General features: G+C 32.8%; 1 protein-coding gene across 2 annotated transcripts; it reads left to right on the top strand.

Moving 5' to 3' along the window:
* Nucleotides 1-25,173: 25,173 nt before the first annotated feature.
* Nucleotides 25,174-58,732, top strand: LOC114388953. Of its 2 annotated transcripts, none has more exons than XM_028349507.1 (7): nt 25,174-25,865; nt 27,065-27,214; nt 50,579-50,689; nt 50,774-50,818; nt 55,704-56,052; nt 56,484-56,673; nt 57,910-58,732. In XM_028349507.1, exons 1-7 carry the CDS (start codon nt 25,307-25,309, stop codon nt 58,543-58,545), a joined length of 2,040 nt encoding a protein of 679 aa, XP_028205308.1. In that variant the 5' UTR covers nt 25,174-25,306; the 3' UTR covers nt 58,546-58,732. The 2 variants fall into 2 exon arrangements, with proteins under 2 accessions (XP_028205308.1, XP_028205309.1); XM_028349508.1 differs by having other exon boundaries at nt 57,959-58,119.
* Nucleotides 58,733-72,089: the final 13,357 nt, after the last annotated feature.

Here is a 72,089-nt window from a genome sequence, read left to right as displayed (position 1 = left end):
ATACTCAATACATCTCAAAAATTACTTCTTAGCCTCGGAATGAGCAATATTTCATACTTTCATTGGTGAATGAGAGAAGAAGAGAAAAGAGCTTTATAGTGACTCACAACTTCTTAATCTTTTGATTTGCAAGATTTTTTCTTGAAAGTGAGTTGTGTTTTTCTTTTAAGTAGAGGAAGATCAACGTCTCAATCTAGCAAGGTTTTTTTTTGGAAAGATTGGTCAGGTTGTATCTCTCTTACTTTTTTCTTTCATGTGTATGATTTTTACATGGTCTTGTGTTTATGCATGAATTGCTTACAACATACTAGAATAAGGTTTTCTAGTATGGGCTAAGAGTAGGGTTCTCTTAGGCTTATATTCACAGAGGGTCCTAGTGTTGGATGTTGGATCAAGTGGTCTCGGAATAATTAAGAAAGGGGGGTTGAATTAATTATTACTAGACCTTTACTAATAAAAAATTACCCTTCTTAGTCTTTTACTATAATGTTAAGAAAATAAAGAACAGAGATATAAACTTAACCAAAAGTAAAAGCGATAATAAAAGTGCACAGTGGAAATTAAAGAGTGTAGGGAAGAAGAAGACAAACACAAGAATTTTATACTGGTTCGGCAACAACTCATGCCTACATCCAGTCCCCAAGCGACCTGCGGTCCTTGAGATTTCTTTTCAACCTTGTAAAATCCTTTACAAGCAAAGATCCACAAGGGATGTATCCTCCCTTGTTCTCTTTGAACAACCTAGTGGATGTACCGTCCACTAGAACTGATCCACAAGAGATGTACCCTCTCTTGTTCTCAATCAACAACAACCCAAGTAGATGTACCCTCTACTTGCACCACAAAGGATGTACCCTCCAATGTGTTAAGACAAAGTTCTCAGGCGGTTAGTCCTTCAAAACATTGTGAAGGGGGAAACAAAAGAATTCTCAGGCGGTTAGTCCTTTGAAATCTTTTGTTTATGGGAAAGGGAAGAATCAAAAGAATTCTCAAACTGTGTCATTTTGAATTCTTTGACAAGGGAGAAGGGAGACACAAAAGAATTCAGGCGGTTAGTCCTTCGTTCTTTTGGAAAAGGGAGAAGAGAGACACAAAAAGAATTCAAGCGGTTAGTCCTTGGTGAATTCTTTTTGGCAAAGGGAGAAGAAAATGAAAAAGATGAATAACACACTTTTGTTTTCAAGGTTTAGAAAACCAGAAAACTTTAGAAAGCTTTTTGCAAAGGAAGAAGAAGAAGAAGTTCAAAGAGATTCAAAGGTTGTAAATGAATATGTGGAAAAGTTGTTGGTAAAGGTTGTAAGTATTGTAAGTATATTTCTTAAAATGCAAGTTAAGGTCTTGCTTTTATAGACTCTTCATGGGTCAAGAAAACCATTAGAAGAGTTATAACCTTTAGAAAAACTTGAAAACCATTGGAAGAGTTACATCTTTTGATTTTTATTCAAAACTTATCACTGGTAACCGATTACCAAATCATTGTAATCGATTACACAAAGCATTTTTGTGAAAGGATGTGACTCTTCACAATTAAATTTGAATTTCAACGTTCAAACACACTGGTAATCGATTACCAAAATCTTGTAATCGATTACACCATTTTAAAACTAATTGGAACATTGTAAATTCAGTTTGAAAGCTTTTGAAAACTAAATTTGCTACTGGTAATCGATTACCAGAGAGTAAAAACTCTTTGGTAAAAGCTTTTGTGAAAACTTCATGTGCTACTCAATGTTTTGAAAATCTTTTTAGTACTTATCTTGATTGAGTCTTCTCTTGATTCTTGAAATCAAATTTCTCTTGATTCTTGAATTGTTCTTGACTCAATCTTGAAATCATTCTCTTGGGAATTGTTCTTGACTCAATCTTGAAATCATTCTCTTGGGCTTTTTGTCATCATCTTTGTTATCATCAAAACAACTTGAATCAATCTTGATTCAACATCATGAAGCTTGCTTCTACATTGGATGCCTTAGTCTCCTTTTCCGGGGTAGGAATTGTAGATTGATTATGATTGCTTGTAAGAATTATTGATGCATAGTGGAAATCTAATTCAAGTTGTGGATTAGATAACTGGATTAGCTTATCTAAAAATAGAGAGTGAACCAGTATAAAAGATTGTGTCTTTTTCTCTCTTGCTCACATCTTTCACTCATTCAAGGTTTAATCAACTCATTCAAGTTTTATTCAAGGTTTGAAAAAATTCAAGTTTTATGATTTTGAAATAAAGGATGTTAATGAAGGATCATGTGTAAGGAAGGATTGATTAAGTATTGATTACATTTTGCATGGAATGCCATCATTAAAGGTTCTTTTATTCCCATTAAAGAAGTGAACAGTGAATTAATACCTAAAGAATGGGATGAAATAAGAAATGATGAGAAAAGAAAAGTGAAAGATGATCAAAAGGTGAAAAATATTCTAACTTCTGGTTTATCCTCTGATGAATTCTTTCGTACTGCAAGGTGAAAAAGTGCAAAGGAAATCTAGAATATGCTTGAAGTCACTCATGAAGGTACAACGGATGTGAGAAGAGTAAGGAAGCACACTCTTGTATCCAAATATGAAGCATTTCAAATGAAGAATGGGGAAACCATTTCAGAACTTCAAACAAGATTCACTCATATTGTGAACCATCTCCTTGGTCTAGGAAAAATATTTGAAGATGAAGAGTTGAACATCAAGATCTTAAATTGTCTCTCAAGAACTTGGGAGCCAAAGATTACAGGAATCAAGGAATCCAAAAATCTAGCTACAATGACGATAGAAGCTCTCTTCGATAAATTGCTAGCCTATGAACATGAATTGACTCAACAATATTATGCAGAAGAAACATAAAACAAAAGGAGAGGAATAACACTAAAAGTCAACTCCTCAAGGGAAGAATGTCAAGACAATTCCAACAGTGAGGAAGATGCTGAAAACTTCAACCTAATGGTAAGAAAATTTGGAAAATGTTATTAAAAAACCAATGTTAATGAGTTCATGTTATTTATGAGTATGTCACTGCATTTTTGTTAACATCGGTTTTTTTTTCTAAAACCAATGTTAAGCTAGCAATGTTAAAAACAATATTTATAGTAATGCTACCCCTTCTATCTTCTTTCGATCCTATGCTTCCCTTCTTCCTCTTCTTCTCCAACTCAACTCTTCTTCTTGGAATTGGCATTCTTATTTTGAGTTTTGGATATGCTTCTAGAACAAGCATTCCATAAGGGTATAAATACTCTTATAGAATGGTCTTTTCGGAAGGAAAAATCTTACGAAACACCTTTTTCGTAAGCAAAAATAATGTTTCCCAAATGATCATTCTAGAAGATACAAAATGCACTTTAGGAAAGGCTATTTCAAATTGCAATTTTTGCTTCTGGAATGGTTATTCCATAAGCTAAAATAGTGCTTTCTGGAACACCTTTTTTGGAAGATACAAAATATACTTCTGAAAAGCTACTATGGATTGTAGTTGTTGCTTCTAGAATGGCTTTTTCGTAAGCATAATAATGATTTCTAGAACCTTCTTTCCAGAATATACAAAATATACTTTTGGAAAGGCTGCTCCAAATTTAAAAAAGTGGCTTCCAGAATGCCCCTTTCGTAAGCAAAAATGTTTTCGAAATAACCATTATCAAAAGACCATTCCATAAGCATTTTTTGCTTATGGAAAGGTCATTCTGAAAGCATTTTTGCTTATGGAAAGGTCATTTCATAAGCTTTATTTTTATAGTTAATTAAATTTGATAAAGGGAGAAAGACGATGAAGAAAAGAAAAGAAAAGAAAAGGGTGAATTTTACCTTCACGGAAGAAGGAAGGAGAATGAGGGAGCATGACAATGACGAGGCAAGAGGAAGGAAGAGTTGTCGCGGGAGGAAGGGATGTCGTCGTGGGGGTGTGCCGTCACGGGTTGAGAGTGAAGGGAGAAGGGAGGTGTTAGGGTTGGGAGATGGGAGGTGAAATTTTAAATAAGGATATTATTGTATTTTTATTGAATAATGGGAGGTGCAGGATACACATAGGGAGGTGTAGGATTCAAGTCTCATTATAATATAAGACATGATTTAATTTATACTTTGAATAGTTTAAGTAGATGAGTAACTTCACACAAATAATCTAATGATTTATTCCTCTTACGTGTAGCATGTATTTAAGAAAAAAATTATATATTTGAAATCTAATCTTGTTTATTTTTGAAACATAAGTTATCCTTAATTAATATGCTCTATTGTCTTTTTCTTATACAACTTTTATTTAAAAAAAAAAATCTTTGTTTCCTTTGTTGTGCTATGCTGGTATAGACAATGTTTGAGTTTCAATACAATGACTGATACATATAGTTTATGTTAGTTGTTGTATTGAATTTTGAATTGTCTGTTTGGACAGTTCGGGAAGAGTTATTTTTTGAATTGTCAACAAGATGCACAAAAAATGGGTGGAAAATATTTGTGTCCTTGTGTTAAATGTGGGAACGAAAGACGGCATGTAGTGAATGACATAAAGACACATCTTATCTGCGATGGGATTATTTCGAGTTATACAAGATGGATATGGCATGATCAATTGCTAGACATCCCAAGCTTGTCCCAAGCTAAGCATGTTGTTGTAGACATGGGGGATCGATTAGACGACATGATTCACGATGTTGGACAAGAGTTTTTTTCCAGCAAGCACGTGCACCTTTGTATGATACATTACAAAGTGATTTGAAGAAGCTTTTGTATCTGAGGTGCACAAAGTTTACACGATTGTCAGCGGTGTTAGATTTGGTAAATTTGAAGGCAAAATATGAGTGGAGTGATAAACGTTTCATTGAATTGCTTGGTGTGCTACACAAGATGCTTCCAAACCAAAACACTTTGTTGAAAAATCACTATGAAGCAAACAAGATACTATGTCCTATGGGTATGGAGTATCGAAAAATACATACATGCCCTAATGATTACATATTGTACAGAAATGAGTTTGCAAAATTGTGTAAGTGTCCTAAATGTGGGGGTATCATGGTACAAAGTTTAAATTGTTAAACTCGGATAAATTAGGATGAAAATTGTATGTTCTCATTTGAAGAATTCTCATTTAAATAATATGATAAAATCTGATTTAAAGGGCCAACAAATCTACACAAATAATGTCAAATATAAAGGATATAATTACACAATTACAATTATACAACCATGCAAGATATGCTAGTTTAAAGGGCCAACAAATTTGTACAAATCATGCCAAATAATCTGTCTATGAATTCTATTAACGTCCCCCCTCAAATTGATGTTGGTGAATCTACAAACATCAATTTGCAGACTAGGAAATTATGTCGTTGATGTGTCAAAGATTTGGTGAGGACACCAATTAGTTGAACAAATGTTGAGACATGAGGTAGAGTGATAATTTTGCGGCCATGGGTTTCCCTGATTGAATGATAATCAACCTCTATGTACTTTATTCTTTCATGGTATATAGGATTTACAGCAATCTGTATGGCACTTGTATTATCAGCATACAAGTAATTATTTCATTAAAATAAGTACTTATTTCAATAAATAAGTTTAAACAAAATCATCCTTAATTCTTAATTTGGACATATTCTCATAAAATATGTTCTTTGATTGAATTATATATCTTGAAACTACATTCACTCTTAGAATAAAAAAAATCATGGAAACAATAATAATGATTTTTTTACATATATGAAGGTAATATTATTTTTTAGTAATTTTATTTTTGGTCCATCGGCAGACCCATTTGAGAACAGGCTATGCGAGATGAATGTAATCTTTTAATAAACTATATTTTTATATTTCTTATTAGTTAGAAACATAGTTTATAAAGAAAAATCTACATATTTTTATTATATTTAATTCCTTGATAACCTGATAAGTCATTGGATTACTAATGTGATTGTTATTTCATTGATTAACATAAATATTTGATAACAAGAACTAAGGTTTTTTAATATATGAAATATATAAAAACCAAAAATACTAAAAGAACTTATTGAGGGTTAAAAGAAATTATTGAGGGACTAAAAGCAAAAAATTTTAAAAATTAAAAAATTGGGACCAAAAAGATATTAATCCCTTAAGAATACGGAGTACTTTAAATATTACTATTAAGCCCGAATATATTTATACTTTAAATATTACTATTAAGCCCAAAATATATTTTTAAATATTACTATTAAGCCCGAATATATTTCCTTTCTATGTTATGGTTATCATGAATACAACAATGATGTAATAAACAAAGACGAATGATGGAAAAAATTGGTGGTGGTGGAGGAAGTATCTTGAGTGTATATATGCAAAAGGGTTAATACCATAGCTTGGAATCTGATTCTTGATCGTGTTCTTTCAAATTAAAAAGCAATGCCGCAAAGAGAGGAGGTACCGTCACGAAAACAACTCGTGTGGTGAAGTGGAGAGCATAAAATATATTTTCTTTGAGCTCACATGAATTGGACAAAATGATTAAAGTGACTTTCAACTACGCGGGTCATTTCCTTACTTTAAAGGATACGGCTGTCTCCTTGCGTTTTGGAAAAGAAGATGCTTTGGCAATTTATGAAAAAAAAAATGCTTCGGCAATTATTTGGTTTAAGTAATATAATGATATATATGTGTTCTTATAAATATTTTATAATTTTTTAATATTTTATGAAAAAAGTATTAAATAAATATAAATATTCATATATATATATATATATATATATATATATATATATATATATATATATGTGTGTGTGTGTGTGTGTGTGTTCTTATAAATATTTTTATAATTTTTTAATATTTTATTAAAAAAGTATTAAATAAATATAAATATATATAATGTTTTGAAAACTTTAAAACTATTCAATATTTTGTTATTTAATAAGTGAAAATTTTTTGTCAAGTAATGATAAAGCTGTCGAGTATATTTTATCAACTCACGGATGCATAAGAGTATATAACAAATTCAAAGGAACTAGATTTAGACCATTCGTTGATAAAAAAAATATATTTTATTTCTTATTTATTAGACTTTTTAATTTTAATTTTAATATAGGTTAAATATGTTTTTAGTCTCTAAATAAGCAGCTTTTGAATTTAATTCCCTCAAAGAAAAAAATTCTTTGCTTTTCATCCTCAAAAATCTAAAATCCCTATTTTTTATCACTAACATATATTTTAAGATAGATAAATAAAATTTATTTTAAGGATCTAGAAAATAATTAAGATACATCACATGCTAACATGACCATTTTAGTGTTACCTAGAATAATAACTTGATCTTAACCCACAAGCATAACGAGTATCACATAATAATAAAGACAAAAAATAATAATTTTAACTTTTTGAGGAATAAAAATCAATTAAAAAATTATAAGAAGTAAAATCAAAATTTATTCATTTTACATGGACTTAAAACAGAATTAAGCCTTTAATATATTACATGTTACTTTTTTAAGCCAATATATTACGTATTACTAAAAAAAAAAACAATCTAATAAATCTTTGAAAAGGTATGAGGTTTTTCTAAAAGTTAAAATATTGTTACTATTATATGAGAAATCAAATATGTCTTTGTGAGAATATCTATTAATGTTGAGAAAATAAGAGTTTTTATAATTATTAGTTTTTTTCATAAAAATAACTCATTATTTGGAATTATTAATGGTTATTTAGTAGAATTATTTAGTAGAATGTAATTGATGGTTTCCTATTTATTTAAGAAATTAAAAAAAAAATATAGAAGTTGGTGTGAGTATAAATTGGTTAAGAGAGAAAATGATAAATTGACGTATTGAAGCTCTCAAAAACATGACGATAAAAAATGGTGATTGAACAAATTGTTTTGTAGGCAACAAAAATAAAAATTGACTCAGATCCACGTCAATCATATTTCATGATTAAGGATTACAAATAGATTTATATCTTTCTTCCTTTTGATTAAAAGATTAAAATTCAACACTATGGCTCTTTGGTTATCCATGTAGATTTCAAACCACAAAAATATCGCATGTAGCTTACTTTTATAATAGAGATTAATTGAATAATTTCCTTCTAAATTTTTTCCTTCTAAAAAAAATTCTATTGTACAGAATGTTAGGATAAGGGTCATTACGAAATTTATTAGAATAGACTTAATGGTACGTGAGGGAATTTAAATAATTTGTACTAAAATCTTTAGTTTAATTTTTTTTTGTGACTGTTTGTAAAAAAAAAAAAAAAAAACGCTAATAAGAATAGTTTGTCCGTCCACCCCCCAAAAAAACCTTTACAGAAAACATACTAATGATTTGTTCGTTATTTCGTCGAAATGTCAAATCAAAATTCCATTCAACCATGCCAAACACAATTAAAGAAAAGACAGACTAATAGCTTGAAAAATAATAAAAAGAAAAAAAAAAAAAAGCAATCAAAAGTAAGACAGATGCACAAAAGTCTTTGCAATGATAGTTCTCTTCACCTTTACACATTTCTAGGGTATAAAATGAAGTTGAATAGGGTTTTATAATATTCGTCTTTATTCTCATCTTTTAAATAAATATATATATATATTTGGTTTTACATTTGTGTGATAATAATTTTAATTTCATCTTTATATATGTACTTATATATTTATATTTACATTTATGACCCACACTTTATAATTTATATATAACGTTAATACATCAATAAAAATATATTAATTAAAATTCATCATAAGTAAATTGAAAAATTATGCTTAAGTAACTTAAACGTATAATACTATTTATGGTCTTATATATAAGAAAGAATTATTTAATTATCAAAACCTATATAAATGATTAAATTAGTTAATTTGTCATAAATTTTAATTTTATTCTTAGATTACCCATGACATTGAATGATTTAAGTGATACTTATTTTTTAAAGATAACTTTTAACCAATAAATATATATTGCTTTGTTGATAGCGGGAAACTGAGTGCATACCATTAAGAGACTTCATACTTAATTAGAGATTAAAAAAAAAGGAAATTTAACAATATAGTAGTTTTGTGTTTTTTATAATTAGGATAAAAAAAATGTTGCATTTTATTTCTTATATATAGGAGATGAGGTTTAAAAACAAACAAATATAACAATGATGTGGCCAAACATAAGTCATAAATAAACAAAATTAAAAATATAATCATCCAACATTAAAAGTCATTAAATAGTATAAATTTACACTACTAATTTGAAGTACCAAACAACACAAAATATTGGTCCACAATTGGAAGTCAATTTTAAAAATAAATTGTCAACAGTCATAAATTTATACTTAAAATACTAGTTCAATATTCTTAAATAGAACGTGAAACAAATTTAATATAATGATGTTGAATTAGGGTTCATTACTCTCTATTAGATTGTTATTCTTAGTCATAAAACTAAAAAAATATATTTTTTTTATAAAAGAATACATTATAATATAAATTAGGCTTAATTGCAAAAAATGTTTCCTTATTTTTCTCATTTCACTAAATTGGTTCTCCTATTTTTTAATTCACTATCGAAGTCCCCCTATTTTTCAAAATTCAATATTTGAGTCCTCAAAGAAAAAATTGAATGTTTACTGTTAGCTTAGAATGTTGACGGTCACATGTTTGCATATAATTGATCATTTAATAGGTATTTATGTATTTAAAAAATATCATTATTGGTAACTAAAGTGATTAATTATTTACGTTATCTCCAATTTACCCTCATCAGTGACTAGGTAACTAACAATTATCTCATAAACAATTACCCCAACTCCAATAAATAAACTTCATTCACCCAAAATCTTTAACCTTCACATTACCAAAAATCCCTAATTCTAAAAGTCAACAACACAAATCCAAATGAACAACGAGAAGGTGAAATGCATAAAATCGATCAATGTTTAATTTTTTTTCTTTGAGGACTCAGATAATAAATTTTAAAAAATAAGAAGACTTTGAAAATGAATTAAAAAAAAGGAGACCGATTTAATAAAATAAGAAAAATAAAACTTTTTTTACAATTTAGCATATAAATTATTTACTTAAATAATATATTTTAATTACTTAAATATATATATAAAATATATGGCATATATCGAGATAGGGTAGGGTACTATAGTCCCCATACCCCCACCCATCCCTTAAAAAAAGTACAAGTAAATACATGTTCTCATCCTTTGTCCTAATAAGTGAATAATTGTCCTTTTCACTTCCATATGCTTTTACAATATCCATAGATTATAGGCTCTTTTTGTCATTCCCAGTTTCATAGTTTGAATGGACTTTGCAATAAAAAATGAAGTTGATTTAATAACGAGTAGAATTAATTTTAAAAAAATTAAAATTAACATTTGTTTTATTAAAAACTTAATTTCAAATATAATACACACAAATTGTATCATATTTTAATATTAAAAATACAATTGGTTTGACAAAATTAATTCTTTTATATAATATCAACACTTTGATAATCATTCCTATTAAAATCATTTCCCATTCTCTCTAAAAATCTAAAATGTATTCTTCTTGTTCCTGGGTCGATGCCATTCTCTCATATTCTTAAATGTATTCTTCTAGTTCCTGGTTCTATGCATGAGTGGTTAATGGGGACAAACAATAAATTTATTGACAATATATCTACTTTGGTTCCACTACTACAAAAAGCAGTTTTAACACCGACAGATTAACATCGGTTTTGGACAAAACCGATGTTAATCTAAATGCGGTGGCATATATGTAAATAATATATATTCATTAACATCGATTTTTCTGAAAACTGATGTTAATTAAAAGACGTTAACATTAGTTTTTTAAAAACCAATGTTAACATGAGTAGTTAACATCGGGTTTTGAAAAACCAATGTTAACATATCATACGATAACATCGGTTTTTAATAAACCGATGTTAACATATGATATGTTAACATCGGTTTTTATCAGAAAACCGATGTTAACGTTAACATCATTAGGTTAACATCGGTTTTTTTTTATTGAAAACCGATGTTGGACTTATATATTTTAAAATTTCAGAACCCGAGCCCTACACTTTCCTCACGCTCTCTGTTCTTCGCTCTTGCTTCTTGTTCGCTTCTTCTTTGCGATCGTGAGTACAGGTTCTTCAGCTTGTTTGTACGGCTTAGCCACATTACATAGGTACAATTTCTTTTTCTTCTTCGTGACCTTAGCCTCTGTTGTCTTCTTCTTCTTCTTTTTCTTCTTCTTCTTCTTCTTCTTCTTTGTTTGTTTGTTTGGGGAACTTGTGCTCACTGCAAGGATGTTTGTTTGTGTGTGTTGCAAGGAGTTGGTTTGTGGAAGTCGTGGTAGCTCAAAGGAGTTGGTTTGTCGTCATTGTCGTGGGCTGTTTGGGGTGCTGACTTTGCATTCCATTTGGGGTGCTTACTCATGCTCGCAAGGTGTCCTTTTCAGTGAGGTAATTCAGATTGATTTGTGTCCTTTGAATGCTTAATGGCTAGGTAGGTAGGTAGGTGTGTGTTGTAATGCATATAGCACCATGGCAAATGTAACAATGTTCTACTTTTCCTTTTATTGTTGTGTGTTCTGAGCTTTGAGGAGTCACTGTCTCACTTGATTTGTTGGTCAGTGTGCTTTGTTTTTGTTTCATTTTTCACTTCTAAAAGACCTAGAAGGTAAAAGCCTATATGACCTTTTTGAAAGAGGCAAATGAAAGGAAGACAACTATGGGTTTGTAGGGCTTGTTTTTGGTGTTGTGGGGTTTGTGTAAGGGTTTATGGGGTTCATGTATGGGGTTGTGGGTGTGGTTTGTCCTGTTGAGCTAGGTGCTTGAGAAATTGTTGTTGGGTTGAGAGTAGGAAATAAATTTGTTATGGCCGGAGTTGTAGGGTTTACTACAGGAACTGCATCCAACTTGGTAAAAGAAACCAAGTTGGATTGTGTTCTAATTGTCAGACACTTTATGGACACTTAGAATACTTCTAGTTGCATTTTGAATACTTCAAATTAACAAGAACTGGGAGTTAACTCTCATACTTCAAAACACTTTGAATACTTCAAAATAATAATTGTGTTTGTGGCATACTCCTGCCACACACATATTTGTCAAACACTTTATGTACACTTAGAATACTTCTAACTGCATTTTGAGTACTTCAAAATGACAAGACCTGTGAGTTAATTCTGATACTCCAAAAATACTTCAAAAGAATCAAAACACTTTGAATACTTCAAAATAATAATCATTTTCATGCCATACTCATTTCAATTTATGGACACTTCGAATACTTCTAACTGCATTTTATAATTTTCTTTTTACTTTTAAAGTTTTAAACTTCAATAGTAACAAGATGAGACTATTTTTAGATAAATTATACCATTCTATTTAGTTTATAATGACTCATGCTCGTCTTTCAACCATCAATTCTCTCTTGATTTAATACTTGTGTTTTATGTCAATTAATACTAGTTTTATTCGTTCTATCATTGTTGTGTTGTGTACTATGTTTTTAAAAATTGTTGCATCTGTGTTCGTGCCCGTATCATATTCATGTGGTGTTTTTGAAAGCGAATGGATGGTCAGCGTATCTTTGGGGGATCTCTGAATTTCTATTAGCAGAACAAAGTTCCCTAGGTCAATTTCACCCTGCTAAGCTTTAAAACAAGTTAGTTGCTTTTAGGACTTGATTTACACTAAAAACTAAATTAGATTGGATGATGGTATATCTTTTTTTAATGAGTCAACCAATGACAGATGTTACCAAAAAAGAGCCTTGAAGCATAGAACCTCTAGGCCCAAATTCTAAACCAGTAAAATGCAAGATGTTCTTGTGAGATGAAATGTGATGCAGTGCTTGTTAATGAAGGGAAAAAAAAGGAAGCTAAAAAGCTCCACCATGGCATCGTTAAGAATTAATAAGGGTTTCTTATTTCTGGTAATCTATTATATGGTTGGTGCACAATAATTTAGAAGGAAGGATATGTATGGAAGTTTGTATGACCAACTAAAGTGTTCATAAGCTGAGTACTCCACAAACTTAGGTACCTGTGGCCATATGATCAGGAGCAGGATAGCCATATGTGCCCATTACCCTTGTAGAGACATGGCTCTTATCACCAACTGGTCCATCCTTTGCCAAGCCAAAAGCAGAAAGTTTTGCATTGTAATTCTGTCATCAACAAAAAGGAATGTTAGAAAAGCCAATATGACTAGCAAAATATTAGATAAATGAGATTTACTTACCGAATCAAGTAAGATATTTGAAGAAGTATCAATATACAGTTCTTGTTGTTGGGTTGAGTGTAGGAAATAAATTCATATGAGATTTGTTGTTGATTTTCTCTGAATGTTGTGGCTTTACTTAGGCCTGCAAAAGAAACCAAGGATGTTTCACCTCTTCAGCAGGACAAATGAAAAGTAATAGCTGAAATTGAACTAGTAAACCTGAATAAACCCAATGAGTGTCACTCAATTAAGCCCAAAATTGTTGCTGCTATTAAACCCAATGAGAAATTCATTACTGCTGCTATTAAACCCAATGAGTGTCAGTCAATTAAGCTTCATGTTTTGTTTCCCAGGAACTCTATAGCTAGAAGATACATTTCATTGGGTTTTAGTGGTCAGCTGATCGAGGTAGGAGGTTTGTTTGCTACGTCATCAGTCTCTTTGTTGGACTTGGTAGACGTAATCTTGCAGATACTGAGGTACGACTTGATCGAGGTACGAGCTGATGAAGATACATTTTGTTGATATATTTGTATGCTTTGTTGTGCTGATGATTTTGTTGGTGAGAATTGCAATTGTGATGTCATGCTATCTTGAAACACAAGCTGATAATTAAAAAGATATTGATTAGTATGAATAATAGGGAAGTTAGGCCTTAATAATAGGGAGACTCTTTGTGACATAGGTTAGCACTTTATAATACCTCTGGATTCTTTGTTTGCTTGTTTTAACAAATTTCTGCAATTCATTCATTAGTGTATGTAAACTAGTATGAACCAAATTATAGCAGCGTTATTAGACTGAATATTAGTTGTGAATTTCAAGGAATATTTTTTTAATTTTGTATGAGAGTAGATGTCAAATTCAAAGGTTAATATGACAATAAGTTTAGTAATTAAAGGACTTACAAGTTTTCATATTTAACCTTAAACTCTTCAAAATTATCGTAGAAGACTTAATGAACTGATTAACTTAATTGAATGACAAACTACACTTTGAGAAACTATTTTGTTTTTCACTTCATTAATGGAGGAATTAACATATCTATGTGATATACAAGTCTCCTAAGTTATAATATGTTCACCCAAACATGATTAAGACTTCGCCATGTGCTAAGAATATTTATAATACCTATATCGAGACTTCAATGCAACAGTCAAGTCAGGTTGGTCCTTATTATGTTATGTTAGAATAGAACTCTCACACATAAGTTGATAACCTTCCTCATCTTTCCTTGCATAGACGAAGAAGGTTACCAACTCGATAACTACTCCATTCAACCGTCACTCAGGATCTCCCCTAAGGACGTGGTGGGTCCTTACATTGTCGACCTGTCTGAGCTCCTAAACCGTAAGGTATAAGACTATAAGTATAACATTTTTTTATCGCATAATAAAATGAAGTTAACTTGGCATCAAAATTTGGATGACACAGAGCAAATAGAATATCAAAGCCCAGCTTTGGACTCTCTCTCGGTGCTTCGCATGATGCCCACTAACATCTACATCTGCACTTATTTAAAGAGCAGGTCACATTATGGATGTGACTTAACTCAAATTAATAGGTAATTAAATACTTTTAACTACATCTCTTCTTTTGGCCAATTCTCGCAAGGCTTGGCTAATGGCTATTAATTAAAAATTCCATAACGCAACAAGACATATACTAAATCATATCATCAATCACCCCTAAATTACTTCCTAGTAGACAAACACATTGGCCATAGTCAAAGCACTTCACAAACCTAAAAGCCATTACACTTCACTTTCCAATGAAAACCACAATCCACATGCTCTTGCTTGGGGATATTGAACGATCACGACTGGAATGTTAACAGAATTTGAACCCAGCTATTGGTTCCCTTTGGGACTGACCTTAGTCTGATGTTGGAACCATGTGACTTGAGTCCATAATTTAAAGTCATGTTTCTAACATAGATCCAAACATGTTGGTAAAAGCAAAAATCATGTTAAACCTATCCTAAACTCAGGTCATGCCTTCCAAACTGCTCATAATTTTCTACTGCATAACAAAAAGTATTGCAGTCTAAACTAAAAATTTCAACCAACCAAATATCTAGAAATTCGAACATCAAGAAGGGCTACATTATTGATATATAAATAGCATCTTGATATTAAGCCTTTGCCAGCCTTGTTACCCTCAATTCATTATGACTTGATAGATTCTAACCAAAGGGATGGTTGAGTGCATCAGGTTGAGATTTTTGAATCTTTTGGAGGTGTGTTAGCATACTTCCATGAAAAGTGATCCAGTCCATTGTAGTATCTACCACCTGCTACATCACCAATGGGAACCGCCTCAGAAATTTCTCTCGGGTCCTTTTCTGACAATTTCACTGTTAAGGCCTCCATGTTTTGATTCAGGTTCTTAATCTTAGTTGTTCCTATGAAGGTCCAAAGAAACTAAGTAAATTATCATACAATCATGCACCAAAATATAGATAAATATTGAACATATTTGTGCTTCATGATCAGGACTGAGGAGAAGGAGAAAAGTAAAAAACATGAAAAAGAAATCTCAAAATGCTTTGGATATACTTAATAGTTCAAACTTCTCGAAATACTTCATGCACTCCTTAATATTTATAAATGACACGATACAAGTCAAAGCCTTTGCTTTAAGGACTTCAGGCCTATTGGATATACAACAAAAGAAATCAACAATATTTTAAACTTTAATAGAGCTTCAACCTATTGAACTTTATCAAAACTAAACACTTGAGAAATGAAGTAGAGATTTATCTGGCAAGATTTACAATTCGCTTTGAACAGTTATTAATTGAGAAGACCTTCTGTGACTAACCTTAGTACATAAGAAGAAGCTCTCGAGTCTTTAAAACATGGAATGCACGATTATACTACTCGAAAATATGTTTGGAGATATAAGGTTGATCCAATGCACGATTATACACACACACACAACACACACACACACACACAGAGAAACACACACACAGACAGAGACACACACACACACACACACACACACACTCTCTAGCAATTCTGTTGCTAGTCCTACTTCTGTTGATCCCACAGCAGATTCAAATTCCAACTCTAGTTCTCCTATCAATGTTGATTCTAGTCCTACTATTGAGCCTGCAGCTCCTATCTTTGAAGCTGGATCTACTTCTGTGCAAGCTAATTCTCCTCAACCATTAGATTAGTCTCCTTTTGAAATTTTTTCTCAGTTAATTCTCATCCTATGCACATCAGATTAGTCTCCATTTACCTAGGCTTAATCCAACTTTGTTACTTGCTCACTGTACAACAATGCCTTCTTAAATTGTTTTCTGGTACATGAGGTTTCTAGCAGTGAGGAATAAGCAAAGATGCTGCAGCAAGGACTTCACCCAAGTCCCCATATTATTGTCCATAGAGGCATCCAAATTGGCTTTCATAAGACTAACAGTTGGCTGCTTCCATTTATGAATTTGGACATTATCATTTGATACCACTTCAATTGGAGGCACTACTAAATTCTGATATTTTTCTAACAGTAGTCACATGGGGACTTTCCTTTGTTGAAAACAGCCATTGGTTTCTTCTAAACCAGATGCTCCACAAAAATTCATAGATACGAGCCACTCCTATCTGTAAACATTTGTCAAACTAGACCGCAAAGTCCATATCTTACAAAACATCCATTCTTCCTTCTAACGAAGATGCAAACCATGCCATGTTCAATTCTTCACATAATAATAAAGCATGTACCTCAGTTTCAAGTTCTTGGGTAGAATCATTTCCCAAATCTCACAAATAACTGTGCATCACAGAAAAATTACCATCACTAGTCAACTTCCAATGAGACAATTCTTCGTGAGCTTCGAATAAAGTTAAAAAAATAACTTTGTTAAGAATGTGTGAGCTACGAAAACCATTTATAATCTTGTTGCTTGATCTTTGCTTCAGCTTCCATGGAGATTGTGGTCTCTTTGAAATTCGTTGTTGCAAATCTGACAAACGAACCTATTAGTTGGCAAGAGAGTTTTTGGAGACCACTTTCTCACTACCAGTGGGAGGGATTTCTCTTTTACTACCCACACTAGAATCCCATATTTCTAATGTGGGACTAGTCTCATACCCTGTTGGATCCTAACATTGGATCTTGGTTAGCATGTTGCTTTTGCTTGTACTATTATAACTTTATAATGATATTTACATGTTGGTTAGCATCTTGCTTTTGCTTGTATTATTATGACTAGTCTCACAACTGTTGATGTCGATATTTTTATGTTCTTGTACGTCATCAATGTAAATTGCTATATAAACAATTGTTGTTCATGTTGAGTGAACCTTAAATTCCTATTTGAGACTGAATGCAATGATTCTTGCGGATAGTTTGCATTAGTCATTGTATTTAGTCTTGAATTGTACGTTTGGACAGTTTGGGGAGACTGGTATTTTTATGTTAGATTAATTCGTTAAGGTTATTATTATTTTGATTAATTTGATGAAATTTCGATTCAATGCATTTCAAGTTGTTATCTGAGTGCATACTTGATTATCAGGAAATTCATTTCACCGATGTCATGTCGTGTACTTGGAAACCAATGCGAAATGCTGTTGAAATTTAGTCAAATTTTTCAAAATAATGCTAACCCTGACGTTTGAAGCTAACATAAAAGACAATCTTCCTAAATGGGATAGGACCACACCTATAAATAAAAAAGTGAGATTTTCATACATGGAATTGCTTAGATGGATCGAAGTTGGATGAATGAAAGTCGCATGAGCTCAGAATATGAGGATGGCGTCGAGCCGTTCTTGCAATTTGCTTCAAAAAGAGGTTGACCGAATGAAGAAGGAAAATATTATTGTCCTTGCATCAACTGTTTGAATCGAACACGACAACTATTGGACGACATACGAGACCATCTATTGTGTGATGGGATTAAGAAGAATTACACATCATGGATATGACATGGTGAAGTGACAGACATGCAGAGTGGGTCCCAATCTAAACCGTTTGATGTAGAAATGGGAGATCGCTTGGAGGACATGATTTGTGACCTTGGACAATAGTCTTTCCAGCAAGCACATGCCCATGTGTATGAAGGATAGCAGAGTGATTCAAAGAAGCCTTTGTATACGGGGTGCAAGAATTCCTTAACTCTGTTGTCTGCGGTGTTAAGTCTGGTTAATATGAAGACCAGGTATGGGTGGAGTGACAAAAGTTTCACCTCACTGCTTGAGGTAGTGCACAATCTGCTTCCAGATGACAACACGTTGCCTAAAAATTACTATAATGCGAAAAAGATACTGTGTCCGATGGGTATGGAGTATCAGAAGATTCATGCTTGCCCCAATGATTGCATACTGTACAAGCATGAATTCCAAGAAATGTCCAAATGCCCTATCTGTGGGACTTCACGGTACAAAGTGAAGGATGAAGGGGAAAATAGTTCTGATGAAAATCAAAGAAGGGCCCTCCAGCGAAGGTTTTGTGGTATCTTCCAAACATTCCAAGGTTTAAGCATCTTTTTGCTAACGAGGACAACGCAAAAGACCTTGCATGGCATACAAATGGAAGGATTTCTGATGGAATGATCCATCATCTGACTGATTGCTCGCAGTGGAAGAAGATTGATGGTTTGTATCCGAATTTCGAGAAAGTGCCACGAAATCTTAGACTTGGACTAGCCAGTGATGGAATGAATCCATATGGCACCTTAAGCACTCAACACATTTCATGGCCAGTTCTGCTAGTAATTTACAATTTGCCTCCTTGGTTGTGCATGAAGCGAAAATACATGATGTTGTCTATGATGATATCAGGCCCAAGACAACCAGGAAATGACATTGATGTTTATCTAAGTTCGTTGGTTGAAGACCTGAGAAAGTTGTGGGAAGAGGGGGTTGTAGTCTTTGATGCGTTTCACAAGGAGACGTTTGAAATGCGTGCAATGCTTTTTTGTACCATTAATGACTTTTCAGCATATGGGAATCTTAGCGGTTACAGTGTTAAGGGTCATCATGCATGCCCCATCTGTGAAGAAAACACAAGCTACATACAACTAAAACATGGAAGAAAAACATTCTACAGTAGGCATCGCCGTTTTCTAACACCCAATCATCCTTACAGACGACTGAAAAAAGATTTTAATGGAAGTCAAGAGCACAATATTGCGCCGATACTATTGACTAGTGAGCAGGTATATCAGCGGGTTCAACACCTGAATACTGTATTTGGAAAGACCCAAAAGAAGGATAAAAGTAAAAGTTGCATATGGAAGAAGAGGTCCATTTTCTTTGATCTTCCATACTGGACGTTAGACATTGTATTGATGTTATGCATGTGGAGAAAAATGTTTGTGACAGTGTGATTGGGACGCTCTTTAACATTCAAGGCAATACGAAGGATGGCTTGAATATCTGTCAAGATCTAGCTGATATGGGGATACGATTACAGTTGCATCCAAGGTCTGATGGGAAGAAAATTTACTTGCCCCCAGCTTTCCATACTTTGTCCAAAAAGAAGAAGATAAGTTTTTGTCAGTGTCTTCGTCGGGTGAAGGTTCCACAAGGATACTCTTCAAATATTAAGAGCCTTGTGCAGTTGAAGGAGCTTAAGCTTGTAGGGTTAAAGTCTCACGATTGTCACGTGCTCATGCAACAATTGTTAGTCGTGGCTATACGAGACATCTTGCCAAACAAATTCAGGTTAGCCATAACTCTCCTGTGCTTTTTCTTCCATGCTATATGTAGCAAAGTCATTGATCATGTGAAGTTTGATGAGCTGGAAAATGAGGCTGCAATTATACTGTGCCAGTTAGAGATGTATTTTCCCCTTGCTTTCTTTGACATCATGATTCACTTGATTGTGCATCTGGTTAGAGAAATCAAATGTTGTGGTCCTGTTTATCTACGGTGGATGTACCCGGTTGAGCGATACATGAAGATCTTAAAAGGGTATACAAAGAATCTATATCATCCAGAAGCATTTATTTTTTAGAGGTACATTGTAGAAGAAGTCATTGAATTTTGTTCAGAATACATTGAGAAGGCTAAACCTGTTGGCCTTCCTGAGTCTCGGCATGATGATAGGGTGGGTGGTAAGGGTTCAAGAGGACTGCATGTGATGACTCCAAGTGTAGAAGATTTGTTACAAGCTCACTTGTATGTCTTGAACAAAATAACTGAATTAAATTAATGTTTACTAATATACTAACCCATATTCATCCCCACTGCAGCAGACACTGACAGATGGTGGTCATTGTGCCCAACGAACACCTAGTTGTTTGGTTTTGTTCATTGCATAACAGGCCAGACAACTACCTTAAGGGGATAATTAACAGGTCAGTATTCTTTTCAATGCATTTGCATTCAAATACCTCAACAACACCACTTTTTAATTGTTACCCGCATGGAATAGTGCTTTAAAAGGTCTTGATGATGCTCCACAGCCTAAATCAAAGGCTCCTGCTAGGTGGATTGTCGTCAAGGTACGTCATTTACATAAAACTTCCTCTTATATATATATTTCTTATGTGTCTGTACACTAATTGGTTAATTAATATCCAAATTTCATTATGTATTTAGTGTAATAGACAAAAAGGAAGTACTGAGTGTGGCTACTATGTCATGCACTGGATGTCCACCATCATTTTAGGAAGTTTTAGGAATAACTAGGAAGCGGTATGTTTATTTCAAACAAATTCAATTTTTTTATAATTTGTATTACATTATTAACTTATTATCATTTATTTCATCATGCAGTATTTTAACGATCCTAGACCATTGGAGCCAGAGAGAGTAAAGGCGTTGCGAATACAGTGGGCACAATATTATCTCCGAGTTAGAGATCAGACCTAGGATTTAGGGACATTAAGTTTAGCTTAGTTTACTTTGGTTTAACATTTTTGACATTTCCTATGTAATTTGAACATTGAATTCATTTGTTGATAATTGTTTATGATAAGTCAATCATTCAATGTTTATTATGATTAAAACTACTTCAAAGCATAATAAAATGTTTATTTGCTGTGAATTGGGTCTGAAATTACATTTTACAGGTACAATTTTGGGTTTATTGTAAAAACAGAAAGTTTATATAAAAAAAAACTTGAAAACAACATCGGTTATTAACAAAAATCGATGTCAACATGCACCTTAACATCGATTATATAAATAACCAATGTTAATATACAAACTTTAACATCAGTTATTTATACATAACCGATGTTAACATTTGTGCTTTAACATCGGTTATTTATACATAACCGATGTTAACATGTGTATATTAACATCGGTTATTTATAAATAACCAATGTTAAAGTACAAAGGTTAACATTGGTTATTTATAAATAACCGATGTTATATACAAAGAACTACAACAAAATAAGTGTTTGCATCATGAACGTTGACATCGGTTTTCTAGTGAAACCGATTTTAATGTAATACATTAACATCGGTTTTACTAGAAAACCGATGTTAATATATTACATTAACATCAGTTTTAATACAAAACCGATGTGAATATATAACATTAACATCGATTTTATTATAAAACCGATGTCAAGATTCATCATGCATACACTTATTTTGTTGTAGTTCTTTGTGTATAACATCGGGTATTACGAAAACCGATGTTATTAAAATCGATGTTAACAATAATACATTCAACATCGATGCTTTTAACATCGGTTTTATAACCGATGTTGAAAGTGTATTTTTCTAATAGTGTTCAAATCCAGTCTGATCCAAGAATTTGCCAATATGCTATAAAGTTTTATAACCAATTTATTATTCTCCAAAAATTGACTAAGTGCTATATATATATGAAATGGAAGAATTAAAATATGAAACATCCCAACACTATTTTTTTATTATAGATTTCGCAAGTTTGAATGTTACTAATAATCTAGATTCATATCAAGATCTAACTATAAAATCTAAAAAAATATTTACATAAACAAAAAAATGGGAAATACTATATTAGACATGGCAACGGGGCAGATCGGGGTCAGGTTTTGCTTACCCTACCCCCGTCCCCGACTCCCCATTTCCTTCCCCGCCCGATCCCTGAAATCCAACAGGGGTGTATATTTACCCACCCCTGACATGATTATAAAATTTTATAAAAAAAATATAATTTTTCATAAAATGAAAAATATAATTTTAAATAGCAACCATAACATATTTTTAGATTGTACATGACAACATAAAATTCAATCAAACACTAGCATAAAATTCAATCTAATAGTTTTATGTTTTAATGTGTTATATATGTAATGATATTTTTGTAAATTAATTATTAGCGGGACGGGTTCAAGGCGGGAGTATTAATAATCTCATCCTCGACCCCGAATCCGACTTTGGCTATCGGAAAAAATCTGAACCCAACCCCGATCCCGGTCAATTTGAATTTTCTCTGTCAAAATCAGGACGGGTCCAGGATGGGCCCCAAGAGTTTGGGCCCCATTGCCATGCCTATCATGTACGAGACGAATTACACCAAACATATACATTAATTACTTTTGCCGTGATTTCTATCAATTTTCCCTTTTATTTTATTTTTTAATTGATAATTCGACCAATTGTATGCAGCCAATTTTTTCGTGTGGAATTCGTATACACTGCTTTGTTCTATATAGCAATGCTAAAAAAAATCATTGATTAAATTTTCAATCAATATATCAATAACAAAAAAATTACGAGTAATATATATTAATCTCACTAAAATGCATATCGATATAGATATCAATATATACAAATCAGCTCTTTCATTTACAACAAAATGATTCAAATCTAAAATAGAAAAAAAAAGCTTGAAAGAAAATTGTAAAATCCTTTTCCCCTGGTATTGTAGTGAGGACCAGCCCTGGACATAGTCAAGGGGTGGGATCGCCTAGAGTCCATAACTAAAAGGGGTCAAAAAAATATATAATTGTGCGGTAAAATTTTTTATATTATTTTCATAAATAAATTAAAATTATTTTCTTATTTTTATGTCTCTTTTTATTTAAATTAAAATACTAAGTGTTAAATAAATTTTCAAGTAACTGTGAGAGATTAACATGTAATAATAAATTTATTATAATAACTTAAAGTATTTAATTTTTAACAAGATAAGAAACATGCAACAACTCAAATTATATATATATATATATATATATATATATATATATATATATATATATATATATATATATATATATCATAAAAAACAAAAATATATAATGTGAAGATGATAGAAGAGAGAAATAGAGAAAAAAAGAAAATGAAGAGAATTTTTAAGAAACAAAATTACATAAAAAATTATATATTGCATATTGTGTATATCTTTTTCCTTTTAACATAATTACCAAAAAATATATATCTTAGAGTATGTTTGGATAGAGAATTATAACTGAGAAAAGTAATTTATCAGAGAATTTGAATTTCTGTAATCTAGAATTCATTGTTTGGATGTTTTTTTGTAAATAATTTAAAATTTTGGAATTTTAAAACAGAATTTTAAACAACTAAAAATCTGGAATTTCAATTTCCTTCTAAAAGGTGAGAAATTGAAATTCTCTTCTTACCGTCTTCTTCAAGAAACACCGTGTGAGATTGTGGAACATGATCGGGCTTGTGAAACATGATCGGGCCTGAGAACGTAGAGGAACACGTATAACTAGCACACCAATCATATCTTTTCTTTTTTTCATTCATTTTTTTTCACCCTCATAATTTTAACCTTTTTTTATCCAAACACAAAATTTTAAAAATAAAAGAATTTCAATTGAAGTATTTAAAATTCTTCAGAATTTTAAATTCCTCCATCCAAACACACTCTTAGAGTTCTTATTTATTATTTTGTCTAGAACCACTCCTTAAAGGAACCAATCATGATTCTAGTTCAATTGGTTAGAATATCACAATGTCAAAGTGGAAGTTGTGGGTTTAAGCCTGGTCAACAATGGATACATCAAACAAGTTCAATAAAATAAAGCTTAAATATATTTTTGGTTTTTTTAAATTTTTATTTTTTAATTTTGATCTATGTAATTTTTTTTGTTTATTTAGTATTGTAAATTTGTGTTTTTTTACCTTGTAAATCTTTTTTATTATTTTTAGTTCATTTAAGATTCTATTTTTTTCATTTTTAATCCTTAAAAGTTTACACTTATATGATCAAAATTATAAAATCATAAACTTATAGGAAACAAAATTGCAGAACCACGATTTATAAGAATTAAAGTGAACAAAAATAATATATATATATATATATATATATATATATATATATATATATATTAATTTACAGAACTAAAAATAACAAAAAAATTTACGGGAACCAAAATTAAAAAAATAAACTTAAAGGAAAAAAAACATATTTAATACAACAAAAAATATCTCAATTTATTTTTGGTATGAAAAGTAATAAATTGTTGATAAACAAAATCTTATTCCTAATAGTGACCTTCCTACTTTTTTTCTTTTCTTTTTCGTCAAAACCTTTGTATGTGTGTATAGTACGTGGGGTGGGCGTGTGAATTTTTTTTTTATCACTGGGTGAGTGAATATTAATTTGAAGAATTGCAAATATTTCATTGCATCTAAACATATAGATATACGTTTGTCAAATTAAATTACAACTTTTTCTAATTTAATTTGTCTTTCTCTTATTCTTTTTTGTATTTCTAAAATTGAATAATTAAATTGAAATTTTCAATTTAAATATATATACATCTATTTGGTAATTATGTTATATTTTAATAAATAATTATATTAAATATGTTGTGTTAAGGATATTAATATGATTGATCTGAATATATAATATAATAAAATAAGAACTATAAATATAAATCATTATATGATATTAAAAGGATCGAGATTAAATGAAAACGAAAATAAATTTTAAATAATTATTTATTATTAATTAACTTTTAATTTTGACCATCGATATACTTGTATGGTCCATAACGCATATCAGCTTAAAAAATTTATTTCTCATGATGAAAAAGTTGTCACTTCATATTTATGCTATATGATACAATTCCGATATATATCCACTCCCACTCTCTTGTAAGCGAGTGAACATAATTACCAAGTGCACATATAGATATATGGGCATGATGAGAATGAGTGGACTTACATGGTCAGTGCTAAAGAGTGAGCTGTGAAATAGAGGGGAGAGAAAGAGAGAGAATGGAACAAATTCCATTGTTTAATGAGAAAATGAAATTGGCTCAGAAAGCAGCCATGGCTAAACGATGGGAAGACTTCAAGAAAATAATGAAGGACGACCAGGAGAACTTGCTCAAGCAGTTTGATCTGTTTGAGAACAGTGCCATCCATGTTGCAACTCGCTCTAACAGCCCACGACTCCTCAGAGAATTGATAGAGATGTTACCAAAAGAAGAAAGGTGGCAAGCTTTGTGCAAGGAAAATCGCGAAGGGAACACGGTTTTACACGAGGTTGTGTTTTGTAAGAAGAAGAAAATGGCTGATGTTGTGTTTGAGATTGAAGATGAGTTGTTATTGCAACAACAATCATCATCACTAGAGGAAAAGAGAACATTGCTAGATATGAGAAACCACCGAGGTGAAACCCCTTTGTTCATGGCTGCAATGCATGGAAAGCTGAAGATGCTCAAGCATATGGCCAACCGTACAGGCACACGAAATATGGAAGATTTTCGAAAACATTTGCATCGATCTGACAAATATTCTGCTCTTCATGCCAGTGTCATGGGGCAACATTTTGGTATGTCTTTCATTTTACTTTTTGGGTGTATATAACTATTAAATAAATAAATAAATACTTCCCTCGATTTCAAAATAAGTCTAATATTTAAAAAAAAAACATTTCAAAAATAAGCATTTAACTTTTTAATATAATATTAGTTGTGATTTTCTGTCACTTTAATTTTTGAACTTTATTTTATTTTAATTCTCCAGCTTATCAAAGGAAAGAGATCCAGATTATTTTAAGATTTGGTCGTAAAATAAATAAAATTTGATCAATAATTATTTTCATTAAGAATCAAACTTAAATATTTTAATTTTTTAATATAATATTAATATTATCCTCTTTTATCTATTTAATAAGATTAATTTATAAAATTTCTTTTTTATTTATTTATTAATTTTTTTATTTATGTAAAATAATATGGAACAATATTTATTTTGAAACAGGAAAAATATTAGTAACACAATTTTCAATACATACTTTTAAACACATGAGTATCTTTTAGTATTATTTTAAATTTATTAAAAACTATAAATTTTAATGTGTCTCACTTTTTATTCTTCTACTTTTATAATTTTTAATAAATTTTAATTAATAATTTTTTATTTTAATAAATTTTAATAAATTTTAATCAATAATAAAGTCCAATAATAGAAAAGTGTTAAATTTTTAACTTTTCTTATGATTTGGGCCTATTGATAAGGTGTCAACGTACGTACGCCTTCAATTTCCATTTTTTTTATTATAAACTTAGTTCTGATTTTATTTTATTTTAAAAAAACTAAACCAAAGCCGTTGTGTCATATGGTGAAGACTTCAATTGCAATAATTTTGTGAATGGAAATTTCCCCGTAATTACGAGGTTAATGTGGTAGGCAGCACCAGGTAATCTGATTTATGCCACGTGTTGATTCATGTAGAACGAACTTATCCCTCATGTGCAGAGAGATTAATACCAAAGATTAGTGAATGTAAAAATTATTGTTAAAATTTATTATTACTTGAGTGCCTCGTATTTTAGATTAATTTCCTTATTTGAATTAGAAAGGAGGATATTTTGGAAATTGATAAACAAAAGTAATAAACGATCTAAAATTTGAAGCGATTATTCATATTTATTAAACTCTTCATTGATTAGTAAACTTGCTACTTTAATTTGTTTTTATGCTGTGCGTCTAAGTCGATGATTGTACGCTGACTAATTTTTCGTGCAGATGTTGCAATTTGGCTAGTAAGAATGAATAGAGAACTTGCTATGGAAAAGGATGAGAAGGAATTAACTTGTCTTCAACTACTTGCCAAAATGCCACAGGTTTTCCGAAGCCACACTCACATGGGACTTGTGAAGAGCATCATATATCACTGTACTTTCTCTATCCTCTAGCTATTTTTAGCCTTTATAATAGATAATAATACAGTTATACAAATTTATAACTTTCAACCAAAATTCCAATTGAATTCTAAGCTATTATATTAGTTTTTATTTATTTATCAGCAGTCATTAGTTTTTTCACGAGCTCAAGAGGGTTAGGATTATACCATCTAACAATAGGCATTATGATGGTTTTAGTTGAGCTCTCTTAAGCTCATATGATGGCGGGGCGTTACATGCAAAGCTTTTAACGCTTAAAATAGTGAAACCCACACTAATATAGGGAAATAATTCTACATCTATGGATTCAAGAATCGATTGATGTAAATTCCGCTAAAATAGAATATGGGGCTTTATTACATCGTTTGTTTGTAACCAATGTAGTATTTATTAGTTTCCAGTTTCCACAAACGTGTGATATTTACAATCAAATTCCAAATTGCACACAGATCTGTAAATGGAGTAGATATACTCGTCCCCTAAGCCAATCAACAAGTAGATCTAAAACAATTGACAAATACATACACAAGTCCTCACTGTGTACGAGTCCTCTTCTTTTGAGGAGTGGGAGCAGATTCCTGGTGGAGCAGATATGATATGATCTACTCGTCTCCCTAACCCAATCGATGAGTAGATCTCAAAACAGAAAAAAAAAAGTCATTGAAAAGATCTATGATTTCTTAGTGTGCAAATCTAGTCCATGGCATTCCTGTGCAAATCTGAAGTGTTTTTTTTTCAACGATTCCTCACACACTGTTAGGTGTATCGAGATAGAGGAGAGAGAGAGTGTGAAGAGAAAGCGATTCCTTCTTTGAGGGAAGGTGCCTCCTGAAAGCTAAGATAGAACTTGTATGTTTTGCATGCCTTTATTTAATAGGGTGCAGTCATATATATACTGCAGATGATACATGCATTTGGTTATAACTGTCATAACGGCCCTAACAGCTTCTAACTAGATTATACATGCGCTTATTAACGAATATTTGCATGTGTTGCATGCGCCCTAAACTCACGTAGTCACGTAAGTGCTTGGGTCTGGTGACTATCCTCGCGGGTCTAGCTGTGGAGGGTTCTGGTTCTTTCTGGTAGCTAACAATACTCCCTTCCCCAAATGCCACCTTGTCCTCAAGGTGGTAGATTTCGCGGATCTCGGCCCACGGTTCCCAGGAGGTGTCCTCGGGGGGTTGCCCTTCCCATTGCACCAGGACCATTGGGGTAGGTGGAGACGTAGATGCATCCATTCTAGAATCGAGAATGCAAAGGGGTTGTGGTACAGGTTTCTGTCCGATAACCAGTAGGGACCAGGGTGTTGTTGATGGCGGAGGTGGGCCGTGGTGGGCGCGTAGCAAGGAGCAGTGAAAGGCTGGGTGGATGCGCGAGTCCGCCGGAAGTTGGAGTTTATATGCTACTGCACCTACACGAGCGATAACTTGGAAGGGTCCGAAGAAGCGTTTAGAAAGCTTCGAATGGGTTGGTCCGGTGACTGAGCGTTGCCGGAATGGTTTGAGTTGGACATATGTAGAAGCAAATGACTTTGATGTTTTGATGATGATCATGATGATTTGATGCAAATGATGCAAATGCGCTTTTCAAGTTTAAATGCAAGACAATGATTCAAGAATACAAGACACAAACTTTAAGATGATCACTAGTACATTAGGAAGGAAATTCCTAATTGATATAGCAAAAGGTTTGGCCAAGTAAATTGAGTTAAAAAGTGTTTTTCAAGAGATTTACTCTCTGGTAATCGATTACCAGAGGATGTAATCGATTACTAGTGGCCAAAAATGGTTTACAACAGCTACTAAATATTTGAATTCAAATTTTAGGTTGTGTAATCGATTACACCATATTGGTAATCGATTACCAGAAGCTAATAAACGTTTTAATTCAAATATTAAAGCCTGTAATCGATTACACAATTATTGTAATCGATTACCAGAGGAGATTTTCAGAAAATAACTTTCAAGAGTCACATCTATTCAAATGGTTTATGAATGGCCATCAAAGGTCTATTTATATGTGACTTGGAAACATGAATTTAAAAGAGAGAGTTTTTGATTGCCCAAAAAGTTTTATCCTCTCAAAAGATTAAGAGAGTTTTTCTAAATTGAAATGTCTTATCCTCTCAAAGAATTCCTTGGTCAAACACTTGCATATTCAAATAAGGAATTCCTTGGTTTATGAATTGTACAATCTGTCTCATTCAAGAGAGATTTCTTCTTCTTTTCTTTTTACTTCTGAAAAAGGGTTAAGAGACTGAGGGTCTCTTGTTGTAAAGGATTCCTGAACACAAGGGAAGGGTTGTCCCTGTGTGATTCAGACTTTGTAAAAGGATTTTATAAAGAGAGTGGAAAATCTCAAGTGGGTTTCTTGAGGACTGGACGTAGGCACAGGAAGTGACCGAACCAGTATAAATCAAGTTTGCATTTCTCTCTTCCCTTAAACTTCTTTTATTTATTGCTATTTATCTTTTGTCTTTAAAGAAGTTTATTCTGAATTATCTTTTGAGTAATTCATGTTAAGGGTGCATTGTTAATCTAAAAAGAGAGAGCGAAATTTTAAATTGGGGAATAGTTCTTGTTATCTTAATTCAACCCCTCCTTCTTAAGATAACTGAGGCCATTTGTCTAACAAGTGGTATCACAGCAGGATTCTTGTATAAAGTTTAAAAACTTCAAGAATAGAAATGGCCTCATCCAACTTTCCATTTCTTGAGGGAAATTCTATTAATAGGCCTTTTATGTTCAATGGCGAGGGTTATTACTATTGGAAAACCCGAATGCAGATCCTTATTGAAGCCATAGATTTAAATATATGGGAAGCCATTGAAGTTGGTCCTTTTATTCCTACAAAGGTAGTGAGAAATGCAACTATAGAAAACCCAAGAGAAGAATGGAATGATGATGAAAGAAGAAAGGTTCAATACAATTCAAAGGCCAAAAATATAATCACTTCTGCATTAGGCATGGATGAATTTTTTAGAGTCTCAAATTGTAAAAATGCAAAAGAAATGTGGGATACATTGCAAGTAACCTATGAAGGCATAACTGATGTCAAGAGATCTAGAATAAGCATTCTCACACATGAATATGAACTGTTCAAAATGCTTCAATATGAGACCATAGAAGATATGCAGAAGAGATTTACTCGTATAGTTAATCATCTTGCATCATTGGGAAAAATATTTCCTAATGAAGATCTTATTAACAAAGTGTTGAGATGTTTAAGCAGGCAATGGCAACCAAAAGTAACAGCAATTGCAGAATCAAGAGATCTCACTAATATGTCTCTTGCCACTCTCTTTGGAAAACTTCAAGAACATGAAATGGAACTAATGAGACTCCATCAACATGAAGAGAATGATATAAAGAGAAAAGGAATAGCACTCAGAGCCTCATCATCTTTTATTCAAGAAGAAAGTGACAAAGAGGACTTGACTGAAACAGAAGAAGATGATGATGATTTCAGACTCTTTGTGAAAAGGTTCAATAAATTTCTGAGAAACAAAAGAAATAAAAGGGAATCAAACATCAATACAAAGAAGAAAGAAGAAGACTCCTCCTTAGCCCCAACATGGTATGATAGTAATCAACCTGGGCACGTGAGATTCGATTATCTTGTCTTTGAAAGAAAAATTGAAAAATCCGACAAGAGGAATCTCAAAGAAAAGAAAGCATAGATCACTTGGGAAGAAAATAAAAAAAATTCTTCAAGTGATTCAGAAAAATAAAATCATAAATCTGGGTATCATGATGAAAGACTGAGAAAATGGAGAAGAGCAAAGGCGATACATTGATAGCAATTTCTCCAAACACATGGCATGCATCAAAGTTTATTCATATTTCTCCCCAAGACAAATGGATATGTGATTTATGGAGACAACAAACAAAGGCCACTTGATCAACAAGCCCAACAAGTAATATCAAATGATACCAACAGGTCACTTGTCATTGGTTGATTACTTTGATGATTTTTGTCTATGATTGTTAACTTTTGATTGATTTTTTTATGCTTGTTTACTCCTTAAGTATTTGATTGTCATTAATGTTTTTGATTGATAGTTATGTTGATTATTGTTTTTGATTATGTTTTGATGATTGCTTTTGTTAGATTGTGTTTAATTGTAAGTATTTGATTATATTTGATTGGTGTGTGTTAATTGTTTGATTAATACTTGTTTGAATGAATTAAATACATATTAGTGATGGTGATTGATAAGTGTTAGATGTATTTAGCATAAATATAGGTTACTTTAGAGGAACTAGCCTAGTTTATGCTCTGGTAATCGATTACCATTCACTGTAATCGATTACACAAGAACAAGCAGCCTATAATCGATTACAACATCCTGTAATCGATTACCAGAAGGCTCATTACTCTTGTAATCGATTACCAAGCCTTGTAATCGATTACAATTCGTCCTCATCTATAAATATTCACGAAATCAGAACTGCTGCGCAGCCACAGCCTCCCTCACGCCTCCTCCATACCTAAAACTTCAAATCTTTGTATCTCACTCAATTCTTCACCAAATCACGTCCCTTAAAGCCCAAATCTTCCTCTTTTTCACTCCTCTTTCGCATCCACCGATTAAAATCCACTAAAACTTCATCAAATGGCAGAGCCATTGAAGAAGCGAAAGGGATCATCCTCCACCGCCGCTGCTGCTGCCCATCGCCGCCACGGACCATCTGAAGCATCCATAGCACCTATTCATCCATTTTTATCATCTCCAAGATCATCCACATTGTTTTCATCCGATGATCAGCGTCTATGGTACCTTTCTCAGTTTTCTTCTAGAATAATCTTAGACCCTAGGTACCTAGACGTAGAATTCTTTAATGATGAAACGTTTGATTGCTATCAAGTGTTTCAAAATTCTGGTCTTGTTGATTTCATGTCATTAAAATTGCCATATTATCCTGAACTTGTAAAGGTCTTCTACTGCAATTTAAAAATTCAGGATGACATTATTATTTCTGAGGTGCATGGTATTTCTATGGTCATTGATCTGTCACTGTTCTTTTCTTTGACTCATTTACCCAGTCAAGGTGCACCTTTTGAGGGCACCATTGTTGATGACTGGAAATTTGATTATTCGAGTCATATGCTCGTCGCATGGTCTGCAATGATCAAGCTGAAATGACCGGTAGATTGTTGGTCGGGTTATTAACATTTGATAATCGCATCATGCACTATATAATTGTTAGGATTTTGCTTCCTCGATCTTCAAATTTAGCACAAGCCTCTGAGGAGGATTTGATTCTTATGTGGGCTTTTCTTACCGGTCGTCAGATCGACTGGGCCCATTTGGTTCGGTACCGAATGCATAAGGCATTACGGGCCAATGCACCTCTACCTTATCCACATTTGATAACTTTATTTCTGCGTCATTTTCAAATTCCGCTTGATGATGAGCCATTTGTTCAAGTCAAGCGTTCCTTTGCTATTGGTGCTGGTGCTGTGACTTCCTTTGGTTACCGTAAGGATCGGAATGGTCAATGGCTGAAGAAAGACGCACTCCCTCCTCAAGATGAGCATACTCCTTCACCTCCTCCTCAGCGTGAAGATTCAGCACTCCTGAATGAAGTCCTTACCGAATTACGAGGTCTTCGTTCTTATGTTGGTGAACCCGACGTGAAATGAACACGCAACCTTCTGATACACGCTTTGCCGGCATGGATATTCGCCTCACACAAGTTGAAGAAGATGTCTCCTTCATCCGTACTTGCTTTGATCCACCACCACCGCCTCCATCATCCTCTTAGCTTAATTGTTATTATTATGACTAAGTCTTATTAGTAATTAAGTATTATTAGTACTTTGCTTTATCGCCGTGTTTTTGGCTTTTTATTGCTCTAGTTATCGTACTCTTGCACAATTATTATATTTCTGGACTTTGCTTTGGTTGGTTATGACCATATATGGATTTATTTTGGTTTAATGTTTGGCTCTGTTTGGATTTTGATTGTGTTGCTTAGTTCTTTTTGATGTTGCCAAAGGGGGAGAGAACTTGAGAGAACTTAACTTGGGTTAGAAATCAATTAGAAATTTATCATTAAGTAAAGTTAGGCATACATGCCAAAAGATTGGGGGAGTAAGGGTTGTGTGAACGTGCTATCATCTTGTATATAGCTTGTCTTGATTTCAGGGATTGTCATCATCAAAAAGGGGGAGATTGTAGAAGATCTTTGGTGTTTTGATGATGATCAAAAGGCTTAGAAATCAAGTGATAAAAGTTAGAAATCAAGTGATCATCAATTCCAAAACATAGGGGGAGTAAACGCAAATTTTATATATATACACTGCTTGCTTGAATCTTGATTTCAGGACTTATATTGTCATCATCAAAAAGGGGGAGATTGTAGAAGCAAATGACTTTGATGTTTTGATGATGATCATGATGATTTGATGCAAATGATGCAAATGCGCTTTTCAAGTTTAAATGCAAGACAATGATTCAAGAATACAAGACACAAACATTAAGATGATCACTAGTACATTAGGAAGGAAATTCCTAATTGATATAGCAAAAGGTTTGGCCAAGTAATTTGAGTTAAAAAGTGTTTTTCAAGAGATTTAATCTCTAGTAATCGATTACCAGTGGCCAAAATGGTTTACAACAGCTACTAAATATTTGAATTCAAATTTTAGGTTGTGTAATCGATTACACCATATTGGTAATCGATTACCAGCAGTTAATAAACGTTTTAATTCAAATATTAAAGCCTGTAATCGATTACACAATTATTGTAATCGATTACCAGAGGAGATTTTCAGAAAATAACTTTCAAGAGTCACATCTATTCAAATGGTTTATGAATGGCCATCAAAGGTCTATTTATATGTGACTTGGAAACATGAATTTAAAAGAGAGAGTTTTTTATTGCCCAAAAAGTTTTATCTTCTCAAAAGATTAAGAGAGTTTTTCTATATTGAAATGTCTTATCCTCTCAAAGAATTCCTTGGTCAAACACTTGCATATTCAAATAAGGAATTGTGATTGATCTTCATTGTACAATCTGTCTCATTCAAGAGAGATTTCTTCTTCTTTTCTTTTTACTTCTGAAAAAGGGTTAAGAGACTGAGGGTCTCTTGTTGTAAAGGATTCCTGAACACAAGGGAAGGGTTGTCCCTGTGTGATTCAGACTTTGTAAAAGGATTTTACAAAGAGAGTGGAAAATCTCAAGTGGGTTGCTTGAGGACTGGACGTAGGCACAGGAAGTGACCGAACCAGTATAAATCAAGTTTGCATTTCTCTCTTCCCTTAAACTTCTTTTATTTATTGCTATTTATCTTTTGTCTTTAAAAAATTTTATTTTGAATTATCTTTTGAGTAATTCATGTTAAGGGTGCATTGTTAATCTAAAAAGAGAGAGCGAAATTTTAAATTGGGGAATAGTTCTTGTTATCTTAATTCAACCCCCCCTTCTTAAGATAACTGAGGTAGTGGGGCACTGCTGGGGGTGTGAGACCTGAGCTAGAGTGGAAGGATGTGTTATAGGACCACTCTGCTAGTGTCAAGTATCGAAACCATCTAGATGGTTGGGAGTGGACGAAGGCGCGGAGGTACTACTCCAGGACACGATTCATGACCTCAGTCTGGCCGTCGAACTGCGGGTGGTACGCCATGCTCATGCGGAGGCGGGCGCCGCTAAGTCTGAATAACTCTTGCTAGAAGGAGCTGATGAACACCGGGTCCCGATCGGATACGATGCTCTGGGGAAAGCCATGGTGTTTGCAGGCGATATCCAAGAATAGAGTGGCGACCTTGAAGGCTGAATAACGCGTGGGTAATGCACCCAGATGGACTCCTTTTGAATAACGATCTACGATGACAAGTATGACTGTAAAGCCATGTGAGGATGGTAAGTGAGTGATGAAGTCCATCGACACATCCTCCCATACGCCACTGGGTGTCGATAGGGGCTGAAGGAGCCCTGCCGGACGTTTAGTGCTGGCTTTGGTTTGCTGGCAAACCTCACATTCTCGTACGAAACGGCGAACATCGTGGCATAAACCGGACCAAAAGAACCCTGACTCAAGGCGATGTGTTGTTTTGGCAACACCAGGTGCCCTCTTAACGGTGTAGCATGATGCTCGAGTAAGAGGGAGAGGATAGCAGGGTTATCCTTGTTTAATCAGAGGCGGCCATGGTAGAGAAGCAGACCTTTGTGAACGCGATAATCAGGGAAGGCGGAAGGGTTAGCGAGGATCTGTGAGGAGAGTTGTTGGAACTCAGGGCTGTCTTGCAACGTTCATCGTATATCTTCTAGAAAGTCAAGGTGTGGTACCGAGAGAAGGAGTAGTTGGCCAGAGTTGGTGGGTTGGCGAGACAAGGCGTCTGCGACAGTGTTAGAAGCACCTGGTTTGTATTGAATCATGTAGTCAAACCCGAGCAACTTTGAGAGGTAGTAATGTTGCTCAGGGGTTTGTATGACTTGCGTCATTAGTTCCCTGAGACTTTTATGGTCCACCGTGATGGTGAACGGCCTTCCTAGCAGGTACTGTCGCCATTTTTGAACAGCTGTGATGATGGTGTGTAATTCGTGGATATAAGCAGAAGCGTGGAGAAGGCGAGGCCCAAACATCTTGCTGAAGAAGGCTAGTGGGTGCCCTTGCTGCATAAGCACGGCCCCCATGGTGGTGCCTGACGTGTCGATTTCAACGATGAAGGGTTCTGCGAAATTTGGAAGTGCCAGGACTGGGGCACTTGTCATTGCCAACTTGAGTTGGTCGAATGCATCTTGCGACATGGAGGACCACTCAAAAGCATCCTTACATAGTAGAGTGGTGAGTGGGGCCGCGATGGATGCGTAGTTTCGTACGAACTTCCTGTAGAAGTCAGCTAGGCCAAGGAAGGTGCGGAGGTCCTTGGCCGAGGAAGGTGGAGGCCATTGTAGGATAGCTTGAACCTTGGATGGTTCAGGTGCAACCCCCTTGCCGGAAACCACATGTCCCAGGTATTCTAGTTGCCTCTGCGCGAATAAACACTTGGTCTGCTTCAAATAGAACTAGCTCTTTACCAAAGCTTGGAAGATTGTTCGCAGATGTGTGATGTGAGAGTCGAGGGAGTCGCTGTATACTAAGATATCGTCGAAGAAGACGGTGGCGAATTGACTCAGGAAGGGGCCAAGGAGGTTGTTCATGGCGGACTGGAAGGTTGATGGGGCGTTGCACAGCCCGAAGGGCATCACGAGGTACTCGTAGTGCCCGTGGTGTGTTTGGAACGCTGTCTTCTCGACATCGGCTTCGTGCATCGGAATCTGGTGAAAGCCTTGCTTGAGGTCCAGTTTGGAGAACCATGAGGCGTGGCCTAACTCATCCAGCAACTCATCTATTGTCAGGATAGGGAACCTGTCGCGGATGGTAACCGAATTTAATGCGCGATGGTCTGCACAGAGTCTCCATGTTCCATCTTTCTTCTTGACCAGAAGAACGGGAGACGAGTATGGGCTTGTACTTGGCCGTATCAGACCGGCGGAGAGGAGTTCCGATATTTGCTTCTCGATCTCGGCTTTTTGATAATGTGGGTAGCGGTAAGGTCTTACATTTACAGGTGAGGTGGTGGGGGGAAGGGTAATGCGGTGGGCGGTGTCACGGGGTGGTGGAAGGCCGTGAGGGGTTTGGAAGAGATGGTGGAATTGGTGGAGCAGGGCGGCAATGGATGAGATGGGGTGGGACGGAGGGGTTGGGTGTGTGTGGGTTATGTTAGGGGTTAGGATAGCCAGATGGAAGAGGGCTGAGGTTGACCCAGTCTGAACCAAGCGCTTGACCTGGGCCGCTGAGACAGGTTCGGGCCCAATTTCCACGTCTGCGTGTAACTCAATGTTACGGCCCAAATGACTAAACTTCATAATGAATGTGGTGTAGTTAGTAGTTATAGGCCCAAACTGCTTAAGCCACTCTATGCCGAGAACGGCGTCTGCGCCACTGATCAGTAACAGGTGGAAGGTGATCTCGAAGGGGTGGCCCTGGAGTGAGAGTTGAGTGTGTGGAAAAACCTAGCTGCAATCGAGGACAGAGCCATTTCCGACGAGCACACGAAAGGGATGTGTAGCTTGAGTTGGAAGGTGGAGAAATTGCGCGACACGGGGTTGCAGAAAATTATGCGTGCTCCCACTGTCAATAAGGATGGTAAGATGCGCCTGGTTAATGGTGTCGTAGAGGCGGGAGGTGTCCGAGGAGGAGAGGCCCGACAATGCGTGGAGACTGATGTGTGGACATTCGGTATCAATGGTGGCTTCAAGGTCGCCGGAGTTCGTTGCATCGCTGTCGGTGAGTGTGGCTGAGTCAAGTTTAGAGTCTAGGGCAGAGTTGTCCACGATGAACAACTGAATCTTCCCTTTACAATGATGCCCAGAGCTCCATTTCTCGTCGCAATTGTAGCAGAGACCTTTCTCGCGTCTAAAGGCCATTTCCTCCGGTGTCCTTTGAACAAATGGTTGCTTTGGTTTGGGGTTTGGGGCTGAGAATGAGCTGGAATGTTGTTGAGGGTTGGTAGTTCGAGATGTAGCTGATCTTCGGTCACGCAGTTTGTCTTCTTGAAGCTTTGCGAGTGCGGTTGCCTGTGGGAGGGAGATAGGCTGAAGAGCCAAGACTTCCCGGCGTATTTCTGGCGAAAGACCTGAGATAAAACAACTCAATAGAAAGGGAGGGGGAAGACCGATAATGCGGTTAGCTAACCTCTCGAACTCTGTGAGGTAGTCGTTAACGGAACCGCGCTGCGTGAGTTTGAATAGCGCTCCTTTCGTGTCCTCGTAGAAGGACGACGCAAACCCTTATTCCAAAGCCTGTAAGAACCCCATCCAAGATGTGATGAAGCCGTTACTAAACATCCATTGATACCAGCTTAGTGCAGCGTCGTCGAGGTAGAACGAGGCCACGGTGATTCTTTCTTCCTCAGGTGTGTTTTGGAAGTCGAATAATTGTTGTATCTTGAAGATCCATCCTAATGGATCCCTTCCGTCGAACCTCGAAATATCAAGCTTGACATGGTTGCGGTGGTTGAACGGAGCGCTAGAGGTGACTGGGTTGTGGTTGACGTCGCGGAGACGCAGGTGGTCAAGGATAGAGTCGACTTTTCCGGAGAGATCGGAGTATTTGTCGGAGAGTAAGGCTTGACTGTTGGTGAGTCGTGTGATTGCGTCCTCTAGTCTATCCGTTGTCGTCTTCCTGGTGGTGTGTTCAGCCATGGCAATGGCAGAGGGCAGGTCGGACCAGTGTTAGGTGTATCGAGATAGAGGAGAGAGAGAGTGTGAAGAGAAAGGGGTTCCTTCTTCGAGGGAAGGTGCCTCCTGAAAGCTAAGATAGAAGTTGTATGTTTTGCAAGCCTTTATTTAATAGGGTGCAGTCATATATAAACTACAGATGATACATGTATTTGGTTATAACTACCATAACGGCCCTAACAGCTTCTAACTAGATTATACATGTGCTTATTAACGAATATTCGCACGTGTTACATGCGCCCTTAACTCACGTAGTCACGTAAGTGCTTGGGTCTGGTGACTATCCTCGCGAGTCTAGCTGTGGAGGGTTTTGGTTCTTTCTGGTTGCTAACACACACTTTATGTTCCATTCTCTTATCATTGTGAAAATTGTAATGCATTGAAACCTGAAATCCATATAATTTTTCTGTAACCTTCTCGCACTTCATCAATAACATCTACCAAAACTCTCACAATGTTATCATTTAAATTTTAAAATTCAAAATCGTCGCTATATATAATAATATTTTAAAATTACAAACCAGACCCAAAGGTGGAGGTTGCAAAAGCCATGGCACTCCTTTTCTGCCACCTCCCTTCAAACTCTCGCCGCCACTCCTTTCCAGCCATCTCCCCAACCCCAAACCCATATCTACAATTACTTTGAGACCGCCTTTGGGAGATATGGACATAACAACATGTTCCTGATTTTTCCATTGAGAGACTGAGACGCAAAAGATCTCGAATTTGGAAAGACAGAAACAGACCTCAAATGTCAAATCTAAAAAAATGAAGCTAGAACAGTGCTTTCATCTTCGTTGCGCTTCCAAGGCGAAAGCAACCCTCAAAGGCTTCAGAAAGGACAACGTCGAAGGTGCGCGCCTAACGTCCCCATCAAGATACACCAACAAAGAGGAGATGAGAAGTGTCTAATGCTTCCAATTTCTTTTTGTGTTTATGCATCGGGTGCATTTATTTTAGGTTTTTATTCTTGATTTCAGATCACCTTGTTGGTTGATGCTTTTTTTTTTTTTGTAATTTTGTCTCCTTCGCTGTATATGTTCAGTGCTTCCTGTGTTTGTGGATAATTTTGAAACAAAGGAGGAGATAGTTGCTTCCAAATTCTTCAAGGCCAACTCCTTTGGGCCACTTACATCACTATTTGGATGCAAAAGTAGGAGTTTTGAATCAAGATGGAGGAGATAAATTGTTTTTAGTAATTTTTAATTTTTAAAATGAAATAAAAATAGTGAAGATGTTCAGTCCTCACTATTTTAAATTAATTATTTCAAAATATAAATGTTAATAGAAATTAAAAAAAGATTAAAATGATATTTTAAAATATAAATAACCATAAGAAAATTTTTAAAATTTAATACATCAAAATGAAATAACATTAAAATATAATAGATTAAAAGTGACATTTAAACTTTCTTTATGTTCAAAAGTGTCTTTTCTTTATCTCTAGAGCCTAGCTTGTTTGTATTTTGAATTTTGGAAGTTGTTTACATCACTAAAAACTTTAGTTGATGTAGAAAATGATATTTAGATCAATTAAAATTTTAACCAATGTAAAATGTTTTAGAACTTATTTACAAAAATGATTTTTTAACATGGGTTTTTGAATAATCATTGTAAAAAAGAAAAAGATTTTTTTGTAGTAATGCCAAGTGAAAAAGTGGTAAAAATAATACAAAACCTTGGTCAGGGGTTTCCATTTAAATAGTTGTTAGTTGCTATTATTGTAGATCATGTAAGTCCCAATTATTTTGGAATGATATTTGTAATCTTCCTTTTACAATATTTTCATATGTGGTTATGTGATTTTGATGGAATTCTATTATCCTTTATGTTCATGGGTCTCACAAACTAGGCAAGATTTTTCTATTTCCTGAGTGTTTGCCACAACAAGGATAATCCATCTACATTTAAAAAAAAGGGAGTGAAATCATCTTAGTTATAAAGTTAGCTAATACCTAGCTTTAATAAGGTTCACAGTGCAAACAAAACTTTTCCAGTTCAATAGACCAAGAGATGATTCCCCTTTATTGGATTAGGTGGATGGAGAATTTGTTTGATAGGTTGATAAGTTATTATTATGTTGGGGTGACTTCAAAAAAATCATAATATCTTTTGTTATGATAACAATTTGTACTAAAATACACTTTAAAAGTCTATATAATAAGATTTTATAAATTTTAATGGTTTAAAATACTTTAAATATTATAAATAAATGAGTCCTTACATAAATAAACAACTTTAATCTCAAATATGGGCATCTACAAGTTTAAATAATAATAAACTAAGTTCTCAATTTTTCCGTGTATCAAAAACTTTTTTCTCAAACTTTAAAAACAACATTTTTAATGAGATAATAATTTCAATGAATAAAACAAGTTTTAAAAGAGTTTCACAAATAATGTTGTTCTTAGTCGATGTGAAAATCGAAAAAATTCAACCATGGTATTTGCAAGAATTTTAAAAAATAAGAATAATATATAGATACTTATAAAACAATTACAAATTATTCACATAACGAAAAAAACACTCTAGTAAACAAAGGGTCTATGAGCTCATATCCATGCAATGACATCTTACTATCTTTTCCATCATAGATGGAGGTGTCGAGAATCTCTTTCACATTTCAGATGGAGGTATCAATTATAAATCTTATCCTCATCCCAGATGAATGGTATCTCATCTTTTTTCCATCACAAATGAAGGTATCTATATTCTTGGAATAAAATGTATATTGTCATTCCTTCCTGGAAGGTAATAATAGACTCTCAGACTAATACAACATGAGATTGTTTATAAAATTATAGGAGAAGAGAACTGTCTATTCTTGTATAAGTATAAGAATATATGATTTAAGATTGAATCACGTGAGATATATTGTCAATAAATTTGACTAACCAAATTTTTGTTTATCTTTTTCTACACTATTATCTAGATTATATTTAGCTAATTATTAATATTATCTAATATTTTATTTTCTTTAATTTCGAGATATATTAAGATAAAACATGATAAGATATAAATTGTTCTCAAGGATCACCGATTCAAATATAACATATATTTTATCCAAATACAATATTATGTTATTACTATAATAATTATTTTCACAATAATAATCTTTTAATCATTTTAATTAGTATATGGACATGCCACACTTCTTTTATAATTATTAAATAATCTTAGCAATTCTTATATTAACCATCTAATCTTTTTATTGATAAAATAGTTATTTAAGCCGGTCATTTCTAAATGTATTGTTATATATATATATATATATATATATATATATATATATATATATATATATATATATATATATATATATAAACACACACACATCATAATAATTTTAATTCAAATAAACTTTTATATTAATAATTTTTATACTAAAACTAATAATAATAATTTTAATAAAATTTTAAGATCTTACAAAAATTGTCCTACACATCAGGCCACGGTGACAATTGCCAAGGTGACCTTTTCTACTAATTAATATCCCAATTTCAGTCCTTGTAATGCCTTACTTGAAAAATAAATTGGTGTTATCCCTTAGTTTACCTTGCCAACACAATGCAAAACACATCATCTAAATTAGAGAGATAAACGTTCAAGGTTTTACCAGGCTCTGGCCTTATGAAGACAATAAGCATGAGTATGGATCCATTATTTGGAAGGATTCTTCACATTCATTTGTTCTTTTTGTAACCTTTGAAATGAACCTAGTTAAGGTGTCCATTTCCCCTATTAGTTGCTTTACATCTTCCATGCTTTGGGAATATTTATCTTGAAGATTGCCTTGTATTTATAAAGGTTGGCCTTTATCCTTCTTTGTGTGAGCATAAAACCTAAGAACTTTCTTGCCTTCACTTTAAAAGTGGGCTTCTTGGTGTTTAAAACATGTTGTGTTGCATGAGCTTCTAGAAGACCTTAAAAGGGTCAAAAGCATCACTACAAGTGTTTTTCACAATTTGTCTTTCAAAGTTTTTGTTCATCATGATCTGGTATTTTGTGCCAACCTTTTTAAGATGAAAAAATATCACTTTCTAGAAATAACTAGTTTTTTCATCCATGAAAGGTGTTTTCTCTTCATTTTCTAAATGCACTTAGCTTTATTATAGTCTAAGTAGGAATCCATGAAAGAAAACAAATGAAAACTAAAGAATTTTATTTTATCTATTTGTCTATTTCTGTAAGGGATTGGCATCCTTAGTACATGCCTTGTCAAGGTTAGAATAATTATTACACATGCATCACTTTCTTTTAGATATTATAATGAGTACAATGTTTGATAGTGAAGTAGTATATTTAAAGTCCCTAATAAAATTAATGTCTAAAAGTTTTTTTTACGAGTTCTTTGGTAGCCTTTCAACACTTCGAGCAATGAACATGTCTCTAGGCAACAAGTTTGACTATGAATTTGTTGTTTAATCAACTTATGAAGTAAGGCAATGCTAAGCATATCCGTAGACGCCTATGTAAATAGGTAGACATTTCTAACTCATCTTCATTACATAACCAACTAATCTAAAGATATGATTTTTATGTATTTTAAAACAACTCTTTAATTAGTTTGTTTATGAAAATAATGTATGAACTTTTTGCAATTCCAAAACTAACATATAATATTCAAAAATTACAATATGAACCATGTATTTATAAAAATGACTAAATCAAACTTAATGCCTCTTGGCACTTCAAACACCAAAAGAATACATACATGTCATTGCATAAAACTCTTGGAAGTTATTGTGTGTGTGTCTGTGTAAGACAAACCTAAGTTGGCCATGTCTATACATGTAACCAAGCCATGGAAAGATAGAAGAGAACATAACTTTCATTCACATGCTCATTTCATTTACCATGCTACCAAGAGGAAAATCCACCTTGAAAGTCATTTGCCCCCCCAAATGCACAATTTAAGATCATTACAGTCACAATCACATGTGTCACACACAAGGGCAATCTTACCAAATAAAATCATCCATATGCAACTAAACAAATTCCAAATGTTAAAGAAAAATGAGATAAAAAATAAACATTAGATGCTTCAAAAATGCTTTCCAAAATAGTAAAAGATTTATAAGAAAACTTATTTCATATAGTTAATCAAAAGCCACCAATAGATAACAACACAAACTCAACCATCTCAATTAATATATGTAACACAAGCATAACATAGTTCCTTTCATTAACATCACAAGATAAATCCATCAACAAGAACCATCATCATAACCAATGTACATCATAAACCACTAGACAACCTCGACTCATCAAACACTTACTCCTCTCCATGAAGTTTCAATACTATTTGAGCGATCCTTTATAGGCTCCATCACTTAACATAGTCTCACTCTTTCACCATTCGATAGTCCCTTGGGATTACCCTATCGAAAATGGACAAGTGTGAGTAATGACTTACCTTTGTAGCTTTTCAAACTTACACCTACAGGGATTCACTTACTCATCTATACTATACACCTATTCCTATTAGCCACCACGAAAACCCTCAGTACTAGGGTAACAGTCGACCGAGCATCCTCAACTTACGTGCCTACTCATATACCTATGCACCAAATGTGCATACATAACACATCAATGGTAGATCTCATTTGGAATCCATGTGGTCCTAGATACGACACATTCATATTCATCATCTACAATGGCCTAACTTAAGAGTCCAAATAGATCTCATAACACTTGGAAACCCTTGCAATCCTAGATACTAAACTTACATACCCACCATCTCTATTGGCCTGACTTAAGAGTCCAAGTATCATCCCACAACAATCCACACACACTAAAAGAGTTATATAGGCCTCTTGGGAAGTAGTTTCATCACTTCAATGTGTCATTTGAAGTTAAATCATTGGGGTGGATATCTTACTTAGGAGGATATCCAACCAAGCGAGACCCCCAGGTCGCTTTAGTGGATCAAAGTTCTAGCATTGAACTCACCTTCCTAAAGCATCCATTTTTCTATAAAAAAATCTTCCCAAAAGACATAGCTAACTCATTCTAACATATAGGGACGGTTCCATCTCAAAGATTCAAATACATGATAATGACTGGCGAATCGATCCAAAACAAATGAAACTAGAGAATTATGTAGTATAGGATTAACCTAGGTTAACACAGAGATACAATTCATTTCGGTCTTACTTCAATTCACTTATAAATATCAAGGGGAATTTCAATGAATAGTTTCTAGGCGAATGTAAAAGAATGCGAAAACACAAAAACAAAGATGAAGAAACAGAACAAAAATAGAATATGAATCAAGTTTAATAACATCTATCCAATTCACCAAAACAATGCAAATCAAATTATCACAGTTACTCTAAATGATGTTCAAAGTGTGAAATTTTAGTCAAATGCATTAGATATAGTTCAATCGAATCATTCCCTTAATTGTTTGAAATCACAAATTAGGTTGAAAAATCATTCATACAATCTGTGATTAAATTTTGAAATTAGGAAATAAATCCATAACCTAATCCATTTTCAATCCTAAGCATAATATATTCATGAAAATCAAAAATAGGATTGAAGAAAAAGATAAACATTCACAAGGATTAGAAATATTAAATTAGAACTCAAATTCAACCTTGCTTGGAATGGATCCTTGGATTGATTAAGTGTTTAGGAGATGGAAGCTTGCTTGAGAAGCTTCTATGGAGGCTGGATTTTTGAGCTTCAATAAGGTCCTTCAATGGTGATTTTCAGCCTTGGAGTTGCAGCGGAAGATAAAAGAGAAGAGGTGAGAGGAGGCGTCATCCACTAGAGAATAAGCCATGAAAGGAGAAGCTTCACCACCAAGAGAGTGCCTTGAATAAGAAACTTAGAGAGGAAGCTTCAATGGAGGAAGAGAACGAGAGAGAGAGAGGCATGGGAATTGAAGGAGATTAGGGAGAAAAGTTGAATTTTGAAGTGTGTCTCACAAGTTTCTCATTCATCAAAGTTATGACAAGTGTTACACATGTTTCTATTTATAGCCTAACACATAGGAAGCTTCCTTGAGAAGCAAGTAAGGTAGCTTCCTTGGGAAGTTAGAGGAAGAAAGCTTCCCTGAGAAGCTAGAGGGGGGGCTACTCACACCCTTCAAATAACTAAGTTCACCCCATGCTAAAATACATGAAAATACAATGGGAAGCTTCCTTAAAAAGCAAATAAGGTAGCTTCCTTGGAAACCAAGGAAGAAAGCTTCCTTGAGAAGCTAAAGGGGGGCTACCCACACCCCTCCAATAGCTAAGCTTACCCCCATGCCAAAATACATGAAAATACAAAAAAAGTCCTTACTACAAAGACTACTCAAAATGTCCTAAAATATAAGGCTAAAACCCTATACTACTAGGGTACCCTTAACTTGTAGGATAGGGTGCCCTTAATTTGTAAGGTACCCTACAAACCTAAAATGGCCAAAATACAAGGCCAAAAAGAAGGAAAATCTATTCTAATATTTAAAAAGAAAAGTGGATTTGACCTTAGCCCATGGGCTCAGAAATCTACCCTGAGGTTCATGAGAACCCTAGGGCCTTCTTCAGTCGCTCTAGCTCAATCCTCTTGGAGCCTCTTGCTCATGGCTCTAGTGACTAGTCTCTTCCTAGGGAGGATTGCATCATTAGGCTTCCATGATCATCAATAATGGAAAAACCACAAAATTTGTGCAAGAGAAAGGAAGAACAGAAGTGAAAAGAGGAAGAAGAATGAAGAACAATTGAGAGAAAAAGAAAGAAGGGATGAGCCTTAATTAGGTCAATCTAATCTACCTAATTAAACTAATTACACAAAACAAAGTCCAAACTCGTAACCCGATTATTCAAGTGCAGAGGTTCTGACTTCCAAGCTGAATTTGACCCTCTAAATGGAAGAAATGGCCCAAGCTTATTTGTGACAAAATTGAAGATCTTTTTCTTAGTTTTTCAGGGACTACTCACACGATCCATTTTCATCTTTGTAGTATCCTATAGTCCCTGCACAACACAAATAGGTCAAGTAAGCACAAAAATATGAAAATAAGCCATAATTATCAATTAAGCTCAATCATTTGTCTAAGACCAAAACTAAGTTAAAGTGAGAAAATAAGGCTCAAAGAGATGTTAATTGAGCTAAGAAGAATAGAAAAATACTAAACTACAAGTGATCAATCAATACATCATCATTATCTTTTCAAAATGATTTCGTCTTAACAACAAAAAATATTTCTCAACAAATACTATAAGTGTCTTAATCAACAATAAAATAGTCATTTCTCCCCTTTATAGGTAAATAGAAACTTGAAGACAAAGGTATATTAAATATCAATTTTCCCTTTAAAGTCTTACAATATAAAAAATAATTCTCTTCTTCAAATCATAGATATCTTAAACAATGGAAATGATCCTCACATAACAGTGACAATTCTAATTGAATTCCATTTGGAAGCCATTCTAATCAAGTTTGAAACGTGTTTTCTCGCTTGCACCACTAATTTTTTGCTTAAGCGCAAATTTAGAAACAACTTCATTTGTTCTAGTTATAGCGCTTAAGCATGCATAAGCTTGGATAAATTCGTGCTTAATCCCCATAGTTAAGCCTAGGTAAATATGTGCTTAAGAGTCAATGGATTGCAAATCAAGTTCAATTTGAATCTCACTCACAAATATAAATTCTCCCTACCAACCAACACTATAGAAGGTTTGGATTTCATACAAACATAGAACAATTACACATGCAAACTTCTCTTACCTACAACATCCCCCACGATAGGTCTTTGAAGAAGAGAAGAAAAGAAGGAATCTTGAGCTCCAATAAGAATTTCCTCCAATCAACGACACCATCACAACATATCCATCGAATACTCACAAAAACAACACATATGAGGATTTTCTATACCAAAACCCATCATGATTCGACCCAAGGAAGGAAAGGTGAAAAGAGAGGAATCAAGAGATCAAAACAGAAAGAAAAACAGGCTTACCTACTCCAAAGGAAACCTAATAAGCTCCGAGGAAGAGGAAAGCAAGCCACCAAGGGTGTAGAAATCTAACTTCAACTCAAGCGGAAGAAAGATAATAATGAAGAAAATGGGAGAAAAAATAATGAAGATTTGCATGTTTAAAGCTTTGGGGCATCTTGTATTTTTCTAGTTATACCTATGCTTCATCTCACCCCCCCCCCCCCCCAAAAAAAAACATAACTTAATGATTGCTTACCAAGCTTAAAAGTTGAACCTCATCTAAGCCCCCTAAAGCACATCAAGCACCAAAGCATAATATTTTTAATTTAGTTAATATATCAAATAACATAATTTTAAAATTTAATTTCTTCTTGCAATGTCATTCAAACACTTGGTCATACATTATGAAAATCAGTGATACAACATTGACACAAAGGAACTTAAATTATTTTTTTTTTACAGTTCAAGGGTTAGGTTAATAACAATATGTATTGTGTAAGTTAGGTTTTTCCTACTTGTATTTGGATTAACTCACCCTTAGGTTGCAACCTCTTGTCGATGATGTCTTCGTGTACATCAAGTTTGCGAGGAGCGTGTCATGAACTAACTTTTTTGTAGGCTAACCTTGTGTGGGAGGATGTCTATGCATTTGGAATTGTCAGGTTCTTTTTAATGACTATATATAGTAGATTTTGTTCATGATTTGATCTCCTCTGGGAGTGGCTATCTCATCAAAGTAAGTGTAAAACTCATGACTAAATGCACTATTAATGGTTACTTCCCCAAAAGTATTCATGATTGACTTGTCATGCTTGACATTCTAGGTTGAGTGATAGTCAACTTCAAGGAACTTTTCTTTGATTGTTATAGCCAAGGGGAACTACCTTGGAGTAACTTGTAGCTCATCTTGATCTAAAATTTGCATTTGATCTTCAATTAATCTAATTAGGTCCCTACAATGGGGAATCAAGTTAAACCTCATAATGCTAATCTTTCTTAATGTGTCATAGAATAGGACGTTAGCTAAGCTAACCTAGTCTACGAATATCTAAAAAAACTTCAAAGTTCACCACAATATTTGTTCTAAATAAGGGGTCATCGTGGCTAGGTACTACAAGATCATAATATTCATTGGAGAATAACATGTGTGGTATTTTAGGGAATAAGGTTATGCATTTGTATTTCCCTTATAAAGGACCATAATTTACTTATGATCTATATTGCTAGCAACATTGATTCTTTATCCCTTTGCAAATCCTTTAGTTATGGTTTATGCCACATTATACTTCGGCCGGATGTTGTCTACTCGTGACTTTGTGGCATTCTTTATTGTTCTCTAACGTTGACGGTCATGCCCCTATCTTCAAGTTTGTGTTATGGGGATGGTGATGGGGAATGGCTCTTTTGACATTTGTGAGACTGAGTTAGTGCACTTATAGGTTCATTTGTGTCTTATGTAGGGAAATTAACGAATGTTCATTCCAATGATGTACCAAAAAGTTTCTCCTAACGTATCAAATCCTTTATGGCTTCTATGAGTTAGGTTCAGTTGTTAATGTTATATAGTGGGGATGTTAAAACTTAGTTTTAGTGATGTTAGACTTTAACTTTATTGGACAAGGCATTTGATGTCAACATCCATTAACCCCTTACTCTAGAATTCATTTAGAATGTGAAAGCATGAAATCGCCAAAGGTGTATAATTGATCAATTCTCACCATAGGTGCCTCAAAAGGATCTTGTCTTTTCCAATTTTTCTAGATGGTCTTTAAGTTGGAGTTAGTTTAATTCATATTTGAAATTGGCATATCAAGTGAGAAGTTCATCCATAATCTTAGCTTTCCTCTTTGATGAGTTGGAGTTTGACTCAAGGCATGAAATCCAATGATCTGTTGAAAGAGGTTCTAGGCAACTAACCATCTTTGATGAGGTAGAGTTTGACTCGAGGCATTAATGAGGTTGCGTACTTGTAGGGTTTCTCTAGTGAATCTAGCAATGTAATTATTTAATGGATCATTAGGTTTTTGTCTAATCATCACAATACTCACATCCAATGAGATATGACTTGCTTGTAGAAAAAAAATGGTTCATGAATTTTCACTTCAAGTTTGTCTACCTATCGATGGACCCTAGTGAAAATGATTAAAACTATCTCAAGGTTTTCTTTTTGATAGTTAGTAGGAAAGCATTACATATACAGGACACATATATGCACCACTGTACAGGAGCATGGACTCAAATGTTAGGAGTTAAAAAGGGTCCCTAATGTCATCAAATTTGTTCATACCTTGAAGCAATTCCAAGTTCTGCAGAACCAAAAACATCATGATCCACTCCGACAATGGTTGGTTATTTGGTTGTTAATTAGAGCTTTGTTATCATCATAATAGATCATGCAACTACAAAATAAGCCTCACGTGAGTGAGAAGGTGGTAAGGAATCTTAATATGAATGGAGTTGGGCTGGGAGTGACTTTACATGGTAGTATTATTCTCAACATGAAGGATAGGTGACCGATGACTTAAAAGTCTTGATAATACAATTGACATAGGCATGCACAATTCTTATTGTCATATTCACTTATTACGCTTCTTATAGCTAACTAGATTGTTTGGTATTGGATCTTAATGAGCTTGGCTTGCTTTTAAACAAGTTTAAGCAATTGAACCTTCTCAAAGATGCGACCATCAAGTTGATTATAATTAGTTACAAAGTCTTCATGAAATGTTTTAATTTTTTTAATCTCCTATATTGATTAGGAGAAGTGTCGTTGTCCTTGTGCTAAAAAGACTTATTTCTTTTAATATCCTCCATATTTGAAAGAGGTGTGTATAGTGGAATGTGGTCTGTGGGTGGTGAAGAATATGATTGACTAAGATCAATAAACAACCAAAACAACATGTGTTCTTCATTAGGTGTTATGAAGGTCCTTCATTAAGCTCTCTTGAGCCAACGATGGTGGGTTGACACGTGCGAGGAATTTAATGCTAATATACCTTTGTACTTTATATTTATCTTTAACATTTATAATAACTAGTAATGTAGTTACTCACACCCGTAATTTATTAATTGATTTCATATATAATAAATAAGATTTTGTATTTTTCTTAGAACTATTGCAATATTTATCGCAACACCTTCACTTTTTATATCTAAAACTAATGCTGGTTGGTTATGATTTGGGTGACAGTATTCCCTGATAATGGATATGAAATTGAAGATGATGAAAACTTCCAATTATTCAAACACAAAAGCGACGTAGAAAATGGTAAATTGGATGAAAGGAAACTCGCCAAATCAGGTACTCATGTAAAATTAAGTTTTTTCTTAAATATTTTACATAACATGTGTGTGTATAACAATATAAGAAATTCTCAAATTGCAGTTATTTCAAGGACCAATTACAAATTTTGGAAACGCTTTGCAAAAGGTACAAACTAGATAAGCTTCATCGCTAGCTTTGTCAATATTCAATTTATCTAGAATGAGTCATTATTAATTTGATTTTATTTTGTGTTTTTCATTTCTTATTTTCCATCATGCGGTTTTATATACCTAACTTTTCAATGTAAACTAGACCCTTTACTTTAAACAAGCTAAATTCATGTGAGCAAAAATTTCTTAAAACTTTATACAAGTTAAAATTTGTTGAAAATCAATAATAGATACATAAAAATATGGCAATGACCATGACCATAAGACTTAAATATGTTTTTATTCCTAATAAATTATTAAATATTATTTTTAGTTCTTGATAAAAAAAAATCCGTTGTTGATCCTTGAAAAATGTTTAATTTTGCTTTTGGTCGCTATTGCACTATCTAAATAACTTTATTTCACTATTTATAGCATTATTTAAACAAATATAAAGACTAATAATATTTTTTTATTAAGAATTAAAATAAAATCTATCATTTATTAGAAATTAAAAATATATTTAAATCTATAATAATAATGATAAATCATTATGACTTACTATCACCTTAAACTAATTACAAGTGAGGGAAAATTAGAAAGTGTCAAAATAGTTTAGATCACAAATTATTTATAGAAATATATGTTTTTATATTCTTTGAGATGCATAAATCTTAAGAAAGAAAAGAAATACAAGAATAGAAATAAAAGGGGAGGAAAAGAAATTAATAGATGAGATGGATAACTTCATACTAGATGAAACAAATATAAAGAAATATATAGGATCTATTTGTTTAAACTTATCGGTCAAAATAAGTATTTTTTTTTAATGAAATGAGCAGTTTTATGTTATTTGTTGCGTTTGTTTAAACTTTTGCATAAAAATTAAATTTATGTTTTTTTTAAATACAAATTTTATATGCTTCTTAAAAATCACTTTTTTAGAACCATTTAAAAAAAAACCTTAAGCAAACTGGCCCATGAAATAATTTTAAAAGATAAATAATTAATTGTTATCAATGCCTACCGTGTTAGGCAACTCACCCATAGCACAACACTACAAAACCACACATGTACCCACATTATATCACTTCACTTCACCTCATCCAAGCCAATTTTGATCCTCTCCCATTCTAGTCATTAATTTTTTTGGTATCATTTACACTATACGACATGAAGATTGCTTACTCTCCTTGAATTTAGCAAATATATGTTTTGTCTTCGATCTTCATTATGCATTGCTTTCTTTTTTGGGTTTAAATATCCATGTATCTATTACCTATATAATAAAAGTAAGTCTAATGCAATCACATGCCACCATTTGCTTTGTGTCACCATTTCCTCCTTCCTCATTTTTTTCTCTTTCTCCCCACGATGCTTTTATTTCTCTCTTCTTTTTATTCTTCTTCATCTCTCTCACATACTCCTTTCCCTTCTCTCCTTTCATATTACTCTCAATTCTACTTCACAATTTTTTGCCTTTTCTTTCCCTTTTTAGATATTATAGTTTGCTTTTATAATAATTACTCTTTATTACTATTTTATAACAATTTATATTCTATAATTTATAATAAAAAATATAATCATAAAAATAAATAATTTTTTATTTATATTATATTATTGACATGATATTTATTTTTTTGTTGAAATATTTATAATAATAATAATATGCTAAATATTATATAAAAATATGTTATTTATTAAATTAGTTGAATTATAAATTTATATAATAACTTATTAATTATTAAAACTAATTATAATTAGATTAAAAATATAAAAAATAGTTTTAAATTACTTACTCAATAATATTATAAATTAAATTAGTTATAATTTTGTAAAATAAAGACCACAAATATCATTCATGAAAGACAATGTTGCTCGAGCTCATTATGAGCAACATAACTCATTCTTTAAATATTTCACATAAATACATACCAAAGACTTAATAATATTATAAATTAAAATATTTTTAATTATGATAAAAACCACAAATATCATTCATAAAAGACAATTTTACATATTTTTCAAGTAGTTAACACATCCTCATACTAACTACTTAACAATATTTATTTTTACTTTGATATCCTAAAAAATAATTTTTACTTATAGATTGTATAAAATAATTTTAAATATTTTTATGCATAAATATTTTTTGAATAACATTTATATTATGAGGTTGAAATTTGGAAATAGAATTTACTTTAAATCTAATCGTTAAATATATTTATTATAAAATAATATTTTGACTTGATGCTTAATAACTCCATATACGAATTTTTTGTTCATTAATATTTATATAATGATGCTAAAATTTTATTTAAAATATAATAAATGTATTGAAATTTATTTATTAAATTTGTTTTATTATAAAATAATTTTAAATTACTTTATCAATAGTATAATAATTAAATATTTTGTTTTGATAGAGGCCAAATGTAAAAGTAATAAGCGTGTCACTAAGAATTTTTTCTATGTTTGTGTTAATTGTCATAATGTCTTAGTGTAATCTAAATAGAAATGTTGTAATTTTTCGGACATAGAAATAAATAAGCTAAATAACTAATGTGAATTATATAAGCAATATCATGTTAATTTAGAAATTCATGAGGGAGAATCCCCTCACTAAAAAAATCATATAATTAACAACTAATATTTTCCAATACAAAATAGAAATTAAATATTATAATCAAGTTATTAATAGGAGTATTTGATCTCATTTATTATTTATTTGATCTAATGTATAATTATATAATGAATGACTAAAATATAAAATATAACTATCTAGAAATAAAAATAAAATATTTTTATATTATATTATTTTTTCATTAAAACATATAACCTTTTCTATAAACTAAAATATTTGTTAAAATTAACTTCATTTTATATTGTTATTTTTAATATACTTATCACATATAACATCATTATAAATACTTAATAAAAATTTGATCAAAGTAACTGGATAGACATATTAGTCTTTTAGGTATTTGTTACAACTAATATACTTCACTATAATTAATTGATACTACATGATTATGTTAATTAAGGTGAAAAAATACTTTCATTTGAAAACTTAATTATAGTTAGTTACTTAGCATGTTTAACATGGGATGAAAATAATACTAAATACCTATAATAACAAATCATATAAGTGCTAATAAAATATTAATTATTTATTAGAGATTAAAATAATAATTTATTTTAAGTAATGTTGATTTCAATAGTTGAATCTAATTTAGTTAATTTTGTATTTTAAATTATTCAAAATATTCTTTATAAACTATAATATAATAAAACTAATAATTTTTTTATTTAAAAATACAGTTGTAAAATTATTGAATTATTTTATTTTCATATTTTAAAATCACAAGATTATTTAAATTTAAAAAAGTAAAATATTTTAAAATTTTATACATAAATTTTTTGTATATAACTTTATTAATATTTAAATAAAATAAAAATATGTAACACTATAACCAAATATATGTTCCATGGTTGAATACTCTCTCTCTCACTCTTTCTTTCATTTTAGAGAACTGAGTTAACAATTATGTTTGTCATGCACGGGTACTTTTTTAAGTCATTTATTTTGTAGATTGCAAATTTTCAAAGTAATATTATATATATATATATATATATATATATATATATATATATATATATATATATATATTTGATTTATTCACAAATTATTTTGAAACAAGATAAAAATTAATGCGACTTGCACAATCGCACTGGTATCTTCATAAAATCTCCATAATTTTGATTAATTCATAAGTAACATTTTAGTCTTCATAAAATGCATTTTTTTTAGTGTTCAGAAAAAAATTCTTGTTAGTATTTTTTTATCTCTATTTGTTTTTGTTTTCTTTCAATTTAAGTCTTTTATTTTACTATTTTGATCCTAATAAAATTATAAAATTTTCATATAATTTATTTTTTATTAAAATATTTTTATTATAGTCTTTATTATTCAGAAACATCATGTTTTTTTCGAACATTTGTTAGCCATGTCGTCAATTAATGAGATTAAAGACCAAAATTGAAAGAAAAAATATCATAGAACAAAATTGACAAGAATTTTATTAGGGATTAACACAAAAAAGGTTATCATGATGAATTAATTAATTATTCTTATTATTTATCAAGTTAAGAAATCTTAGTTCATCTTTGACTTGTTGATTAAATCTTGACTTTGTTATATGAGAATTGTGATTAGTTTGAAATCACTTGAAATTAACCTACATTTAGGAACCATGGTGCCAAATTTCTAATTCTGAGCCCAAGAAATTTTGAAAATATATGGCCTAAATCACATGGGAGATAGTAGAGCATATTGATCCATTTAAGGGTTCATTTACAAATGTTCCTTTAGGGTTCAACAAATTTTTACTCTTGTCTCTCATGCTTTATGGAAGTCAATAATTGCTTGATAAAAAAAAAAACCCTTATAACATAATTTTTTTTGTAAATTTAAGAATGAAATGAAGGAGTTAAGTACATTTTTACCAAATTAAAAGTTCAAACTAAATTTTTGATAGAGAAGGGGTAATCCTAAAACATTTTAAAGAAACATTTTGATCAAATGGTATTTTTCTTGCTGCAAATACAGTAATAGATTGGTATTTAATAATAGATGCTCATGTCACATGTGATAGAATTGACTTTATATGCATAAAAAATCCTTAGAACAATACAAACCTTACAAGTTCATGAATGTATAGATGTATGCACATAAAGATTATTTGCATATATAGGAAAATACTATACTAAAACACAAAAAGCAAGGATAAATTAAGTAACATGTAATAAATACATCAATTAAGTTAGATTATTTCTCCATTTCCTAATAACATTATCAATTATTTCTTTATGATGAAGTTTTTGCTTGATCTATATTTCAGAGTTTGAAGGGATTGATCATATGTGGAAGGAAAAGAAAATACATAAGTTAGCTGAATGTCTAACAAATATTTTAGTGCACTATGACTTCTCGTGGCAGATATCCCACAATGAGTATAAAAGGACAACAATGATTTCAATGCCACGTGATCCTATTAGTGTGGCCAAAAGGAGAAGGATAAGTGCACAAAAAAGGGAAGAAAGGCGTAAGAACGATGAAGAACCTCCCGAACGCACAGCATTACTCATAGCAACTAAAACTGGAATTGTAGAAATTGTTGAAAAATTCCTTGATGTGAATCCCGAGGCTATTTTCCATGTCACTGAGAATAACCAGAATATATTGACCATGTAAGTATATATCAAACTAGTATACTTGGCCTTTTTCAATTTTTCGCTTAATTTTTTAATTTAAAAATGTATAACATTATTACAGAAAAACGACATGCACTAAAGTGCTATCGTCTATATATATACAAAAAAACTAATATATTAGTATAATGCATCATAGTGTCTATATAGTAATGCAGCGATAATATTTTACATCAACAAAATTTAATATGATGCATCATATTTTTAATATATATACTAGTAATTTAATTTTCTCAAACAAAAAAATTATTAAACAGATAAACTCAACGTCTAATTGTTAACAACATATGGCATTTTTTGTTATTATTGTTTTTTCTACCGGGCCTAATTAGTATAGTTATATATGTGTATTAATATTTGTTTTCTTTTTAGCCACACTCTCATTATTTTTTAATGTACCTTATGCAAAGGGCTGTTAAGTATCGCCAAAAGAAAATTGTTCGAATCATACAGAGAAAAGGTGCAATTGAATCATTGGTTGGTCAAATCTCAGACAAAGGTCGTACTATTTTGCATGAAGTTGCAAGGATGGATTACTACAAAGGGGAACACTTAGCTGGAGTGGCATTCCAACTACAAGATGAGCTGCGTTGGTATGATGTAAGTAGTTAATTAGCCCTTTATGACGATGCACTATAGATATTTGGACTTTTTTTTTGGAAAATAAAACATCCTTAGTTATCTAAATAACTGATGTGAATAAAAATATTAAAGTATTTAAATACCACAAAAAATATTATACCTTAACACTTATTAAATAAAATAGATAAACTGGCTAAATTATCTAAATAATGTTAGAATTTTATGAAAAATAATAAATATGATCATAGAGTTGAGTTTTTTTTTAACAAAAATAAAATTTTAACCTAATAATTTAATTTCATCGAGTTGGGTTATGTTTTATTGATCAAATGTATTCACTTAATAAACTTGATCTTAATTGAGTTATTGAGTTAGTTTTTTTGCGGAGATATCGTTAACTTTTTATTTCATTACTTTTGACAAATTCTATTAAAACATTTTCTTACTAGATATTAAACATTTCGACAATACCGATTTAACTTGTTGTATAAAATATTTTTAGAAAAAAACTATAATAATTTAATTAGTTTAAATTTGACAAGAACTAAAAAATTGAAATATAATATTTGAATATACTCATGTTGATTTTTTTTAAAAGACATATTAAGAAAAAGCAAAAGAAGAGATATATAATGAGAAATTTCAAAATAAAAGAACAATGAGGGCATGCGTAATTGGAAAATTCATCATCTCGTCTTTTTCTTTCTAAGCACTAGAAAACAACTACTAGAATTTAAAATAATTTTACTGATCAATTGCAAAACACGAAGTCAAAATCTAGTTCAATATTAAACTCAAAATTTTATAAAGAAACAAATGCATAAACAGACAAAAGTATAGAATTCCCTTATTGTTGAAAGTACATAGAATATTAAGCCCATTTGTTTAAGCTTATATTTTCTTAAAAAAATTGTCTTTAATAAAATAAACATTGTTTACTTCTTTTTTTAAGAATTAAATTATATCTGCTTCTTAAAAATTACTTTTTTTTAAAAGAAATTTGTTACAATTTAAATAAATTAACCCATTATTTGTATGCATGCATATACAGCTAACTACTTGCCCATAATTTTGTCTACGTGTGATTTATTTTAAACTTATAAATTATATATATTTATTACCTAAGTATCTCATCACTAGCTTAATCCTAATAACTTAGAAATAAATTGATTTCTTATGTATATACTTGCATTTTCTTATAGGAATATATACTTGCATTGATGACTATAAATTAAATAACTATTGCATGTCCAGAAAGTAAGAAGATTGATTCCTAAACACTACAACATGCACTGTGACATAGATGGGCATACACCCGAAGATATGTTAGAAATGGAGCATGATGGAATGCTTAAAGAGGCACAAAAATGGTTAAAGGAAACAGCTCAATCATGCTCTACTGTTGCTATTCTAGTTGCTACGGTTGTATTTGCTGCAGCCTACACCATTCCAGGTGGAACTGAAAATGGCACTCCCGTATTCCTTCATTCTCATGTGTTTCTCTTTTTCACTATTATGGATGTCGTGGCACTTGCTACCTCACTAGCTTCAGTGGTGGTGTTCCTTTCCATCCTCACTTCCCCATGTGAGTTGTGGGATTTTCACAAGTCTCTCCCACGAAAACTAAATTTGGGATTCGCTTTGTTGTTCTTGTCATTGATGACAACAATGTTAGCATTCAGTGCAACCATGTTGCTGACCATTCGCTTGGAATGGAAGAATTGGACCTCAACATTGATATATAGTGCTGCTTTCTTTCCCGTCACTATATTTGCAATGATTCAATTCCCTGTTTATGTGATGACACGAAGCATCGTCAAGCATCTTTGGAAGCAAATTAAGAAGGTCCTTCCAATGAGATTGGTTAAATGTTTCACGAATCTCAATTGATGCTATATATTAGTGTTGAGTACGGAGGAACGCTTGAAGAGTTTTTTAAACTACTGTTTGGATTTTGATTATAGATTTGGATCATGTAATATGATTTAAATGGTTGATAATGTATGAGCTTTTGAAAGTTATAATATAAGAATATGCAGGTGGTGAATAAATAAGTTTATGAAATAAAAATCCATTATTAAACTACTCAACTTATTTAGGATTGTAAATTATGTTATATATATGAATCATTAAGCCTATGTTTGGATCACTATTTCAACCCTCCCAAAATTGCTTTTATTTCTGAACTAAAAGAGTGTCTTTTCCCAGCGTACATTCACCTCCCACAAATAGTTACCCAGACAAGCTATAAGTTTTTTTGACAACTAAGGTAAAACGATAGGTTTTATTTGTTCAATGAGTGAATGTCAAGTGAATTATACTACATAATGAGTGAACTCACATGATTAGTGTGATCCATATAAAATTCATGTAACAATAAAAATGTGTTAAATTCTGCCAAAAGAATTGTGTTGTTCTTCTTTTGAATATAAAGAATATGACCTCTTGTTGATGAAACATGTAAATTTTGATGAACACAAAGCTAAAGAATTAGGAAATTATATAAGGCTCTAAATCCCAGTTATGAGTTGGCTCATAAGACTAACTTGAGAGATAAATTTAAAAATAATGAAAAAACTGTTTTTTGTAAAATTATAAGGAAATGGTTTATTATGTCACTACAAGAAAAAATCACATTTGTAACAACTTTTTTCAAGCGATAATCGAGTCATTGGCAAAGATAGACACTTAACATGACTTTTTTAATTATTAAGAAAATATAACAATAATTAATGTTGCTGAGAAAAGACTTTATCGTAACGAGTTTTATTGTTGAGAAAAGGTATTATATCACAACGATATTAATTGTCAAGAAAAGTTATTTTATTGTGACCACTTTGGTTGATGAGAAATAACGATTTTTTTAGCAACGACAGTGGTCATTAGGACATGTAAAATAGGACAATGACTTCAAATGTTACCACAAAAAATTACTTATTATAGCGACAGATGTGTAAAATGGCAGTGATAATTATGGTTATTAAAGCATAAGTAGTGGTAGGGACATATATCAAATGTCATTGCAAAACTTTCTGCAATAGTGGTTTAGGCAAAGACAATTTCTCATTGGTAAAAGTTATTTTTGCAATGCCACTTCAAATTTGTCCGTGATAAATGTCTTTGCAAATAACTTTGTTGCTGTTTTGTTGACAATGAAATTTTGCATTTAATTTTGTCAACAAACATAATCCCATAAATATTTGAGAAAGAAGATAGATACTTCTTTTCCTTTGAAGGCATTTTATCACTCTCTATAGATCCTTCACCCTGGGTCAATGTACTAAAATTTTATCATGAGAACGAATAAAAAGATGCAATAGAAAGTAAAGTGTTAATTGATCATGAAAACAAATTTAAAATAAAAGAGTGCAAGAAGAAATTAAAGTACACAAATAAAAAGGTGCAAAAAATTAAAAGAGTAAAGAGTTTTGAGATAAAATTGAGATTGGAAGGAGACAGGTTTTAGAAAGCAGTGCAACAATTGTAAATGAAATCGATAAATTTACTTTATGAATATGCACTACTTAAAAATAGGGTTTCAACATCGGTTATTAAAGACTTTCAACATCGGTTATTAATCGATGTTGAAAGTACTGAAATTAAAAGTATTATCATTAATATTGATTTTCCAAAAATCAATGTTAATATGAAATTACAACATCGATTATTTAAATAACTGATGTTATATAATAAGAATTATAAAAAAAAAAGTTATATATCTTCATATCAACATCGGTTTTAACCAAAACCAATGTTAATATATGAAGACAACATCGATTTTTAGTAAAAGCCGATGTTGTATGTCTATATTAACATCGATTTTGGTAAAAACCGATGTTGTTAGTAATAAAACAACATCAATTTTTATTAAAAATCAATGTTGTTTTCTTATAACAAACATCAATTTTTGGTAAGAACTGATGTTGTTTTATTACCAGCAACATCGATTTTTCCCAAAACCGATGTTAATGAATTTTAACATCAGTTTTTTTAAAAAATCAATGTTAAAATGACATACGTCAGTTTTTTCAAAAAACTGATGTTGTTTTTAGGATTATTTTTAATATGGTGTTTGTTTTTTCAATAACTCTAAAATTAACCTGTAAATTTTAAAAATAGACCACACAACATATAATTTTCATTATGTTTTGAAATAGTTTTGACCAGAAATTTCATGAAAAATTTATTAATTACTATGAATGAAAAAAATATTTAATGTTAAGGAGACATGAATTGTAAAAAATGTAAAGTAACTAAACTACAATTACAAAATTGTCTAAACATCCTAGGTTTCATTTTTAAGTTTCAAATAATACTTTGCCAACTGGATGCGAAACACCTTCAATCTCTTTGGTTCCAATGGTCTAGCATCATTGAAATACTGCATGATATAATAAAACATAAGTTAATAATATAATACGTACCAGTGATAACAAAATGAAATTTGTTTGAATTAAACAATTATCGTTTCCCAATTATTCTTGAAACTTCCTCAGATTGTAGTTGACATCTAGTGCATGACGTAATATCCGCACTTAGTGCTTCCTTTTTGTCTATTACACTAAATACATTATGAAATTTAAATATTCAACGTTAAGTACAAATTAGTCTACACAATACTAAAATATAACTAGAAGCATTGTTTAAATGACTTACTTTAACAACAATCCACCTAGCAGCAACCTTGGATTTACTTTGTGGAGTATCGTTAAGTCCTTTCAAAGCACCGTTGAATACAAATATGGATGCTTGTTGTACAATTAAAATATTGATGTTCCTGACTAATGCTAATGCAAATGTATTGACAAACAACACTGACCTGTTAATTATTCCTTTGAGGTAGTTGTCTGGTCTATTATGCAACGAACAAAACCAGATGACAACATTTTCCTTAGGCAAAATGATGATCATTTGCCAATGTGCACTGCAATGGAGACCAATATAGGTTATTATACTATTATACATTATTTAAATTCATTTGTTCAATTTAACTTACCCATTCAAGTAGGCTCCTAAGTATACATCTCGTTTAGAATTCTGCATCCAGTTCTTAATATAACTTTCTAATTCAAATTATGATTGCCCAGATCTCTAGATGGACTGTGGCTCAAGGAATACATACACATCAACATTTCCCGCTCGCATACTTGTCTCAGTAATATGCCTATTGTTGTTAACATAAAGTAAATTATCTATAATTTAAAACAAGTTAGGTAATAAACAATAATGTAAACTGACTTACAAAATCCACAACTGTATAACAGAGATGCTAAGACATTGACCACCGTGTGCTATTTCAAATAGATCTTCATGCTTTATGTACAAGGGAAAGTTCTCATTAAACACCCCAAACATGGTAGCATCCCACATAACCTACAACGGCTTCAGAAAAAGTTGTGGGATGGTCAACGTCATCAGAAATAGGGGATCATCGACATCATGATCTGGCCTATCTGTAGGTTTCGCCAGTCCCACAGCTCCTTGTTTATCCAACATAGTTAATTAACATAATTTAATTACAATGAACACTTTAATTGAAAAAAGAAGCATTTAAGGACATTGAAATACTTGTTCTGATAAACGCTTGACAAGATGTGTCGGCCAAGCAAGCAAGGTGTTAAATATAAAAAATATAAAAATGGGTAGAAGGTATGCATAAGTTTTTTTTTTGTTTTATGGCTTGCTTTCAGCAAGTTCCACTGCATACAACAAGTTCTTATGATATATACATTATATCTATGAAATTTCAAACCAAACCAAAATTGTTATATACAAGTCCCCATGATAAACAAGTTTATGTTCATGGCTAATGTATAGAGAAAGTGAAACAATCATAGATAGAGGAATACCTTAGAGCTTCCAGACAATTCTTTCTTTAACTCTGCAAGATCATCAATCGATAGAAGACTTCTCCAGCAATGCAAACTGTAAATGACAAAGTAAGAAATGCCTTTAAACAGTGAAATCAACTTTCTTTAATAAATTAATTTCAAACTAATAAAAAATGTTAAAAAAATGTATTAAAATTAATCCATATGCTGGATTAATTAAATATGCATCTAGCTAGCTAGCTACTTCAAAGAGCTACCAGTTCTTTAGATGAAAAACCTTTGTTGGAGAAAGAATTGATAAGGGCACTTAAACTTGAAGTGGGAGCAGGCACGTTTGAGTTAGCAGAACTTAAACTTGCAGTGGTTGAGTTTCTTCTACCCAATTGCAAAGTCCAAGTAGGTCAACCAAGCTGAAAATTAAATTTGTTCAATATAAGTGCCTAACTCATATATATGTTTTTAATTTATAGATCAAACATGTAATATTTAACCTAATTGCATATATAAAACTAAAACTCATAATCACTAGTTAAATTAAAATAATTTCACTATTTAACCTAGCTGAAATATATACATATACTTACAGCTACAACCTAGCAGAATCACTAGTTCAACAAAGGTTTTGACATAGATATGTGGTGCACATTTGCATTTGACAATTCATGCCCATTACAATAGATTAATTACTTGGAACACATAGATATAAATGCAAAGTCCAAAATTGTAAAAGATATATTAACAGTTGTTTGCAAGTGTAGGCCACTTGTGATGGGTAGATGTTGTCTTAAATATTTTCATGGAGGAAAAAAGAAAGTGAACAAATTCAAACGATTGTGTTCACAAGCGTTTATAGGCCACTTGATGGGTTAGATGCTTGCTAAGGTATTTTCTTAAACAAAAAAGAAAGAAAGTTGTCACTTGGAATAATTACCTAAAAGTTTAAACGATGAGAGCATGGATCATAAATCATAATAATCTACATTTTGTAGCTTTCTAGATAATTAATTTTTGTGACCATTCTAAAGGCCTTAATTTAGTTTTCCATGTAGCTATTTACTCAAAAGGCTCTTAATGAGTGGCAACCTCATACCTTCCATCACTTGTATTATCTACTCAAACCCCAAAACTTATTTTTAGTCTCTCATCTTAACTACAAAATATAACTTTCTGTTCTCTTTTTGGTGAAGAACAAAAACCTTGTCCAATTGTACAAGGTCAATCTGAGGACAGAAACTGGTAGAAGAGTCAAAGATGAGACAAATGGTGCTGGTAGTGGGATGAATAGTGGCTAGACACACTGCCTCAAGTATTCTAGAATCTAGAGGTGTGTGAAAGTCTCAAAACTCTCAAGGAATTATAGGACATGGTGGACTATATTGTAGGTACTATAAAATTATGCAGAAAAATGAAACAAGGAGAATATTTTTGGGGATGAATTCTCTTTCACATTTCAGCAGCACATACACATATATTTATAAATAGATAACTCTTAAACTACAAGAATTTACAATGAGAAAAGAGTCACAACTCAATGGTAAAGAGTCCCAACAATTATTGACTTTTTATTGATAATAATGGACAACACAATACTCGCACAACAAAAACTGAGTAAAAATTACCAATGCATTTTGATAATGTTGCATACATTCCAATAACATTACAATTTGAAATCATCTCAACGAGAACAAATAGTACACATAAAGTGGAAAAGAAAATGAAAACGACAGTCAAAAGAAAAAAACTTGTGATTTCAAATCAAATGAAAATTGAAAGCAGGACAAAAGTGAACATTGATTGGACGAAGGTGGACCTGCGCAAAACACACACATAGTGAGCATGAACTAGTGAGTACCACATTGACATAGCGTGGGCACAGTGGTGTAAAAAGAAAAAAGAAAAATTGTGATGGCGTGGGCAAGAACTAGTGCGCTCAATGGCGAGGGCACGACAGTGTGGGCTCAACGGCATGGGCGATGGCGGCATGGGCTCAACGACAGTGTGGTCTACACAATGAGAAAGCAAGGTGATAGAAGGACCTAAGTATCTTCGACTAAGTGATGCTCACAATCGGTTTTTTCATTGCGGGGGGGAAAGGGTTTAGGGTTTAAATTTTTGAATAATACAACATCATTTAAAAAAAACCGATGTTAACGTTCAAACTTAACATCGGTTTCAGAAAAACCGATGTTAACAAATTAATGTTAACATTGGGTTTTAAAAAAACCGATGTTAAGATCAACTAGTTAACATCGGTTTTTTCAAAACCAATGTGAATTAACTCAATTTATTTATCAAAAATGCCACCATGCTCTTGTTAACATCGGTTTTTTGAAAAACTGATGTTAACCTACTATTTTAACATCGATTATTTGGAAAACCAATGTTAAGAAAGTCACGTTATTTACCATTTTGCCACCGTATTTTTGTTAACATCAATTTTTATGTTAACTTAACGATGCTAAATCTACATTTTGTAGTAGTAATGGTAAAATGTTGGAATTGAAATGGTTAGGAACATTACTGTAACCCGTCGATCCATGAGCGTTGCGACTATGGACATAAGAGTATTAATGGGTATTTATAATTTCCAAACCTTATTATAGAGTACAAGTTTGATATTTATAAACAGATTCATAACTACACATAACGACTTGTAACTTCTCCTAAATCTTCACCATCGATGGCTTTAGTCTTCAATCTCCATTGTTGATGACTTTTGCCTTCAATTCCCATCGTTGATGTCTTCTACAGTCTTAATGTTCTAAATCTTCATTATTCAAACACTGTATCATCACAATAAAAGATTATTTTGATACTCAATCGAAATAATGGGCATTAATAGAAGCCCCCCAATATTTATCTTTTAAGTGAAGTGAAAAGATAAATACTAAAATCTTTTTTCAAGTGAAGTTAATAGATAAACCACTTTTTGAGTAATATTTTGTGAGTTTTTGTGCTATTTTGCATGCATTTTCTTGGTATAACTCTCGTTTGGATACTAGTTTTGTATTACAAAAGTACAATCGCTCAATTGAGTGAGAAAGATAAAAATTGTATGATTTCATGAAGATTTGAAGACTTTTCACTTTTTGATCATGGTCGTGGTACATTTACCATGCCCGTGATAAGCAGCACAACCATAATAAAATGATAACAGTCTTCCAGAATAGAGTCAGCGATCTGACAACTATCGTGGTAAATTCATCACAGTCATGGTCAATTCATGAGGGTCGTGGTCAACCATGAAGGTCATAGTCAATCCACAATGCCCTAGAGCTTCAGTGTCACTTCTAACCTCAAATTCATAAAAAGATAAAAGTGAACCAAAAGATTGTTTTTCAAAGTCTAGATACCTATATATAGCTTCCTAAAGATATCGGTCTGAAAAGGCGCATTACAGCCGTTGTAAAATCTACCTTGAGGGATTTTAAGAGCTATGAAGCGTGGCCAACACCGTGAGGACAGATCGTGATCATCGTTCCTGCCTTATTAGTATGTCTATGTCTACTTTGTATAAGACTGTTAGTTTTGCTTTGATCATGAGTGGCTAGTCCCCTAAGTCTAGGGTTATGATGTAACTGTCAAATTGTATCCTTCTCCATGTTCTTAATGGAATTTCTAATTGTTTTATGTTAATTAGTTCTCTTCCTCATCTTTATTGTTTATTTGGAATTAGTATTTCTAATACTTAATTGATTGCATTGTAGTCATCATATGCATGTAATTAGTATATCTAGGTAGATATTTTTTCAACCAAATTGCATGATCAAACTATTTGGATAATCTTAGATAAATTAGTTAATATTTGATAGATCATCCCTAGAATTGATTATATAATTTGACTTAAATTGATAGATCAATGATCATTGGGGGTATTGATTTAAGGCAAAGAACATCATCTGACCTTGATCATAGGCATTGGTTGATTTTGAGATTCGGTAATTAACTTGGGAAGGAATTTCATTGGGACTGAGATTGGGGGAAATTGGTACTAGTGAATCATAACCCCTAGTCACTCTTATCATCACTTAAATCTATATTTGCATTATTTTATTTGTTTTTATTTCTAAAAACCAAAACCATAAAAATATGTAAATTATTTTTTTAATCACCTCTACTGTTAGTTTTATAAACTTGACTAATTGAGAACAAACCTAGTCCTTTGGATTTGATATCCATACTTTTGAGTTCACCATTACTACTACGTAGGGTACACTTGCCCTTGTGCAAGCCTTACATATTTTACACATCAAATTTTGGACACCGCTGTTGGGGACTAGTTGTGGAATTCCCAACTAATTTAATTTTGTTAAACCAAACAGTTTTGTTTATATAATTTCTTTTATTATTTATTTAATTTTCTGTTATTTTTTTACTCAATTTGTTATTTCTCATTGCACTTGATCTTCTCTTTTGTTTTTTTGTGCATGCAAACCAGGTCCCAAAATCCACCATTGCAATACAAACCTAAGATTAACAAGTTAATCCAAAGACTATGTAGAATTCCATGGAGAGAGAGAAAGAGAAATGACAATTGATCCAACTAAGACCCTTATGCACTACCTCACTCCTACCTAAGGGGAAGCCAATACCATTCAGCTTCTTGATCTACCTCCCTCATATTTGACTTCAAGCATGGTTCCTTTAGATGCTAGAGAACAACCCATGTAGTGGTGGTGCCCATGGAAATCCTATGTAACACCTGAGGAAGTTCATCAAGTTGACCAACACAATGAGACCAAACCATGTACCAACAAAGTACATCAGACTCTATGTCGTTTCCTTTCTATCTTAATGGAAAGGCATAGGACTGGTTGTACTCACTACTTGAGAACAACATCAATAAATGGAACTAGTGCACAAGTGTCTTCTTCAGGAGGTATTTCTCCCCCATGAAGACGGAATAGTACATTGGGGACATTGGAAACTTTGTGTAGAGGGAGTAAGAGAGTCTACCTGAAGAATGGAAAAGGTAGCAAGATATTATCAAAAGTTGTCCACACCATGCCATTACTCAACATAGATTGGTCCATATATTCTATGGTGAAGTGTCCTCACATAATACGACAAGCTTGGATGTTGCTTATAGGGGAAACCTTATGTTAAATCCACCGCCATCATTAATAATGCATTCCCCTACAACAACTCAGGGAATAAGAGGATTATGAAAAGCAATATTAATCAAGTGGGGATAGATGAATCCCAAACTGAATTGGGAAAGCAAAACAAGCTCTATCAATGAAAACTAAGACACTCATGAGAGCTCAAGCTCAAGTCCCCATTACTATGCCTTCATTCCTAACCTATGATAAATGAGATATTGTGCATGGGTCAGGAGAATGCATTATTAATGATAAGATAGTTACAACCATGGATGAGATCAACTTTGTTAGGGGAGGAAACAATTCTTATAATCAATAACAGAATAATTTCAATCAAGGATAAGGCTTCAAGCAAAGTCAGGGAATGCTTAGGCCTCAACCCATGCAAAATCAAAGGCCAAGACAAGATAAGAGACAACCCACTCTTCAAGAAACCATGCTTCAGTATATGACCCATAATGATCAGAGACTAAAGCAGGCAGAGTCACAATTGACTAGTATACAATATTTCTTGTCACAAAGGTAGTCATGCATTCTTCTTCATAGACTGAACCCAATCCCAAGAAACAGAGTCATAATTGACTAGTATACAATCTTTCTTGTCACAAAGGCAGTCATGCATTCTTCTTCATAGACTGAACCCAATCCCAAGAAGGAAGTGAATGTTGTGAGTATTAGGAGTGGACAACCTATGATAGAGCTAAAGAAGAAGGAAAAAGCCACTCCACCACAGGGAAAAAAAGGTTCTTACTAAAGAGAGACAAGAGGCAAACAAGGAGAGTGAGAATGAGGTACTAAGACCTCCTCAGGTAAGTGTTCCTTTCCCTCAAAGGTTGGCAATTTTCTAGATTTATATTAATATCGCCTTTGCTGAGGCAATTGTTCAAATGCCAAAGTATGCCAAATATTTACAAGAAAATTTTCCAAATAAAGGAAAGTTGGCAGACTTCGCTACAACTGATCTCTACAAAGAATGCACTCCAATATTTTTAAGGAAGTTGTCACCTAAGCTTATTGATCCAAGGAGTTTTTTAGTCCCTTATACTATTGGCCACTTACAAATCGATAGAGCTTTATGTGATTCGGGTGCTAGCATTATTCTGATGCCTTATTTTGTCTATAAGAAGTTGGGGTTACAAGAACCCCTACCAATTAACATTTCTCTTTTGCTGACACACAGAAGTCTTACTTATTCGTGAGGAATAGTGGAAAATTGGTTGATTAAAGTTGGAAAATTCATTTTTCCATCTGATTTTATGATTCTATACATGGAGGAGAATGAAAAAATCCCAATTATTTTGGGATGACCTTCCTCTACACAAAAGGGGTTTTGATTAATCTTCGACAAGGGAAAAAATTTGGAGGTTGGGTGATGAGGAGGAAGTGTTTAAAGTGTTTGATCCGACAATTAATTTTTCCTCCTCCCCTATATGTAATTTTATGTAAGCCACCAACAAGATGAAGACTATTATGGCTAAGTCTCACCCAAGTGTGGGGAAGGAAGACCCTCCAAGAAATAGAGCCATTTCAACAGACTTTGGATGGAGTAAGAAAAAGGGAGATAGCATCACCATTCAAGCTCTTAGCTATATAGTGAATGATTGTACTGGAGGATCAATGCAAAAAGGGAAAATCACCTTGTTCAAGGGTGGTTGATTTTCTTCCATTTATCATTCGCCAGGCTCAAACGTTAAACAAGTGCTTCTTAGGAGGCAACATGTTCAACAATATAAATTTGGTTATAACTAGTGTAACCATCTAATAAACTAAGCATTTCATTTCTTGTTGCTAAATCAACTAACATATCAGCAATGGCATAAGATATTCATCTGTAGGAGTTGCTAAATTTAAATCTTTAAAATCTATGCAAACATGCATTTTACCATTTTCTCAATTATAGGAACAACATTTGAAATCCAATTAGCATACCTTATTGTTTGAATAAACTTTGCATTGAGTAACCTTTCAACATCTTCTTTGATCTTGATTACCACCTTTTGTGCGAATCTTCGAGGGGTCTATTTTATCAGTTTCTTTCCTTCTTGGATAGGTAGTCTATGCTCAACCAAATCTCTACAAAGACTAGGCATTTCATCATAGTCTCACGCAAAGTAATCTTTGTATTCATCTAATATGACAATTATTGATAAGAATCCTGAAACTGCCCAAAGACAGGGACCTATGACCAAGAGTAGGACCATACAATCAGTGGATACCCTCCAACAAATGGTAGCAGGCATACTTAACAAGGCCCAAGTGGAGAAGGATGAAAGCCTAGAAGCAGAGGCACTACTAAGCATATTAATCGTTGCCGAGGGTCCAGACTAATTCGAAGGCCCATGCCAAATATGTTCTATTTTTTATTTATAATTTCTTTCATTGTAATTTTGGCCCAAACTGATTTAAAGGCTCATGTCTATTTCTATTTTTTGTTCAGATACACTATATGTATGGATTTCATTTTCAATAGAAGCACTTTTTCCCTCCTTCTTGGAAAGCATTTGCCCTCAAATGTTCAGAATCATCACCTGCAACAAATGGAGTCAAGTCAGCAACATTAAATGAAGAACTTACTCCATACTCACCTGAAATATCAATCTTGTAAGCATTGTCATTGATCCTCTCCAATACTTGGAAAGGTCCATCTCCTCTAGGTTGAAGTTAGGACTTCCTTTGTTTAGGGAACCTCTCCTTCCTCATGTGTACCCAAACCCAATTACCTAGTTCAAGTACCACTTCCTTCCTATTCTTGTTGGCTTGCTTGGCATAAATTTCATTCTTCTTTGCAATTAGAGCCTTCACCTGCTCATGCAATCTTTTCACATACTCAACTTTAGCCTGTGCATCCTTATGCTTAAAATAAAAAAATGTTAGGCAATGGTAAAAAATCAAGAGTAGCCAAGGGATTAAAATCATACACTACTTTGAATGGAGAGTGTTGTGTAGTGAATGCATGTTCTTGTTTTTTCCCCCATTTAAATGCTACATTTTTCTTGGAAATCTCAGTAAGAGGTGTTGCCACAGTAATAAAATCCCTAACAAATCTCCTATAGAAACTTGTCAAACCATGAAAGCTTCTTACCTTACCAATAGGTTTAGGGGTTGGTCATTCTTGAATGGCTTTCAACCTGTACTCCCTGTGAACTAACAACAAACCAAGGAAAACTAAATGGTCCAGACAGAACACACATTTATCCATGTTAGCATACAAACTCTCATGCCTAAAGGCCTCTAAAACTTGTCTCAGATGCACAAGATGTTCATCATGGAATTTGCTGTAAATCAAGATATCATCAAAATAAACAACAACAAATTTTCCTAAAAATTCCCTTAACACATGGTTCATTAATCTCATGAAAGTGCTAGGAGCATTGGTCAGCCCCAAGGGCATAACCAGCCATTCATACAACCCATACTTAGTTTTGAAAGTTGTCTTCCATTCATCCCTCTCTCTAATCCTAATTTGATGGTACCCATTTTTTAAATCAATTTTATAGAAAACACAAGTTCCATGCAATTCATCCAATATATCGTCTAGCCTAGGAATGAGATGTTTATACTTTACCGTGAGGTTGTTGATGGCCCTGTAGTCTGGCACATCCTCCAAGTTCCGTCTTTCTTTGGCACTAGAATAACTGGGACGACACACGAACTCAAGCTTTCTTGCACCCACCCCTTCTGCATGAGGTCTTGCACTTGCTTCTTAATCTCCTCAGTCTATTGGGGATTGCTTTTGTAAGCTGGTCTATTAGGCAATAAAGCTCCTGAAAGAAGGTCAATTTGATGTTCTATGCCTCTTGAGGGTGGCAGTCCATGAGGAATCTACTTGGGAAAGACATCCTTAAATTTCGGCAATAAGAGTTTAACTCTAGGAGAAATAGAAATAGTTAAGTCATTAGAATAATTAGTAGAAATTGTGTTGGCTTTGCAATACAGTAGATAGAGTGGTTCACGAGCAAGTAACACTTTCCTCACTTCACTCGCCTTGGCTAAACAATTAAATTTTCTCTCATGTGTATCACTCTTTCTCTCATGTGTATCACTCTTCTTTTTCCTATTTCTCTTTGGTGCCTCACTCTTTTCTTTCTCTTGTTCTCTCTTTTCTCTCATTCTGATTTGATCATCACTCACTTCTCTAGAGGATACAGGTTTAAGAAGAATCTTCTAGTCATGGTGCTGGAAAGAAATCTTATTGGTGAAACCATCATGCACTACTTTGGTGTCATACTACCATGGTCTTCCCAACAGTATATGAGTCACCTCCATTGGAACCACATCACACAACACCTTATCATTGTATCTTCCAATGGTGAAACACACCTCAACCTACTAAGTCACTTTTACCTCTTCATATTCATTAAGCCACAGAAGTATGTATGGCCTAGGATATGGCTTAATATCCAAATTCAATTTGGACACTAACCTGGAACTTGCAACATTGGCACAACTTCCTCCATCAACAATTAATGAGCAAAACTTACCATTAATTATGCATCTGGTG

Source organism: Glycine soja, chromosome 16 (assembly GCF_004193775.1).
Source record: "Glycine soja cultivar W05 chromosome 16, ASM419377v2, whole genome shotgun sequence".
NCBI classification, from domain to species: Eukaryota; Viridiplantae; Streptophyta; class Magnoliopsida; order Fabales; family Fabaceae; genus Glycine; species Glycine soja.
This window is presented reverse-complemented; position numbering and strand designations above follow the sequence as displayed.

Coding starts and splice junctions, on each gene's coding strand:
- LOC114388953 (XM_028349507.1), top strand. CDS start 25,307: ATGGAACAAATTCCATTGTTTAATGAGAAAATGAAATTGGCTCAGAAA. Junction 25,866..27,064: donor TGTCATGGGGCAACATTTTG/GTATGTCTTTCA, acceptor TTTTTCGTGCAG/ATGTTGCAATTTGGCTAGTA. Junction 56,674..57,909: donor ATGAGCTGCGTTGGTATGAT/GTAAGTAGTTAA, acceptor TTGCATGTCCAG/AAAGTAAGAAGATTGATTCC.